The 72,089-nt window shown below is 39.9% G+C and overlaps 2 protein-coding genes across 2 annotated transcripts; both read left to right on the forward strand.

Moving 5' to 3' along the window:
* The first annotated feature begins 5,879 nt into the window (after positions 1-5,879).
* SCIN (scinderin) lies at positions 5,880-53,675 on the forward strand. The gene is made up of 16 exons (XM_057372136.1): positions 5,880-6,112; positions 9,861-10,015; positions 11,516-11,677; positions 23,430-23,579; positions 38,417-38,509; positions 40,280-40,412; positions 42,103-42,191; positions 42,393-42,608; positions 43,751-43,872; positions 44,053-44,143; positions 46,482-46,652; positions 47,147-47,324; positions 47,795-47,916; positions 49,573-49,650; positions 50,952-51,012; positions 51,936-53,675. The coding sequence occupies exons 1-16, from the start codon at positions 5,893-5,895 to the stop codon at positions 52,067-52,069; spliced, it is 2,175 nt and encodes a 724-aa protein (XP_057228119.1). The 5' UTR covers positions 5,880-5,892; the 3' UTR covers positions 52,070-53,675.
* Positions 53,676-68,908: 15,233 nt separating this feature from the next.
* On the forward strand, positions 68,909-71,776 carry ARL4A (ADP ribosylation factor like GTPase 4A). The gene is made up of 2 exons (XM_057372138.1): positions 68,909-68,991; positions 69,254-71,776. Exon 2 carries the CDS (start codon positions 69,320-69,322, stop codon positions 69,920-69,922), a length of 603 nt encoding a protein of 200 aa, XP_057228121.1. The 5' UTR covers positions 68,909-68,991; positions 69,254-69,319; the 3' UTR covers positions 69,923-71,776.
* The last annotated feature ends 313 nt before the right edge of the window (positions 71,777-72,089 follow it).

Here is a 72,089-nt window from a genome sequence, read left to right on the forward strand (position 1 = left end):
TTGATTTCTTGTTTCTGGGTAAAACTCTCTTCCTCTTCTCTCTTCCTCAGTTTTACTCAGATGCTTTTAGCTTTAATTACTGCACTGGTGATAAATGGAATTGTGGCTGTTTCCCTGTACCTCTTTTCCAAGTATTCAAAAATAACTTAAGCTATCATCAAAATCTGTAGCTGCAGAATAGAAGTAAGAAACTTCAATTATCCCTTGYTAGCACACAAAATATCATTAGGAAATCACAGTCAGACCAAATTTAYAGTATTTTCAAACTCAAAATGGATAATCATCACTCTTTGACACTTAGAGAATATCAGTCTAAGCAGACAAATTTTGTAACTACCTTACAGAAGCACTCTTCAGGCTATGTATTTGAACTWTACTAAGTAAATAACTACATAAATCAGGTTTTAATTCCTATCCATCCTTTGTAATGTTTGCTTTATAAAGCAGTATGCACCTGAGTCCCAGAAATTCTGTGGAAATTGATAAAACTGTGTGAAAGAGGTTTTGTACCAATAATCAAAGGTATCACCTGATATAAAATAGTTTTGTTTTAATTAAACTTTCTGAATAATACCTTCTGGTTAGTACTTCTGAATATCTCTTAATAAAGCATGGCCTTTCCATTTTTCTATTTTCAATAAACATACACTGAATTCATTGAAAATTTGAACTTTTTGAAAAGGGCTGGAGATTTTCCCCATGAAACTTGAGACCATTATATCTAAATATATAAGAAAGCAAAATCAAGGATCAGTGGGATGATCTTGGTGAAACTTACTGAGCCATGTAGAGAGAACAGAGTGGTTTATTCGTTTGGTAGACTGAATGAGCACATAATGTGGACAGGCCAATTAATCATTGATGAGAATCATGGMAACATTTCTCTATTTAGATAGCCAAGGTGGGCAAAATGATAAGCCCAAAAATATATTTTTATAAATCTTATCTACTCCCATGAACATCACAAGAAATGTCATGCCACAGGAACATAAAGGAGACCTTCTGTCTTTTGGAAGATAGGTGTTTGTTGAAGGAGTGCTTCAATTCCCTCTCTCTGACTTCTTGAAATATAATATATAATACATAATACTATAATATTGTGGCTTGAGAGGAACATAAAATCAGAATTTCTTGATTAAACATTAATGGTGCTCATTGAATATTTCAAGGGAAGAACATAAGAAAAATGTTGTAACATACTTAATAATCAACACTTCACTTCTCATTATCCCGGTGTAAAAAGTGTTTGCCTACATTCTCTGACTGAAGGCAACATTCAGTTCACTGTCTCTATATGCTCTACTTATCCCATCACTGAAGAATGAATTTAGAGAGTCACAGCTTCTCAGTTGCTCAGCATTTACTAGTGTCCATACCTGCACAGATGAGAGTGGTGGGTGCCACTGAAGAATCCCTCATGGCCTGTAAGGGGAGCACAGGGACTGCCATAGTGAGTGAGAGAACTCACACAAGCAGAGCAGGATGCAGGGAGGAGCCAGCCAGCTGCCACATGGAGAGTAGCTCTACGCCCTGGACACCCTAATTTCCTCTGGACTTGAAGGATTGAAACCAGATTKCTGGCCTAAAGGTAAAGGAGGACTYCATATTTTTATGTCAGGTTTTTCATATCTCAAATCTGGCAGCCTCATGACTCAAACCTTGCCAATAAGAAGGAAAGCTGGCTTTCAGTCTTCCTTCAGAATGTTCTCTCTGGTTGAAGCTGAGCTACCAAGCAGGATAGGATGAGAGAATGGAGTGGATTAGCAAGTGSTAACATAATTCTACAGCCTGTTTTGATAACTTGGCTTTTAAGGGTCTGTCTATGGCTAATTCTCCTTCAGTTCTTACATTATCAGTAATTTTTTTTTAGATGGATATTGGAATAAGAATTTAGCTCAGATCTCTGAAGTGCTTAYAGTATTTAGGGTAAATCTGAAATAACTATTGATTTGTAATTCAGCAACCAAACAGATGAGAACAGAGGTTGACTTCTGTGACTGTTTGGGCAAGAGTGTGTTTTGACACACATACTCTGTCTACAGCAAACTTTGTCATATGAAACTGGAGGCTCAACTAAATGTCTGTAATCCCGTGGTTGAGGTAGGGTTATAGAGTTCAGGAGGGCATTTGCCAATTGGGGTGAAGAAGAAATAGGCTTTGTAGAAGGAAACACATGTGACATTTAAAAATATTCTCTCTCCCACATTCCTTTTCATTTCTTCCATTGTTAGTTCCTAGAACTGTAATTCTACAGGCTTTGTAGAAGGACTTAAACTTTAGGCTTTGTGTATACTGAATGTTATTCCTGCTGGGAAAGATGTTGGGGCTTAACTCCTGGGACCCCTTTTGGGCTCCTTGTGTCTGTCACCTGGAAACACCACCTTGTATTTTTGTGAACCTTTCCCCTGACTGGGACAAAAACCAGAACTCAGGACATTGCATTCTGGTATTCTTGTGTGTACATGCACCGCCTGAATATATGGAGTATATGACAACAATACATTCAGAGGAAGAGATCCCTTTTTCAATATAACAAAATATTTGGGACATAAGTGAGCAAAATGGCAAAGCTTTTGTAAATCCTTAAATACTCTGAGTCATATCAAAGCTTTAAATTCAATACATTTGAATCTGCTGTTTCAAGGAATACACGAGGAGCAGAAAGCTCTCCTAACAGTCCTATGTGATCTATCAGGACTTGGGAAAAAGACAGGCATTTAAAGATGGCCATGCCTCAAGCAGTGCAGTTGAGCAGGCAGAAATTCAYATTTTTACCCCATCGCTGTGTTCCTGGGCTGTGACAGCAGCCAACTGCTATATCCAGCCTTTCCCTCAAGAAAGGGTGAGAGACAAAATTATTTTTCCTTGTTACTACAAAGCTAAAACAGCACTAATCCTCCACCAGCCTTCTGAGAAAGCCATGGTTTATTAGAAAGATATTATCTTTAGCAAATTAGAAAAAAATTCTTTGAAATCTTAAGGTAGTCTAAAATTCCATTACAGTGTATTTTCCAATGAGCGTAGTAATTACAGTTTGACCAAAGACTTCTGAGTCACAAAAACAATGTTATTTTTAGTCCTCTCCACTTCAATTCCTATGTCAAAGGACATGCAAAAACACATAAAAAGTAAATAAATAATATATAAAAATAAATATATATATAAATATAAATATAAATATAAATATATATATATATATATATATATATATATAAATATATATAAATATTCTTTCTGAATGTGCAACTCCTAAGATACTTCTCAATTTTGTTTCTTTGGAATTTCAGTTTTGATTAAGCATGTTAGAAAGTTTTTGATCATTTAGAAATTTGTGAAAATCTGTCATGTTAACAATTCTAGTTCTTAATTTTGCTACAAAAAATAGATGGATCAAGACAGAAGACAGTGCAACTTTCCTTGGAAGTGAGATTGCATAAGCAAGATTTGGAAACAGTCAAAAATTAACATTGAAGAGTCCAAACAAGTATCCTGGCACTTAGGATACAAACTTCAATCCAAGGTTTACTTTGCCAGCAGCCAGTAAGTGATTACATAATCCTAGTAAGACAAACCCAGGCATGAGAAAACTGCTGTCARTACTAACATCCTTTATGTCTGAGTAGTGCCACAGACACTGAGACAAAACAATTAAACTGCTCTTGTGTCTAACCTTTGTTCATTGGTGTGTAATACTGGGAATGACCAATGCTAAACAAACAGCATTAGCATGCAGCAAGAGGGATTCCACTTAGGGTAGTAATTAGTCAGTAGATTTAAAATTTAAAGCTAAAATAAGGAGATATGAATTTAACCAATCTATCCTGTGCAATCTGTGCATGAACAATTTTATCTTGGTATGACAAGTATAACATGCAGGAGACATGAGGCTGTATAACACTGTGCGGGTTTGAGCTCCTGTGCAGGCAAAACTCAGCACAATTCAAAAGTGAGTTCATCTTGACAACTTCAGACTAATTAACTCATACAATTATAGAGTATGTGGTAAGTTCTGCCCCACTGGCTGAAGCAAACTAATGCACTACAATGCAAAAAGGCAGGCAATTAGAAAAAACTTGTTAGTGTAATTAAGCAAGTAAAAGCAAAGAGAAGAACAACTGGCATAAATGGGAGGGCAAATTTGAGAAATCCCTTTTGAATATTTCAAAATATTTCTGATATTATAGTGAAACTGGAACTGCTGGAATTTTTTGCCTACCCTTCCTTAATCTTTTTCTTCTTCACATGATGAACATCTTGAAAAAGGTATCTCATCTGGGAATTAACCTATTTTATCAAGCAAGCTTACTGCAGCCCTGGAAGAGTGAGGGATAAAATGCTTGGCCACGAACTTGTGAAGGTGACCTAAATCATGTTCAACTGGACATTAGACAAAACAGCACATGCAGTTTCCTTTTATAAACAGTGAGGATAAAGCTGAGGTGCCTGTGCACTTCTGTCTGGCAAACTGATGACAGGGTGCYCACCACAAWGGGAGACAATAGTAGATACACACCATGTAAGACCATCTTTTTCCTCAAGACATGAAGAGAAGATGAGAAGATAGTTACACAAATTTCTTAGTCATGGTGTACTTTTTTAAACCTTTTTTTTTTTTTTTTTTTCGGGCAAATTTTTCCCCCCCTTTTTTTTTTTTTTTTATTTTTTTTTTTTTTTTTTTTTTTTTTTTTTTTTGCCAGCAAAGATGCTCCCCAGCTGCTTTGTTGCATTTAACAGTGCCTCTCCCATTTACTGAGGAAGCCCTGATTTGCCTGCAGGTGGATACTTGCACTCTTCTTGTATTAACTTGATAAAGCAACCCAGTGGGGAAATTATGAGCTTCAAAATTCATCCAGGTGCATCAGACGATGAAGCTAAACGAAACCCTTTCTGAAATGTATATTTTGATATACTGATAGCTTGCACTGCATCTATCTGTATTGTACCCAGACTGATCTACTGCCTATCAATATCAGATGGAAAACTGTGATTTGCTATAATTTTCATACTGCAATGAAAACTGCAATTGCCCTGTCGGTGTAGCAAACATTTATAAAGGAGACAGACAAGTAGGAAGTGGGTTTAAACTTTTTGGGCTGTTGCGCAGTTTTGGAAAAACACCAGCAGAACTCTTTCAATTTTCTGAGAAAGGGGAATTTATAAAAATTCTTGGCTTCATTTGGAATCTTCAAAAAGATTCCACCTCCCTCCCCCCTAGAAAAAGATTCCTGTCAAAACTGGAAATGAGATTACTGGGTGAACGAGCGCTGTGCTCTGATATTCCAGCCGGGGATGAAAAAGCGTTCCGACATAAGTGCAAACTATAGGAACTCTTTGTATTTTGGCGTGAGCAGTTCACACAAACAAGGCAATGTGGTAATTATAGAAGCAAACCACRCAGTGCCACCACATCCGAAGACACTGGATTAGTCCACTTGTGCTTCTCTTTCTTGACTTTTATGGCGTTTTCTCCTATTATTTCAGACAGTAAGGGCAAAGCAGAAGGTGCCTGGGCACCTCTGTCTGGCAAACTGATGACAGGGTGCCCACTTAAATGGGAGATAATAGTAGGTACACACAGCCACCTTTTYCCTCAAGAAAGTATAAAAAGAAGATGGGAAAAACGTTCTCTGTTTGCCGTGAGGGTGGCTGATTTTTTTATGACACCCCTGCTACGGCGCTGGGCACAGAAGCAGAAGAGACTCCGGGTGAGTTTGTTTTACGGGCGTTTTAAAAACTCGTAACTAAACAGGAGCCCAGCCTGCCCGGGAGCTGCTGTCAGGGCTGGGACAGGCACATCCCAGGGCCGGGACAGGCACATCCCGGGGCCGGCCCCGCTCCGCCCCGCCCGGGCCGCGCCCGCCGCTATAAAGGCAGCGCGGGCGCTCCGGCCCCATGAACTCCGCGCTTCCAGCCATGGCTCCCGAGCGGCCCCCGCCGGCGTTCGCCGAGGCCGGGCAGCAGAGTGGGCTGCAGGTGTGGCGCGTCGAGCGGCTGGAGCTGGTGCCGGTSCCCCCGAGCCTCCACGGAGACTTCTTCGTGGGGGACGCGTACCTGGTGCTGCGCACGGAGCGCCGCGGGGCCAATGTCGCCTACCGCCTGCACTACTGGCTCGGTAGGGGCTGAGGGGCCGCGGGGGGCGCGGGCAGGCCCAGTGCCGCCCTGCTGCTGAGGGGCTTGCGGGGCATCGGGGGCGGCTTTACCCCGCCCTGCTGCTGAGGGGCTTGCGGGGCATCGGGGACTGGCCTTTCCCCGCCCTTCTCAGAGGGGCTGGGGGTGCGAGCCTTCCCAAGGGAGGTAGTCGAGGTGGAGGTAGAAGTAGGGGTGACAGCAAGGATCGCGGTGATGTGTGGCCTCACCCCTTCCGATGCTGGGGGACTGAGTGGTGGGACGGTGGGGTGCGGAAGAAAGGTGGATACTTGCTCACTTYGTGGTGTTTGGAAAAGTGCTGAAGTGTTAAAGCCTTGGCTGCACCCAACAGAGATTCACGAGTGAAATCCTGCCTTCACTCACRTGAAGAGTTTTCTTGGCTTTGTTTCCATCTGGATGAAAATTTYCTCTTGGCCGTCTCCCTTGTTGTGGTCTTGTTGCCTTAGTTAGTGTCTGGGTGTTGCCTTTTCCAACTAGATTAATTTTGCCTTCTGATGATACAGAGATCACGTGCAAAGACACCAGTTTTTCTGTAAAACATCTTTAATTTCAATCTAACAGCCTATTGGGATTGCAAGTGGGCYGATGTCTTTTGCCTTCCACCTTGACTAGCATACTTCACATCAAAATTGAAGTCTTGCATAAAGATGCGTCTTTCAAGACTTCCTCATCTCCTGGAGGTTTCATGTGATTTCCCCATCTGGGCACAAAGTCATCTTGTCACAGTGGTTGTTGTGTAGCTGTCTGGAACCTATTACTTTTTTCTTGTTTGACCAGCAAGTTTGTGTTTGTCAGCAGTCATCTCAAAGAATTCACCTAAAGATTGTGCATTAACATCGTTGTGCTTGAGCTGCTGTAGTTCTCATTGTGCTTTTGCATGCATTGAAAAAGAATTGCAGGTACAGCTGGGATAGTTTCTGCATAAATGTTGAATTTTGTGTTTGAGTCTTGAGTTTTGCATGTGTTAGGAGTTTTCCAGCTGGCAAACAGGATAGTGTCTGTCTCTGGTTAAGAGTATAATCATAGATGGYAGTGTAAATAAATTCCAGGCAGAGGCTTTTCTGTCAGCAGTGCTGCTAGTTAGTGTCAGGGTTTGCCTGGTTAGATCTTTGTTAATGAAGCTGGAACTACTCATGTCTTAGTGGAGATCTAGTAGGCACATCACAGGGAATGATGTAAGGACTCTTTGCAACTCTTGGGAAGGGAAGGCAGARCAGTGACTCACATTTGCAGCAATTWWCACCTCATTGCTGGTGGCTGAATAGCTTTAGTTGTACACATTGATGCACATTTTGTGCTGATGTGGTGCTGTCCAGATACTCTAAATGGCTTCAGATCCGGACACTTGCTGTTGCTGTGCAGCTGGCAGGGTGGCTCACTGCTGCTAAATTCCTCCCTGCTTGGAAGATAGTTCTGCAGTAGGGTAGAAAAATCTCAAACCTTTGGCGCACTCCTAGCAGCAGGACTTCAAACAAGGTGTGTGGGGAAGGTCAGGCACACACAGGGCAAGAGCTGTAGGATCATTTTAGTATCTATAACTAATTCACACTGCTGTTATGTACACATTGTGAGTAAAGACTCTATAACCTGTGGGCCAGGAAGATCACAATGGTGTTTTTCTGAACTCCCAGAAGTGCCTCTGGACAGCTGCAGCAGCCGCTGTCCCTCAGACTTTAGGATGAAAAGAAAGAATTCTTGTGATAGGTAGAAACACTGCMGCCTTTGGTTTAGGTACTTACAAGGGCCTTGCCATTTGGTGACACAGTCCTCCTCTTAGCTGTCATCTGTGGTATGTTATTGTGGCATCCACATATTGTGGCTATGAGTGTAAATGGATTCTGAGCAGCAAAAAAGACTCCCCATATTCAGAATGAAAGCAGAACATCAAATTTTCCTATTACCTGGTGGCAAAGGTCCTCCTAATACCTTGTTGGGGCATGCCCAAGGGATTAAGAGAAGGTACACAGGAGGATGGTCTGTGACCATGATGTGCTGACCATCTTGAGTTGTGACTGGCATCCTGTGGGTAAAGTGATCCCACAGTTGTTCTGCCATGCTGAAACTTCCTATGGGGAAGCTGCTGTTTTAGCAAATATCTCACATATGCTGGCATGCTGTTGAGATTGAATAATTTCTGACTAACCCAGCTAACCTGGGTGTATCAACACTTGGCATGGCCAGGCAACCAAGGTGGATCTGTATCACTGCAGCTGTATCCATTTTTAACGTTGCTCAGACATCYTGGCTCGGTTGTCTCTATTGGCACTTGAGGGATGCCTTAGTAGCTGTACTACTAATCCCAAGGGAGCTGTCTGGGCTTGAAACTATCACTAATATAAACAGCATTTATTGTGCCAGTTTGAGACTACTTATGGGAGTAAGATTGGCTATACCCCACTTACTATCTTTTAAAAAATCATGCATGGTGTTTTTTGCCTATGTTTTGACCCTTGTCCCCAGAGATGAAGTCGTAAGATCTGTCCATGTGAACCAACACCACATTTGATAAAAACTTGTTCCTTTTCCTTTATGTTCTGGCTTATTTATAGCTGTTTGTGCCTCAGACTGTAAGGTAAATCTAGTTTTCATACAAGCTTGAAACGTTATGCTTGGACTGATGTTCATTTGATTTTTTTTTTTTGAGTTTCACTGGATATTTTATTGCATAACAGCCCTGAGACCAAGTCTGTTAATAGTTGTTATCTCTGAGTCTGTTCAAAAACCATTCTTCTTCAACTCTGAACCCTGTTATGTAATTGCAAGTAATAATTTGGAAGGATCTAGTCCTAATGGATATGAATACCTCTATTTAGAAAAGTAAACAAAACACACCCACAGCTTTACCACCAACTTTAAGGCGGTACCAGGTCTGAGGAAGCATATTGGAAAACAGTTCTTCTATCATGGAGTGATTGGGAACTAAATGGAAGACTCACTTTTCGTTATTCTTCTATAGTTACTGAGAAGTCTGTTTTTTTAAAACTTGATTTTATTTGTGCTTTCCTTGAAACAATCAAAACTGCTGAAAAYGTTCATTAAAAATGTATGGGCACACGTTAAAAGCTTTGGTTTAATATACAGMCTGTTTTCAGCATGATTAGGCCATCAGCACACTGGGTCAAGAGGCTATTTTACCACAGTCCTGGAAAGAGGYTAATCTCTGTAAGGTACAAAACAAAGTGTGATCTCATGAAGCAAATATCCGAGCCCCAAAGCTGCTTTCCTTTCTCCCAGCTGTACCAGGCAAAATATCTTGCTAGCATTATAGTGTCAGGAGGAGTGCTTTCGAATTATTTTGGCTTTATGGCTTGGTGAGTTGTTCTTAGCATAAATATATGGTTTACCATCCAGACAGTCCTCTCATATGACCTTTCTTTCTTTGCCCTTYAGCTCAAAGTCCAAAAATCATTATGTCAGACACTTGCTATGCTAAACTAAATTAAATTATTTTGTTTGAAGATTCTAAGAGAAGATGAACTTCACTATTTTTCACTCCTTTTTCCTTATGAATGCAGTTCTGCAAATAGTCAAGAAATGTTCTGGAAGATCATGTTATTTGGTGGTGAACAAGGTTATGATTCARTGCTTTGTTGCCACATAAACATGGGTTATACAACCTGCTGAAGGCAGTGCCCACTTGTTGCAAAAATCATTTCTCCAACAGAATTCAAAGTTATATTAATGCTTTATCAGCATATTTCCTCTTCTTTCAGGGAAAGAATGCACCCAGGATGAAAGCACAGCTGCAGCTATCTTTGCTGTTCAAATGGATGACTATTTAGGAGGAAAGCCTGTRCAGAGTAGAGAAATTCAAGGATATGAATCTACTGAGTTTGTGGGTTACTTCAAAGGAGGTATTAAATACAAGGTAAAGAGTCTGTCAGAATATGTTCTGAAATTGTATTGTTCCCCACATGAAAATCAAATGTTTTTCTTTGTAAATGGAGATTTTTAAATGCTTTCTTTAAATGGTTTCTTAATGCTTTGTGGGTTTACATCTGAACTACCCATCTTAAACTGTAGGAGTCCCAGTGTTTGTACAGAAARCAGCAGCTTGTTTGTCAGTGCCTCTTCTGATATGTGAAAACCTTTCACAATATTTTTTCCTCCCAAAATAAAGCTATCCTGAGATTTCATACATGTGTGTCTAAGGGTGCTCACAGTAGGGACTCTCTGTGTCTGGGAGGTGTTAAATCTCACAGAAGTAATTTCTGGCTTACAGGCTGAATAATTTTGTTCAAATGCAGAACTGAGTGTGCTCAAATGGTAAGAAMCATGAATAGAGTCGAAAAGACCAGAACATCACTTGAACCTAAAAACGATGCTTTTGGAGTCCTACTGCAGTTTGTTGGTTTGTTTTTTGTTTTTTTTCTGAAATAGAGAAAACAACCTCCCAATACTTTTTTTTAAAAATTTTGTCTTTTGGAAAGGTGTAGTGTCAGTGTCCTTGTGTCACTTCCAGAGGCTGAATAACTGAAAGGTAACTTTTTTTTTGCAACACTTGTGGTTTTTTTTTAGAGAATGAAGTCATGTATCTCCTGAGAATATCCCCACAGTAGAAGCTCTGGTAACCATGGCTTAGTTAGCCCTTTTTTTCCCATTATGAAGTTCGTAACTTCTCACTGTCTACACCACCAATTTTAAGCTTTTGCCTGCTTGCATGAGTGAGCTTGGCAGTGACATGTCCAAATTTTACATTCTTTGTAATTTCAAGAGCCAGTTTCTGTTTCAACCCAAGGTCTGTGTCTGGCAGAGGAGTGGAGAATGCTGCCTCACAGAGGTAGACATCCAAGCCAGTTTACAGGATTGCTTATTTTTACACTAACAGATTGTAAATCAACAGTTTGCTCTCACTTCCCCTACTTGGTACTCCTTGCTAGGTTGACTCCTAAGTTGCATGTATTCCTTTCATAAAATTACAGCTGCTGTGGAATTATCYATATACACATAACCAGGGACTAAAACGCCACGGACCTCTGAGATTCAAGTTTGGAAAACTTTGAAAGAAGTTGCATATTTCTTTGCTTTTCCTCAGTCCTTGACTTTTGTCCTAGCAGTGGGGTTCAGTATTACCTCATCCTCCGAAGGAGACAGGAGAGTGCTGTAAATTCTGTGTTTTTCCTTTCCCTGTTTATTTGAAAACCCTTTGAATCAGGGTGACACCTGCTCACTTGGCTTAAGGTTCACASCTGAGAGTTCAGCAGCAGTGGTGTCTGTCTGGTCTGTAGTCAGGACRCAACAGTACATTATTTTGGCTTTCTTACTGCATAAACCATTTTTGCTATGGCTAGCTCCTCATCTGTAGCAAAAAAGCCAGTAATTTTGCAGAAATAAAGCTTTCTGGCTGCTTTGTTTTGTTTTTTTTCAGGCAGGTGGTGTTGCCTCTGGATTTAATCATGTTGTTACGAATGATCTGAGTGCCCAGAGGCTGCTGCATATCAAGGGCAGGAGAGTTGTAAGAGCCACAGAAGTCCCCCTGGCATGGACCAGCTTCAACAAAGGAGATTGTTTCATTATTGACCTYGGAAGTGTAAGTATTTTCTAGAGAAAAACATTGAAAAGTAAGAGCTGCATCTCTTTCAATATTTAAGTTATCCCCTAAAATGCAAAACTGATTTTGTCTCTCATGAACCAACAGAAAAACTGATTTTCTAAAGCAGATGCTAAGTGTCACACCACGTGAGAAGTTTGAAACTGCCCTAAATGTTTCCTGAAGTATGCACAGGTTATCTGTCARRAAACAGTTTTCTTTTKCATTCAAGGCRCTGGGATTTTTCACTTCTGGTGTTTGAACAGTTTAAGCAGTTCACAGTAAGCCTACTCTGACTTTGGCACTATCTAGCTAAATGGGATCAGTTCTAGTGCTTAGAGCAGAACACAGATTCGACGATTCTCTTAAAAGCATTTCTTCATAGTCATCAAACTTTGGTAGTGACAATTGACCCYAAAGAAAGAACTTGAAAAGTGGTTATAAAAGTACTTGAATGCTTCAAGAGATCACTTGAGGAGCAAAGCCATGCTTCAAGGCTTTCTGCTAAAAACAAGACAGCAGAATGAAGAATATGGACAGCATGGAAGAATATGGACAGCATGGGAGAATATGGACAGATAAGATAATTCTGCTTGCTTCAAAAGACTTGGAAGTGTGGTACTGTCACCTCAGAATGCTAAGACTTTCTGATACTGAAAGAGTAGCAGCTGGTGTGTCGTCCACATTAATTAGATGCTACTTACCAATTTGAAATTACTCCCATGCCTCATAGGCTCACATATATAAAGTGGAAAGCATATGTGCAGTTGATTTTAACTGTAGTGTTTCACAAGGAAGTGGTCAATATATCAGTGTTTCCCTGACCCACTGAAAAATTAGCTCTTCTGAATTCACTGTGTGCATTTGGCTTTTTCTTCTGAAAAGTATCCCCTTGTGTGACAGTGGAAGATAATCAATATAGCTACTTGATACCAATGTGTCTTTGATTTTTATTACACTTCACAGCCTTCATATGGAACACCAACTAGTGCTTTTTGACTATTATCCCATTTTTCTTATGTCAATGTGGTTTAATCATCTGGAACAGCCTGATGACCAATACCCAAAGTAATTTCTCAATGTCACTTTGCATAGAAGACCCAAATCATCTATTCSGTTTCAGAGTTAACCCATGGGAAATGGAAAAGTTGGAACTAAACATTGCGAGAAAGTGCTACTTTTGCAGTAAGGCTGTAATCAGACTTGAGTTTTCTGGWGTTAACCTCCCATGGACATGCTGTGGAACTGGGTGTGCTCCATGAATTCAACTTGTCCTGACCCTTACAGTGCTGCAGTTACCCAGCTCACCTTGWGTAATTGCTCAGGTCACACTGCAGGCATGGTAATGACACTGATGAAAYGCACTATGGGTGTATGGCAGTGTTACATGTATAGCTTGGGGTGGTCCCTTTTGATGAGAGTATTGTCATTAAGTAATTTAAATATAATGTGGCTTTAGGGTCTTTGTCTGATACTGAATGTACATTGGGAGCCTTTTACTTTTTTTTTTGTAACATCAACTAACTTTCTGAGTCACTGTTTGACAAGACAGAGGTCAAGCAGTGGTGAAACCCTGTGTCTTCGTAGGAGGAAAGATTGGATGTGAATGATATCTACATCCTTTTTCTTTTGTTTTTTGCCATTCTATGGGAAATGTCATCAAATCTCATGACTAAAACAGTTCTCGGTTGTGTCTTGTCCCATCTTGTCTCAGTTGTGTAAGAGAGGTGGGTTTTCTTGAATGTATTGACAAGTTAAGGAAAAAAGTATTTTAGCATCTAGACTTTCATAATCATTTCATCATAGGTTATGATATAAACCAGACCATGTTTGAAGAGCTTGGGAGATGAAAAGGCAGTGTGTGATGTAGTTCAGGATGGAGATATGCAAATCTAATGAAGTATCTCTAGATAAATGGGTGTGATAGAAAAGACATTGTCACAGGAAAAATCTTGAGCAAATTTTATAAGAACTATATTTTAAGATGAAATAACTACTTCAGACTGAAATTTTTCATTACTAGAGGCCTATTGTAAATGGATGAGGCTTTATTTATGAATCTTTATAGGAGCTCTTAATTGAATTTAAGGTTCCTTTGAAAAAAGAAAAATATTTTGGCTAAAGTAGATGCCTTTACTTAACAATTGAAATAAAACCAATCTGAAATAGGATTGATTTTGAGTCTTGGGATTTATTGCGAGGCACTCAGACTCATTGTCTGAGAATAATGGGCAGTAATTGCATAAAATAATGAGCCTATGGTCAGTGTTTTTAATATCACATTATTGTAGTGTGTCAAATGATATGAATTTCCAAGATTTACTTTCCCCTGTCTCTTAGCTAATCAGAAGGATGGTCTCCATGGCACTGAAAAATTGTTGGTGCAGTCCATTTCCTGTTACATTTTATCAAGTCACTTAACTGACATTATTTTCGTTCTATTAGATTTTCTATTAGCTCAATTACCACAGTATTTTAAACTTATGGTTTGAACAGATAAGGGAAAATTATGTAAGGTAGTAATGATCAGGAATAAAATCATTACTAATCACTAGGGTTTCRTTTATAGGGGTAATGCTTTAAGCAAAAAGTATTTGTGTGCATTTCCAGCTAGGTTCACGTATTTGCAGTTCAAGTTCTGATGTTTATCTCATACGTAGATCATAGAATAGTTTTGTTTGGAARGGAYCTTTAAAGGTCATATAGATCAATTTGCCCTGCAATGGGCAGGGACATCTTCAACAGGCTCAGGTTGCTCTGAGCCCTGTTCAACCTGACTGTGAATGAAGGTTATTCTAGCTTGATCCAGCATTCTAAGTTATCAGAATCAAACCTTGGCTGGACATAAATTTAAAAATAGTATTGTAACTGCCTGTCTGCTTTCTTGAACTGGAGTTTTACATTGCCACATTTAGTCCCATTCACTTGAGTCCAYAGTGTGGACTTCCCAACCACAGGCAAATCAGTGAGCTGTTGTTGCAGCCCTACAGACATGGGAAAACACTTGCTTTGACACTGCTCTTAAAAATGGTCAGGATCCCATGGGGCCATTTCCTATAAGCACAACCCACCCAACCTACCTTGGCTGRTGTGTTACTAAACTACATTTACAGCACTTCAAATACCCTGCCCAGGTCTAATCTTGCCTCCTTTGAACTGTCTTGGCTGGAACAGAAAATAGCTGCAGAAGGCAGAGAAAGCACTGTCTGTGATATGAGGGGAATTACTGGGAAATGTGTGAAGACCTTTTATTCATGCAGTCTTCTGTAACACCATGAACTGAGAACTGTTACTGTGCTGATGTTCCTGTACAATAATGAGTGATCCAGGCGAGTGCCTGGAGTGCCAGACCTTGATTTAAGATTTTTAAATTTTTTTTTTCCTACATGGGATTTCCATGACACCTTTTTGATGAGCCTCAGAATCGCTCTTTAAAGGGAGCCTTTGGGACAGGGCAGTTACTGAGAAGGCTTGSAGTACAGCACACCTTACTTGGTCAGGTGCTGCTTAGTGTATCTTGTCCTGGTATAGCTCTGCTCAAGGCCTCCCAGGAGCTGTTTTCTTCTGTCCCACAATCACAGAATATGCTAAATTGGAAGGGACTCACAAGGATTGTAATGTCAGACTCTTAACCCTACACAGAACAGCCCCAAGAGTCATAGCATGTTGCTGAGAGCATTTTTTTAAGTCTGGAACTTCATCACATTGGTGTAGYGTGGCTGTGACCACTTYCCTGAGGAGCYTGTTCCAATGCCCAGCCACCCTCTGGGTGAAAAACTTTTTCCTGATATCCAGTTTAAACCTCCCCTGACCCAACTTCAGGCCATTCCCTTGAGTGTCGTCACTGGACACCAGAGAGAAGAGATCAGTGCCTGTCCCTTCCTCTTCCCCTCATGAGGAAATTGTAGACTCCCCTCAGTATTTTCTTCCTCAGGCTCAACAGGCCAAGTGACTTCAGTTGCTCTTCATATGGTGTCCCTCAAGGCCCTTCCAATCCTGTCCTGAACAATTGCTGGTATCCCACCTGAGAGGCATGAGGATGGGTTTCACCRTTGTTGCTGGCCTTAAACTGTTTGGCCTTGCTCTGTGCTCCCCTTTACCTCTAGAGGCAGCTCTCTCTATGTTACCCCATCCTCTAGTCACCTCCCCTTAGACACATCCCCTTTTTGTCCTTCATCACCAAGACAATTCTTAAAACAGCAAGGAGCAGGAGAGGGCATGGAAAAYGACCACAGAAGGCAAGGAAGACCATAAATCGCTGTGTCATTTAGTGAACAGCATAGTTTTCCAGGCCATTTTTATATTTTTCTAGATCTCTGTGTAAATACACTGTGTATGTGTATATTTCTGGTAAGATGTGCTAAAAACTTTTATATCTTTTTTCAATGTTCTTGGTKTAAAGTGGGAAGGAAATTTGTCAGCATGAATAAGTAACCCTGTGTATATTGGTGTATACTGGTGATTCACAAAATTGGAATGTTGAGATGTGTTAATGATTTGGGTAGTTATCAAAATACGGAGCAGAAGTAATGGGACTAACAATAMAATAAAGCAACATGAATTGATCAGCTGATTCTATTGAAAACTTTCCTGGGATGCCCTGCTGTTTGAAGGCTGTCTGAAGATGTATCCTAACTGACCAGAARAATATTCTCTGTGCATGTGTTTGGATAGAGCTCTGTAAAATGTAAGACCTGGTTCTCTCTGTCTGAGTAAGCTCTTGATGGAGGCAGAGCTAAGTGACTGCGGAGGGCAGGCAGAGGGTTGTGCACKGCTCAGCTTCCTCAAAGAAATTAAGAGTTGTTAAAATAAAGGGGTGAAGGGCAATGTGTGGTAACTGCCAGGGAGGTTTGAGCTTGGGCCTGATTGCAGCTGGAAAGTTTTGTCAGTACAATAAAAGTTCTGTGGATGGAACATTGTCTTTCCAAAGGAAGAGTACAGATGGCTGAGGTGATAACTATAGCTCAAGCTAAATGGAGATTGAAGGTAAGCTATACTCAGTTGTCCATTCTTCCTATTCCTATAGTGGTGCTTATAAACTGATTTATAAACAGCTAGGAGATTGCTGGTTTGAAATTTAAGAGCCTGCAATGTTCTTAAAAACATTGTGCTATCTAGCAATCAATGTCTGTATTTCTCAAGGGCTCCATGAATCCCGGTGAAAATTTCGAACTTAGAACTCCAAAGTATAAGACTTAACAGAGCTGTTGTCATCATGTATCTGTCAGGATGTTCCTACTTGAACTCTTGGCACAATAAGCATGTCAAAAGAAGAAAAATTGCTGCCTTGCAACAAAGGCACTAGAAGAAATACATCAAGCAAAAAGGCTGGCTTTTTATGACAGCTGCTTTTAATAGCAACTATTAACTTGGTATAGATTAAGTCATGTTTACAAAAAGAAAAGTAAGTTCTGCTTTTTAAAGAGCAAGAGAAYAGATAGTGCTTTATGATTATGACCACAGGGTATGATTCAGCATCACATTGCAACCTTAAGCACAGTTGCCTTGGTTGCTTCTGTAATTCCCCTGTCTTGCCTCACTGTCTCTTTYAGGTGGCTTTGCTTTTCTTCTATTAGAGAAAGCAGTTCACAACAGTCATATTAATTGGTTTAGTAGTCACTGTWAAGGTATAAGCAGGGCTGGAAGAGCAGATTCTTGCCTTTTGCAGTTCATCACTGTACGTTTCTAGTTGTTTTCCCTAGATCTAACAACTGACTCATATAATTTTTCCATGTTTTGCCATTCACATGTTTCTCCTACAGCTAACCTCTTCCCCAGTATCCCCAGCTGAGAGCTGAACTATTGCTCATGCTGCAGCAGGGAGCTGCCAAACAAATAGTAGAGCTTGAAGAACTAAAGTGCTTTGGTTCTTTATTAACTTTATAGACTTATTAACAGCATTAAAATGTTGTTGTATCTATACAATGTGTATCTTGGTAAGCAAGCATTTTAATTTTTTTATGCTTCTGTGAACCAGTTACTTCAGCTGTGTAAATGTCAGCATTCTTGAAGTTGCTCTGTGGACTGGAAAGTTTCCCCTCACCCCCAYTTGTACATAGAAAAGTAACTGAACCAGAGATCTTCATTTAAGCTTCAGGTGGACAGGACATACATGCACTAGGATTCAGTTAACTTAGTTTACTTCCTGACGTTGTAGGAARTCCAGATGTTTTGCTGCTTGAGCTGCTGTTYAGAATGAAGATCCTCCTGGTACTCRCCCCTTAAGGCAYCGTGGTGTAGCAAGAGCTATTTCCTACAGTGTTCTAGCAAAACAGGTGTGAAAGGACAAATGAATGTACTAAGTGAATGACTCTGCTATATCTGTCTTATTTTTAGACTGAAAATTTGTTCCACTTGAGTCAAAGGGGTTGGCTCCAAAGACTGGTTACAAAGATGCTATTATAATTTTACTAGGGCCAGGCTCATGGTGGCCTCAGAGGTATTCTGGCTGAATGAATTTGGAGTTTGTTTTGGATTATCCAAAATCCACAATTTTGAATGGGTCACTGTGTTACAGTTTCAACAAATGTAAAAGGGAAATTTGATGGATATGTGAAATGAGGGTTTTTTTCCCTGCCTATATCAAGAATTCAAAAGTCAAGAAAGGAAAAAAAATGAATCATTTAAGGAGAAAAATGCCTTCAGAAGTATATATTAATCTGCTTGAATCCAAACATTCTTTGTAAGATACATTGTTAATTCCTAAAAAAACCCTGGGTGTCAATGAACTTACAAAAAGCTCTGCATTCTAGTTGTTTTTATTTAGTTCAGTTATTTTCCTCACCACATGGACTTTGATTTCTTGATTTACCATTTCTCCATACCTAAAAAAAAAAAAAATTAAGCTCCACACTCTTGCTTTAGGGCTCTCTGTTTTATTTCCAAAAACTTGGTGTTTCAGATATAAATACCAATGCAATAYGCAATTGGTTGACAAATACTTAGAACTGAAGATTTTAGAAGTGTTTCTGTCATTTGCAGTTCATATATAAACTCCCAAGTTTGTTTCTATTTTATATTGACATTTTGCCTTTAAACATACTAGGTTTAATTACTGGACTAGACTTTTAACAAAGTAGAGTTTCAGCTGAAATGAACTCGTGCCTTATCAGAGCAGCTGTTTGCTAATGACCGTGAAGAGTCTCAGCTGAGTGCCTGCCAATTATCTTGATAGTAGCATGAKAAGATATATATAAAGCCTTGCCAATAATCATATAGCTTTGCTGGTTTTTTTTTTTTTCTACTTACTTGAGGAGGTGGTACTTGGAGTGCTGACTCCTTTAGGGACCCCTACATCACACCTTCTCTCCTCCTGACCCACCTCTCCTTTCAAGTCTCATCAGCCTTCCTGTCACCTGCTGTGAAACCACTACAGTGGCCTTCTGTGATGTGGCTACTTGCCCGGGTTCTGATCTGCTTCTGAGCAGCACCAGCCAGGAAAGGGAAAAGAGGAATTAAGGCTAGTGTAACTTTACAACCATTCTTTTCTTGCTTTCAGCCCTTTAGTCTGAGTTGTGGGGGTCAAGTGARTGTATTATGGAATTTCWCAGGTGTGAGTAGATTTAGCTGAAGAGTTTCCTCTTGTGTTGAGTTCCTCTGTGCTRTAGCTGTACRTCTGCTATTCTGAATGTGGTTTAGAGGAACGGAAGACAACATCCTGACTGACAGACATTGAGTCATGATMAGTTGCATCRTGCCAGCATGAAAAGGTTYGCACTATAGATTTTAGCTTTCTCTTTTAAGAGTAGTAAATATTCTTTTTTTTTTTTTAAATTGAGGGGCAATTACATTTTGAAACCATGTTCTGGTGTAGATGTGGGCGAAGGTGGGCAGGTTTAAGCGTATCAGGGCTTTCCAAGAAATAATAAAGGCATACCAACTTKTGATACTGGGCTTGAATTCTTTCCTTAGTGAAAGTGTAAAATTTATTTCAGTATTTTAAGGCTAATRAGGCTTGAATGTTTCACTATTATTTTCTGAAGTTTCACCACAAACTTGTTTCAAATTAGAGGTTTGAAACCAATTTAATGTGTTTTGCTTTTTAATATCTCTTCATGGAAGAGAATGTGAATCAGAAGTTACAGCAGAGGCCTGGAAATTAGTAGGTATTTCTACAGACGTATAGGTTTAAAACACTTGCATGTTTAGAGCATGCTTAGCTAGAGAAAAACTTCATGGATTGAAGCTTCTTGGCTTTTGCTCTCATTGTCCTGGCTGAGATCCACAGAAATGACCACAAAAGATGCAGAAAAAAGAATATATTTTCATTTGCCTCCAAACTAAGCAGGCTGCCAGTTGAATACAGAGGTGGCTATGTGTTAGAAGGGGAAAATTTGGTTTTTATGTCACTTCTGAAATAAGTGATTCTTTTTGTTTGTTTTTCCTTCTCTCGCCCTGCATGCCATTTGGGGCTGGAGCAGGAAGCAGGAGGTGTACTTTCACAGTCCCCCTCCATACAGGAAAAAGTGCCAAGGTGCTCTTGCTCAGGGTTATGCATGAGCCATGCATAATCGTCCTGATGCACACTTCTGTTTAGATGCTAAATGTTGGGTCATTTTTTATGTGCTGTAGAATTCCCATGTGACTTGCACAAGGTCACTCTGCAGGCCAGGARCTATTAGGAGTAAGAGCAGTGTATTCTGATACTTTGAGAGTAGAAGATCAGACTGTGTCCCCAGAATGTGCAGTCGAGGGGGACTTCATTCCGACCACAGCATACATGGCACGGACTGAGCYTGCCTTCGCAGCCTCTCTCAGGAGCTTTAGGGTGGTCATTGTGATTATTCAATATAACATTTTCTCACTCTCAGCTGTTAATTGTCCCACCAGGATCTGATAACTCTATTGATATCAACAGACATTAATATAGGGCATCTCTCATAATTCTGTTTAAGAGAGTTAAAAAAAATAAACAGTGCTAGGGCAAACTTCTGAAAATAAACTGGGCTTGGCACAGGAATTACTGATGAATGAAGCTCCTTTTATTTTGAGGGGAGTGAACACTTKCAGTCTGTTTTCATTTTAATGGAAACATTTTTTGTCAGCCTGCCAATTCAAAATAAAGTTAGCAAAACAAACCTAAAAATAGTTAAGGTGTAGTACAGCTAGGAAATTGTGAAAGTAGTGAGTGAGCTAAAGCTAAATACCATATTTTGCCCATAGCTGAGCACTTTATATGTCTAAAAAATAGATATATAAATAGTGAAATATGACCCAAAAGCTCAATGATTTGTTGGACATAGATAAGTAATTGACTGAATTTCAGGTAAATCCAGATCCAAGTATTAGCCTTCTTAAGAAATAGCTTTAACTTCTRAAAATCTTTTTCTGGTTATAAATTGTTGAAAACTGAATCTGCCTAGGAGTTGAAATGGAMAAGTTACATCAGGAAGGCAAACTTGTAAATATTCAGCTTCTCTACCATGAGACGTCAAAATTAGACACATGGAAAATGAGATGATTTTACTTCAGAAGAGAAAATTAAATAAMTCAAGCTCACTCCTGAAAACACCTAGCACTGAATGCTTAAGATATTTTAGTGCTCATAGTAAATGCATTAAAATATTATATACTTTGGGACACTTTCATGACTTGTGGCTGGTCACTTCCTTCTATTTGATTATACAGTACATGAGGTTTAATTTTCAGGGTTTTAATAAAGAATAGTGTCTTTATTCTCTGCTGCTAAAAAAAAAATCAGATTTTTATTTCTCTAGCTTTTAAAATCAGTATTTTTAAATAACCATGTAAGACAGAGCTTGTGAATCTCCAGATCAAGAATGTTTTCAGACTCTGCTTCTTAATWCTACTGGTGGCTTATGCAGCAGAAGAAAACCTGGACCAGGGACTCTATTAGCAAAATAATGAAATCTGCAAATTTCAAAATCTGATGTCTCTTACTGTAGATTTTTAAAGCTCCTTATCCTTCCTCAGGCTGATTTTAAGCCCAGAGCTTGTGGACTGTAGGTGAGTTCAGTTTAATCACTTGCTAACTGAAGGCAGACAGGGAGAATAAGGAGTAACTTGGGTGCTGTGGGGCCTTTAGGAGATGCTGAGAAAAGAAAATGTGACTTCATTGTCCAAGAAGTAAAGGTCTTGGTTATTTGCAGTGGCAGTTTAAGTCTCACAATATCCTTTGTGATCCGTACAGCAAATACTGTTTATTTGGTAGAATTACTTGTTTGAGGTTCCATCACCAGTTAACAAAACACCAAGAGAACACCAAGCTGAACTTTTAACCTTTCTGAACAAGCAGTCTCCACCAATGGCAGCATCAACACTGAGATAAGGCAATAGCTGCCTTACCTCTTCCTTTAGTTCTCTATTATATTACTTCTTTCTCTTCCTTATTGCTTCTATAGATTATGGGAAATAAAGAATTAGTGTTTATTGCTCCAATATCTCTAGTGATTCCTGTTTCTCACATAATTGCAAATAAGCTCAATTAGTAGGAGGTAGGCCAAGATGAGAATGATGCTAAGGAGTCTGTGTTGTGGGAAGTCTCCCCTAATTTGGAAGAAAATGGCTGAAGCAGTGCATGGCAATAACAAGTGTATTAAAAAATCTGCTTAGATTGGAATGTTTTCTTTTCTACACGTTCAGTTCTTCAGAAAATTATTTCCRTAAGTATGAACAGACATTTTGTTTTCCTGGGCAAATATAGAAAGTCAGATACAGGGTAAGGTTCAGACCTGATGCCAACAATGTCTCCAGATTCTGGATACTTAGTAAACTGACAGTATTTAACCCATAACCTAGAAGGAATTTTTTTTCTTAAGCCTACAGTCAAGTTGTTAAAGGTAAACTGAAAACCTCACCACTCTCATTGCATGACATCTGCAAGTTGAAAGGGATACCGTTCTGGGAATCTGTGGTACAATCCTGTCAAAGCTTAAAACTTTGTTTTTGAAGAACCATTTGAAGGGAAAGGAGGAGGTTGGAAGGCAGCAGTGAGATCACTGAGATTGTGGGGRGTTTTTGTGTCCAAACTGGTGAAAAGATACTATTGGAAGTTACTAGCACTGTTTTGCGTGCAGATGGCATCAGTGTTAGCTGTCTTCTAAATATTTGCATCTGCTAGTGCTGAGAAGCTGTGCTTCATCCCTCTCTTGTCTTAAACTGCCATTTCAAATGCTGTTAAAAGACCAAGAGTGGTCAGCAGAAATAACTTGATTATTTTTTAATGAAACAGATTTTTATTTCAAATCTAAGTTTTATACAGTTGTATATRCACCATAAAATTAAGGCCAAGTAATTTATTCAGTGAGGACTGTGATTAAAATTTGCATTGCAGATTAACACAAACCAGTTCAACCTTTTTTTAAAGCTGAAAATGACTGTGCACCTTTATTGCTGTACTATTTGGGCTGTTTGATAGGATCATGTGAAGAATCAAATTACTTTCTTCCAGGTGAAGGTGGGGGAAGCAACCAGCAAGGAGAATAATTTCCTTTAACTAGCTCCTTCCAGCCCAGCCTCTAGCAGCCCTGCAGCTTGTATTCTGCCTTTTGTTAGCCATTTTCATTGAGACTGAAATCTRCATTCTTTATTATGAGATGTTTCAAGTTCTGTATGAATAAAGGAAATTGCCAAAACTGGGGGTCCTTGGTCTGTGGTGTGGCTGGATCAGGTGACCGGTCTTAGGCTGGTTCTGGTGGCTCCCCTTCCTCAGAGTAAGATAATTATTAATTAAATAATTTTCATACTTTGTTGAATCCTATTGCTAATGTGTATGTTCTTTTCATTATTTTAGGAAATCTATCAGTGGTGTGGCTCATCATGCAATAAATACGAGCGGCTGAAGGCTACTCAGGTTGCTGTTGGCATTCGGGACAATGAACGAAATGGAAGGTCTAAATTAATTACTGTGGAAGAAGGGAGTGAACCAGACCGGCTCATAGAGGTATTGTAACGTGCAAACCAATTGCTGCCATAGCTGTGAATAAAAAGTTTTTACACCTGGGGARCAAAATCGGATTGGGCTGATGCCCAGAAGACAGACTTAGACTATGGTAGGGTTTATACCTTTTCCTTCCTTACTTATCCAAGCAGTGTTAAGTTAATTGGGTATTAGAGTCTGAGATAATTAATCATCTGAGAATGCTTTTACAAGAACTAAATGTTTGCTCTATTGAGTTGGCTGCACAGTGATTGAATTAACAGCATGACCCATACCTGAAGCACACTATGCTCTGTGCAAGGAACGAGCATTGAGCTGGAACAGCACCCAGCAAGGAAGGACATAGAATTACTGTCTAGAAAGTAAAAAAATGTAGTAAATTGCATGTTAATGCAGGGAGCCAAGCACACTGCTTTGCATACTGCTGCTTCTATTTCAAGATTGTATGCACCTGTCCTCTAGAAATCCCAGTGAGTCCCTTCCTTGTATGTTTAGAAGGTTTAACTATTTACTTAAAATCCTCTGATTTCAGATTTCATAACTGAGCTAATCAAAGTAGAGTGGGGGGAAAAAAMCCCAATTTATGGATTTTTCAGATCTTAAAAAATTAACAAACACTTATGAGTRGTTGCAGGCCACATACTAATTAAAGCATTGTCACTTTTCATTTGGGTTCTAAATTAAGCTTTTCCATTCCTTCTGTAAAAAGAAGGAGGAGGGAAGCAGGGTCACAAAGCAGTCCTTCAATAAAGTGGAATATGTACAGCTAGGAGATTGTCTTGTACTCCAGATTAACTTCAGGAAGGAAAGCTAATGGTGCATTCAGGTGTGCCTTTGTTTTTTGTAGTGTTTGCATTCAGTGTGGTCATATGTGRCATAACTAGTTACTGCCTGAGCAGCAAAGCAGGTGCTGAGCCACCAGCCCATGGCCCTGCTGGCTCTGGTGACCCCTTTGGATGGTCTCTCCATTTGCTTGCAAAGGCCTTCTTTTTGTGGGTGTGAGTACAGACTTGGCTGTGCTCAGAAGTTGGGGAGGTGGCACCCAGTGTACTGTAAATTTTTGAAGAGGGGGAAAAAAAGCAATTAAACAATTTTCTATGTCTTTTTACTTCCTTGTACAGACTTTCCACACTGACTCTGATATGTCACATGTTTTACACCCATAACTCTTTTGAAAAGAGCACAGGTTGACAATTAGAGCACACTCTCCTGCTCCTGATTTGAATCACAGCATTGAGTTGTATCCTGCTGGCAGCTGTGGCTGGATGGCACCAACACCTTGCTGGCACAGTCCCCGGACCACAGCTGCTACTGCCAAGCCCATTCTGGGGCTACCACTGGAGGCTGTGYCTGGGGCTTCTGATAAACTCATGTGTGAGTTGGGAGTATTGATCAGAGCAGCTGCCTTTGCTCCTCTTGTCTGGCTATGGTGCAGATGCAGATGAGTTGGACTTCCATGCTTCCCCAGTGAGCTGCGGGGCTGGCTAGTGGGAGCCTGGCTGCCTCCCCACCCCCTCTTGTGCCCTCCATAGGCTCTGAGGGGCAGGAATATGCTGCCCTGGCCCCTGCATCTGTTGGCCAGACTTCCATTTGTGTGCAACTGTTGTTTTGTAGCAACCTTGACACATGATTAAGAGCAGGAAAACACCAAGGTTGCATTTTGATCCTGTAGTGCATTGTTATTGTATAAGGGAATAAATCTTYTCTTCACTTGCACAGCAGTGTATGAAGAAGTTTCTGCTTTTCCTTTCAGATTGTAAATATAGAGGAAACAAAAAWGGRTAGTTCAGTGCAATTAAATTCATTMCTTTTATCACCTYCCCTCACCAATTTGAGTGACTGTGTCTGTAGTCAGGGTTTACCTTCCAGCCTGCATTGTGCTAGGCTGCTGTTGGAAGTGCTGCTTCCATAACAGGGTCTGCAGCTCAGCTGTGTCTGTCCCCATCCAAGATCTGAAATGTGTTGCTAATAAGCCAGGAGGGTATTTAAACTCACAAACATATAAAACCTATTAATCCTTATTCCTGCCTGTATCCAGTTCCCGGTGCTCTTTGTTTGGACTTCTCACACAAAATTGTCTCTTAACTTGCTGTCATACTCCCCTGGGCTAACTGCTAACATTGTGTTTGTTTCTTCCCTCCACATCAGGAAGGGTGGATTTTTGGCATCTCCAGCTTTTTTAGAAAAAGGTTGATTTATTTGCTAGGGAAAAGGATTACATACTTTAGATATTCATTTTGTCATCCAGTATGCCACTGAAATCAGAATGAGATTTTCTAAAATTATCTCCTCTGAAAAATATCAAGAATGATTKTCTTTCCTGTGAGCTGGAAATCTGCTTCCCTATCAGTGGCCAAAGTTGCTCATGCACTGCCTGTAGAAGCTTCAGGCAGCCGCTGGCATACCCACCATGAGTACCAGCAGAAGGAACCAACAGTAATCTTACTCCTGCTCCATAAGCAGAGTCGTGACTCTCAACCAGAAAAGCAAGACTTCAGTGCCTGCCACTTCCCACCATGGAGCTAACCCTGCCACACTTCTGTCCTTGTATAGGATTAGCAGAGGCAGCAGTGCTGTGATGAGGTGGAGTTTCCTGGCCAACCCACTTTCCTGCTGGGTGCTGTGGTGCTGTGAGTTAGGTGAACTTGTCTGACAAGGGCAGTTACCTGTTCCTAACTACCATTTTTAGCATGAACTGGGAGCAGGCTTCACTGCTTGAATTTGCCCATGGGAAATAACTGTCTGGAGCTGCTGTAGGACTGGATCAATTGATGTGGCAGACTGGCAAGATACAGCTTGCTCGTCCTGGGAAAGGAGAATTACTAGAAGTTGAGTATGTGAGTAGTTTTGACAGCAGCAAGCTCTTTTTCGTCTGTTGTAGCGACCACAGGCAACTTGGGAACACAGAGAGACCATCCTGTGCWTGCACTCAGGAAACAGTGTGTCTGGAAAGCTCAGACCTGCAGTAGATGCACATAAATTCTCATTAAATGCTTCAGGAATTTGACTGTGAAGTTGAGACAGAAGCTTTTTGTGCAAACACATCAAAGATATTTATGTATCTGGCTTCACTTCCATGTTTGCATTTTAGGTGAGGTACTGACTGGCAAGTTTAAATAAGCAGTCACATATAGGGTTGATCCCTTGGAAAATTAAAAAATAAACAGACTACCTTGGACAAATTGCTGGTGTAGCRGAACATAATAAAATTCACGTGATGCCAACTCTTCTCTGATTACCCATTCTGCTGAATTTTAGCCCTGAATGCTCAAACTGTGTTGCAAGAATTTTTTTTACCTTTGTGGGACCAATCCAAAAACAGGTCTTAGCAAGGCTTGGGTCTGKTTGGTAGCTGTAGAGCGACCTTGTTAGGATTAGAGCTACCTACACTTCTTTTTGTTCAAGAAGGAAGACTAAATACATGATTTCAAACATAGCCTAGGACCAGAAACTTCTAATGTCAGTTGCTAGCCCTGTCTGCTCCCTAGGGCCCAGAAATGCAGGAAGCATAGAAATTCAGTTCTGAGTCACCCAAGGTAAAGATCTAAAGCATCCACTCCTCCATTCAAAGTGTACCAGTCACTTGATTTGGTATTAACTCTAGCGATGAAGTAGAGGGGAGGAGAAAGTCTATTTGTTTTCCTCTATTTGTGTAATTTTAAATATTAGACACTCTAAAATATTTTTATGTTGATAGTAGTTTTTTGTCATCATCTCACTGTGATACATTTTAAATATGTTGGGCAGCAGTGTCAGTCTGTAGGGTATAAGAGCCAATGAAAAAGTAGGATAGACTGAGTTTCACCTAAACTAAGTGTTGAGCCTGTGTCTGCCCCTTCTGCTTAATAATATCATGTTCAACTAACACTTTTCAAGCAGGTTGTTTCCTCTGAGCCTGTCTGATTTACAGAACTGCTTTATTATTCCCCTACARATTGCTCCCTTAAGATTGCAGCTCTTGGTACCATATGATTGCTGTTGGTTTTACTACTGAGRCTTTTGTTGTATTTTTGTGAATATTTTTGATGCTCATGATTGAAAACAATGAAACTTGAGAAATGTGACAGCTGAGGTCTAAAACCACAAGTAAATGAATCATCATTTTAGTATGTATCTGTGAAATCACTCCTCTTCCTTTAAACAGAAAGCTCCACAACTTCTATTTAKTCAGCATTTGCAGTTGTGCACATGGTTTTGTTAGCAATTCTAGTGCCCTTACAACAGGTGAGTCCAAAACTCATAAAATACTTGTGTAAAGATTCAGCCAGTGTAAATACTAAGCAACAAGGGGAACCTCTTCCTTCTTTCTGATAAAGCAGCCTTTCTCCTCCCTGCTTTTTCTTTAAAGCCCCTAAGCCATGCCTAATCAGGAGAATTCCTGCATGCCATTGTATTGAGTGCCGATTGTTTTTGCCTATGGTGTGAATAAATACTACGGGTGAATGGTCCAGTCATATTACAGCCATTACCTTTCTACCTTTGTAACTGGAAAAGGACTGGCAGCACTGTGCAGTGCTAACTCAGCCCTGTGGATAAAACCCTAAGTGCACTGATAATAAAGAGATTCCATTGCAAATGTGAGTTACAGAGGGTATTTCTCTAGACCCAAATAATGCAAACACGTTGAGAACATAAAGTTCCAGGAATCCTTAAATTAATTGTAGATTAATTAATTAGATCCTTAAATTAATTAATAGATCCGTAGCCCATWTGAATAGAAGAACAGAATCAGTCCTTATTAGATATAAGCCCTTAATTTTTTTTTTTTCTAAAGATAATACAAAGGACAGCGTGGAGCACAGTGAGATAGCAGTGAGATAGTGTGATTCGTAAGTGGGTGTGAGAGTGCAAGGACCTGTTTCTCTGAAGGAGTTGGGCAGGTTCCTGCAGTCTCTGGCCCTGTCACATGGATCATTACATAAGGCTGGAAGAGCAGCACGTRCCCCACTGAAGGTACCAGTTTGGTATCTGCTCCTTTCCCAGAGCCAGCAAGAGCAGGATCTGTCATCACAACTCCACAAAAGCTGCTCTTGCTGCTCTCAACATTTATATTTCTTCTTGTCCCCTTGCTTTTGGTTGTATTATGAGCTCAAGTCTTGCTAAGGGGAGGTTGTTTGTTTTGTATACAGACGAGTGGAGGAACAGTGAGACTGAGGGTGATGCAAGAGGAGGAAGAGGGGTAACTTCTTAGAATAATATTCTATTCTAACTTTTTTTTTGCGGGAAACAAGCTGCAGGCATTTGTTAGGGCTTAAACAGTTGCTTAATCATATACACACTTTAATGATATGTGTTCATAAGCTATGAATTGCATGTAACAGGGTCAAACCTGACCTGTTCACTACCAAAAAAATGCCCAATATGAAAACTAATTAAGTASTCCTATCTCTGGCTTTGGAAGTATGTAAACCAAAGTGAGCCTTTTATTATCTAAATTCAGTCAGCTGGAAAAATTAGACATGATTCCAGGGAATTTTGTGAAATAACTAGAAATTAATTTCAGTCCCACGTTAGAGGCACTATTGAAAGGAAAATAAAGGCATTGAGAGAGGGGTGGRGACAATGGAAGTTGTACCAGACCCCAGTGCAAAAACTCAGTAACACAGGCACACAGAGAAGTTAACTACATTTTCCTGAGAATGCAAAGACTTAAGAACGCTAATGCACAGAAAATAGCAGAGCTACTAGCTCTAGTTTCTATTAGTAGTTGCTTTGGCTACTTAAATGAACATATAGCTTTCTCAGGCTGCTTTAAAACAATGGGTCAAATTTATCCCTCAGGAACACGAATACACTTCTTCACTGGAATGATTTTGGATATATGCAGGTGCCAGCAAGGATTTGGRTCATGTAATTTTGAGCACTAAGTTTGTTGGATACAATTTAAAATAGTCCTGGAGAATAAACCTACAGGGGGAAAATCCTACACATGACTGTTCACCTTTCACAGCAACACCTGTTCAGTCTGAGGAGTGGCAGTTTACCAACAATTTTTTTTAATTAAACTTTATGATGGGTGTGAATGTGGATACAAAGTACAAAGCCCTTGCCCTGCAGGGTTCCAGTTTCAAGCTGTCAAAAGCAAGACTCCTGTTTTCTTTGTAGTGACTGAGCCTATCTCCTTCATTAAGGAAAGGCCCTTTGTTGATGCAAATTTGCATTTAAATTACTGAATTGCACAACCTGAACTCAGTCAAAACACGAATGGCCTGGATTCCAGTACAGCTTATCTGCTTTGCACCAGCTGAGCATTTGGCCCAGCGTTTTCCCCAGACCCAGGTAGAAAACGAAGAGGGGTTTTKCCAGAGAATGGCAGAGGCTGGTGAGGAGTAATATCTCTTAACATTGGGAGTTACCCATAATATTATTCAAGCTGCAGTTTTCAGTCTTGGCTGCCTGAAGCCAGGTGCTTAAATGAGAGAGAACTGAACTGGAGCTGCAGGTGGCAAACATCTGAAAGCCAGGCACCTAATTAAATCTCTAAATACAAATTTCAGTGCCGGCATTCAAAATTTTAATTTCAGAAAATAAAACTTCAGTTTTACCATACTGCATGGCATGAGCTAAATTCTTTATGAACACCTCTGCTAGTAGATGTTTGAAAACCTACTTTCTTATGCTAGGAAAGTTGTTTCCATACTGYATATTCTAGTGAATTTCTAAGATCCTAATGATTTTCTGGAAGTGCTTGTGGTCAAATTATAATGCGAATGAGAAAACCACTCATCTTTGTTATGTTTCTTTCTTTAGCAGCTGTAGTACTTGTAGGCTACAATGTAAGTCAATTATAATCTTATAATTACATGTTAGAATATTAATAGAGTTTGTAATGGCTTTTTTCCTTTCTGTGCTAGACTTTCAAGACATCTGTTGATGAAAAAGTACTATCATTTTCAGTTATTAAATGAGCATAATTAAGAGAAGGCCAARGACAAGAGTTGTTAGCACTTATCTCTACGTGGGGTTGTTAGCTCTTATTTCAAGGTACTTTTCTCGCAACAGGGAAATTTCATGGAGAAGACTACAAAGGGTAGATTTTCTTTGCTGTATAGAAAGCTCGGCAGAGAGTCTCTTCCTGGAATCCTGCATCTCCCTAACAGAAATACACCTTAAAGGGATATGTATATATTTTATTTCCTTTTTTTTTTTTTTTTCTTCAGGTCTGTCTCTTCCCAGCCTCTTGCAGAGCAACTGGCATCTGTGTGCAGGGTTGCCTTTGAGTTTTCTTAAGTGGGAGTTGTGCAGTGGAGGAAGGGCTCAGGGAGAAAAACTTCGTAGGTTATTTTCTTGGGTTTTTTTTTAAAGAACTCTGCCTGTGCACAGATTGCTGTTCCCTGTCCAGGTCATGTAAAACTGGAATAAGAGTCCTCTCACATTTGGGCAAGAGTGAAGCACAGTTGCATGGAAGAAAGCATCCCATGTGTTGTGAGATCAATTTGGTGTTTTCACCATCATTGAGTGTGATGCTGAAGAAATCTGTAAATGTAACTACTGCATTTACTGCAGAGCAGGTTGCAAGGGCCAGATCATCTTCTTATATACCTGCCTATGCCTTTTATACTACSTGGCTTCACCTGTAAAAAAGGTAGATTAAGATGGATTTAAATGCTGCAGTAATGAGTGCTGCAGCTTCTAACTCTTCAGAACTATAAATCATTAGCTGAACAATTTGGCYCCTTTACACAAAATTTGAGGAGATGTGTAGGGACTTAAAGGGCACCTAAACTAGCAGCAGGAAATTATTTTCAAAGAGCTGAGCAGTATATATCTCCTAGACAACCAGTGAAATGAACATACTTGCTCTCTGTCCTAATAAATATTTAATATATTTGAAGCATCAGCGGAAGCATTAGAGAAAAATCTATCACAGTGCTCTCTGAATTGCTTTCTTAACATTAGGATCTAAATCTGTGCTCTGTCTTAGACTGAAGAGTTTGGTGTCATACCAGAGAAGATGCCCTGGTTGTATGGGACTGGAAATGCTGAGCTTGTGAATACAGTCAGTGTTGCACTGCAGAAATACTCCAATGCTTTCAGTAGCTTTTYCCACCTTCCCATCTCATGGAATAAGGGCTGAAACATCTTGCTGCAGCACCTTCTCATCCTGATGCTGCTGTGTATCACGGCTGCCTGCTGCTCTTCCAGCTGCTGTGCATCCCATGGGAACACAGATTTTCTGACAGGGTCTCTGGTTGCCAGTCATGGGCTCCTGACTCCAGCTCAAGCTTCATGGAGTGTTTGCCATATTCCTCTTTTTATTTCCATGTTGGTATGGTCCAGCCTGCCACTGCCTTGGGACCATCCTGCGTGGTGGCACTACAAATGCCCAGCTACAAAACTGGAGGCACTTAAGGAATGAAAAGCTGAGRGTTCAGTGGATTTTATCAGATAAATATTCTTTATGTCTGAGGTTCCCTGTTGGCATTAGTTACTGATTTATTTCAATGTTATCCAACACATAAGTATGCGCTGTCATGCAGCACATAAGATATTTTATCCACAAGGCCTTCAAACAGAGATCTGCAAAGCTGCAAAGACTTCAGTGTGTGCTCAAATTTATGTTCTAATACGGCAGAAAAAATGGGCATCTCAAGTACATGTGCAGTTTTCTGCAGGATTTGGGTCTCATATTTAATACTACTGTTGATATCAGAGGACGATGTTAACAAAGGAGTGAGATTAAAAATTCAGGTAGCAAGGGTTAGTATAAATGCAAAAAAGATTTGGAAATGATTGCTTCATTTTTAATTATGCTACAGGTAGACAGATGCTGAGCATCTCAAATCTCTGAAGTTCATTCAGTGGCAGTAATGGTTACAAAAAGACTGCTGCATTTGAAGCTACTGCAATTCACCCTCCTGGTTTCTTTATTATGGGATCACTGTTCATCTTGGAGACATCCTAAAAGGCAAATATATGAAGAMAATGGAGGCTGGGGATTTCCTTACTTTGTGCACACCCAATCTCAGAATAAGTAACTAGCTTAAATACTGCCAGCGGTGCAGTCCCMGCAGGACAGAAGGCAGCCTGTTTTACCTCAGAGCCAAACTATCAAAAAAATCAAATTTGTACTCTCAAGACTGTTCTAGATACCTTTTTGTGAACATGTTACCTATGGCAAATTTAACAGAAGAGACAATTATTATTAGAGTATTGTTGTCRTGTGAGTAAAGGCTTTATATTCAGATTATACCAGACAGATATGCAAAGTTGCAAATATTTTATTAAATGCTGCCAAAGCCTAATGCCCTATTTTTAGGCAGTTAAGCATAGAGCTTTGAATAAAATTGTGATTTGCATTTAAAATTCCTGAGACAACARAAACTGGCTAAAAATGTAGGCCATAATTGATGCATCAAAAGTGCTATGAGCAGCTGATATATTTTGCTGTTTTATAGCAATCTGAATTCATACAGATTGGATTTAGACCTTAATGCCAGAAAGTCCTTTTGATAAATTGCATGGTAAACACCCAGAAATTAACAGCATGCCAGAACTATTTGTTAACAGAAACCATCCTTTTATCCACTTCTCAGTGCATTATGGCTGTTTCCATCTTCTTCCTCTGTTTAGGAGGGTGGGAGGTTATCTGCTCAAGGTAAGCATGTAATGAGATCTGTTGTTGCTGGAATTGCTAGGGAGAGGCAATTTCAGGCAGAAACCCTGGGAGCAGTTCAGTGAAAGAATAAGTTTTTCCTATTAGGAATGTAATTTTTTGTAAGACARTGAATATTTGTTCAAATTGATGGGAAGAGTTCCATGTTACAATAACCAGTAGAATAAGCCTGTTTGGTTATTCATAATCTGACCAGTGTCACAAGCCATTTTTTTGTCTGGCTCAGAATACCCTCAGCACTGGTATTGCTCTGGCAGAAGAATCGGTAACCCAGAACAATTAGAAATGAAGCTGTGGCCAGTTATTTCAGCAGGGAAGCCCTAAGGCCACCTTTGCCTCATGATCCTCTGTGCTGGTACCCAGGGTCAGCTGGGTGGTTACTAACCTCCATCATGTTTATCTCTTCCTCTCTCTGATGGATTTTGTTCCTTTTACTGGCTGCTCAARTACATATTTGAGAGAATATTTACTTCAGAGAGATGTTCCTTGTAATATTCTTTTCTGCTTTGAAGATTAATAAAAATCTAGGCCTTTATCTACCAAAGAGTTCATGCTGTGTCTGTTGTTCAGACCTGTTGTCCTGCACAGTGGTTTTATTCTGTCACAGCCTACATGTGTACCTTGATTTTGTGCAGCAGGATATGTTTGCTTATGTCAAAGGGTGCAATAAAGTAAATGATGAGCTACTACCCTGACTGTTTTCTAAAAGTATTAAGTCAGACAAATAAAATGTCAGGTMATTTAGACAGCTTTAAGCTATGTAAATTTCTTGCTTTTCTTTCAATTTCTTTCAGTGTATAAAGGTGGGAGTTTGAGTGGTCTTGAGATCTGACATTAGGGATCACGGCCACAACAAACAGTTCAGTTTCAGACCCAGAAACCTAACCCAAAGTGTGTGTACGAATAAGATAATCAAACACAGTGCTAGTGTACACAAGTTAAACTGTATAAAACYGGTTTTCTCTCCTAATTAACCTTCACCTGACATGTTCTTCAGGTTTTGTTTTCCTAGTTGGATTTTCAGCTTCACTGAACTCCTTAAACTTCTTGTTCCTATTAAATCAATATCAACTACTTTATGATGCAGAGCTGGCTTCACCAGTTATGAAGACAATATTTGCCAGATTTTTTTGATGACTTTATTTTAAATCATTTACCTTATCACATTCTTTTAGATTAAAAACTTTTTGTCTCTGATTTCTTCTATTTTTTTTAAGGGTGGAGTTTCACTTGTGAGTAAAAGTGTTGGCTCAATGTTTTGCACTTCTCTGAGGGGGTGTAGATATTYACAGAGAAGAGCTTGTGCACATGCAAATATGAAACAGGTTTTGCAGGCAGGATAAGTTACGTTACATTTACCAGAAGAGTGAACTTGGGCAATTGTAGAGGAACTGTTACTCTGCTGGTTTGCATACTTGTATTCTTGTACTAGCCCAAGAGTGTCAACACAAAAGTCTAAACTCACAAAATTTTAAGATTARTGCAGACTAGCTTCCTGTTATATACCCTCAGACAAGATCTGAAGGTATGAAGTTAATGAATTCWTTTGCTAAAACAATATTAAGCCCAAAGAATGAAGAAGATGGGGCACAGGATGTGCTTTCAGGACCCCTGATTGCTCTTTTGATTATTTTTACTGTACTAGTGAATAATGATAATACGATAAACATAATAATAATGATGATGATTTAAAAAGCAGTTTCAAGACCTGTGTGTGCWCCTGTGTATTTATGAGATGTAAGGTTTGAAGTCTGCAATTGGACCATATATCTCTACATCTGGGGAAAAGTGTGGCTAGGTTATCTCACGTCCTCAAGACAACTTTGCAGTTTTCAGGTGTGTAGGGTGGATTTATGGGTCCGAGTTCTCAGCATGTTTTTAGTCAGTGTCTCAAGCCTCAGAGCACACAGGAGAGCCAGCCTGGGGCCATCAGTACCCTGGGCCATAAGGTGTCAAGACCTAGGGAAGCAGCCTGACTGTACAGAGAGAATTATATGAGTAAAGTCCTGTGTATTTAGCTACCATAGGATTTGCGTGAAACTAAGAGTGTATGTGGACAAGTATCAGAAGACACAATATCATTCAAATAGTCTGTTGGTATAAGTAATTTTATTGGGGTAACTTGCTGCAGAGCTTTGGGAGCTTTTGACTGCAGTCTCAGCTGGCATGGTTTGTTTTCTTTTTGATCTATCACATGAGAGTTATCTGTACAAAGGGAGGTGCCCCAGAGAGCCGTAGCTCAGCCAACATGCGCTTATGTAATGATACAATCCAATTCCAGAAGAGCAGTTAGCTGTTGTTTAAATACTGTTTTAATCTTACTGATAAACCTATTAATTGTCATAACATGCAAACATATGCGTGTGGACTCAGCCATAGCATGGGAGTCTGCCTTAGAAGGAGRAAAGACAACTTCACTGGAAGGCATTTCTTTGGAAAAGAATATTATTTTAGCTTTTTTTTCAGGTTTTGTGTTTAAGCATGGAGTTTTTCCTTCCATGATCTCTCATCCTTCAATCTATAAGACAAACTGGCAACAAATGCTGGTTGAAAACTACATRTATTGTTCCTAGCATTACAGATATGTACTGACTGTATATTTCATACAATAGCACTTCATATATTGAATATGTGTGCATACATACATATACATATATATGCTGCATATCTTCTCTAATGGTGCCTCAGGTCATTTAACCTTGTATGGTCTTTTGGTTTTGATACCAACATGTGCAGGAACCACGAGTGATTCAACTCAAGGCATTTTCTGACAGCTGTGTTGGCACAGCCCTCCTCACAACTCCTGGGTTTTCTTACCTGGTGGGAGGAGAAGCACATCATGTCCTTCTTAACAAGGGTCACCACAATGCCAGGATCTACAAGAAACTATGACTTAAAATGCATGAGAAGGGGACACTCTCAAGGCCCTCCTCCATTTGTTTTTGAGCTCCTTTGAGAAAACTAGTTACAGCATTTAGTAATTTGTATTTTCTGCTTGCCTGTGCTGAAGGCACAGAGAGAAGAGAAGCTAGCCAGAGACGCTCTCTTCAGCCAGAGAAGCTACTGTTCGAGCTGCTGTTCAATGATTTGTATGTGGGATTTCCTGGAACCAGAATGTCTCTATCCTTTCCAGGCCAGTTGATCTCATACCTGTAACTGCACGGGCACAAAGCTGGTTCTGACCCCTCTCCCTGTGTTAGTACCAATGAACTAAGGTTTCCTAAGACCAGACTTTGGGAGTCTGACCTCTGTCTAGTTCAGAAAAAACATTTCTGCATTTGGTTTTAAGACAGCAACAGGTCAGTCCAGCAGCCTAACCTGTGCTGGGCTCAAATTTAAAGCCCAATTTTTGAATTATAGGGGCTGCTTACTTTAATAGCTGCCAGCATGCAGCACCTGGATTTTGCTGTGAATAGAGGGGCTGCTTCTGTCAAGATGCTTTCACAAACACCAACAGGCACTATTTGTTTAGAAATATTCAGAATGGCACTTGCATAGTTAAAAAAAAATTATATCACTTTACATGACTTACAAAGATGCTGCAAAGTAATTGTGGTGTCACTGTTCCATATGCACAACAAGGGAAAACGTTGACTTTAACAGGGTCAAGAATCAAATTTTTTGTGCTTTTTTTTTTTTGTTTTAGTTTGGTCTTCATTGTTTTTTCTTTTCCTGTAAATGCCTAATTAAGCAAACTAGCAAGTACAGACTTCTGAGAGTTTTATTAAGAGTTCTCTTAGTTTCTTACTGGTTACTGAAAGTCAAATGTTACAAAACCCTCAAACTTGTTCAGTGAGTGTTCAGGTAGATTGTTACTTGCCAGTTTTGTGACCCAGGCATTATAAAGGCAGGTAGGAAGGGAAGTACTTCTAGAAACCTGGTRCCAGTAAACCACCACTGTTACAGCCATTCACCTGCACAGTGGCACTCTGCAGTGGACATGGAGCCCTACTTGGCTTATACAACATCAAACCTGCAGCCATGTAGTGTAAATTCAAGAAATGCTGTCTCATAGCTGCTGAAGACCTACAAGTAACATCTTTCTTAAGCACTTAGGACATTGCTTCCTTGTCACAGATAAARTATTTTTGCTTAAACTGCAACAATCACACTTGATAAGGCTATTTGAATTTTATTTTACTATTTTACTGACTTGACCAGGTCAGAAAACTCCACAGATGGCAGATTTCTATGAAATATTTATTCTRTATTGTTCTTCTTTCTGAATTCCTTGCAGCTGTATGCTTTGTTGGGCTTCCCTGTTAYCAAGCATTTACAATGCTTTCACACGTGACTCCGTGTCACATGCAAATGCACAGCGTGTTATACAGATAATGCTCAAGTTGATAGGAAGGCACTGCCCTTGTACTTTATGTTAATATTTAGTCTCTCGGACATGTCAATTACTGCCTTCACTCTAGGATGTAATTTCATAGAAACCCAGGATATTCTGTGTGTAATCTTTGGATCTGGTCATATATGAATCATTAAGGAAAGAGCATTAAGAAAGGGTAATTAGGACTTAATAATGACTGCCTGGCCTAACATATTCTTGATTAACCTCTGTACATTTCTTGTAGTGATATTTGTTATAATATTGCCTGTGGTATAAAACTACCACCACTGTGTTAAAATGGATATTCTAGTGGTACAGTAAGAAAATGTTTTCCTCATATGAATTTTGAAGACCCTAGCTAAATTTTCCCCCTCAAAATGGGATTTAAAATCTGTATCTTTTAAGATTATTGAACTCATAAGCTCATGTTTTATATTGTTAATTAAAATACTTTATGATTTCAACTAATACATTTCATTCTGTCAGTATTAAATTTAGTATTGTTAAACATTTTAAGAGTGATATTATTCCAAAAGTTATGTGTTTGATGATGGTTTAGAAGTTACTGTGAAGAACAAGGGAAAACAGGCATTTAACACATACATAGAATAGGATTGCATAAACCTTTCTCTATGTTTTCTGTAGTGTATAGATGACCAACAAGTTRACCTGTGGAAAAAATACCATGTAGATATAAAGTTGCTGACACAGTTTTTAAAAATCATCCATATGCTTGTGGGCAAGTCAGATATGAGTTTGGTTTTAGGTTGGATTATATATAAAAATGATCCCAATTATTTGATTACCATGACAATATATTAGTGTTCAGGTATTTATGCTACAGCAACTCCTCTCTCTCTGCATTGAATTTGTTATTTTCTTGTACAGGTTTTAGGGAGCAGGCCAGAGCTTCCCGAGTGTGGTGATGATGATGATGAGCTGGCCGATATCACGAACAGGAGAAGTGCTAAACTATATATGGTAAATGCTTACTTATATTTAGGTATATGCAATAGTAGTCATGCACTCATTAATTTATTCCTCATATATGGATTTTCTTGTTCATATACAGAACTGCTGTTGTTTTAGTTGATTTGCAGCTAATGGGCAAGTTTCTTAAAGGAAGTCAATCAAGACAGTCCAGGTAATTTGAGGGAAAAAAAACAGATTTACATTCTTTACTCAGGGAACAACTATGAACCACTCAGCGCAGGTCAAAGAAGAAATAAGTGGTCTTAAATCATCCTGTCTTCTTAATTTTAACAGGGCGAKTTTTAGTAGACATATGGCTTAGTTATTCCTAACAGTTTAAAAGATGGACAGATATGTTGTATTTTATATATAAAAAACTTTATTCCTTTCCCCGTAATAACTTAAAAAAGAGGATTTGGCCAACAAGTGGCAACATTCTGACAGCATTTAGTGAGTGTGACCTYTTAGGTGCTCTGTACAGCAACTTTGAAACTGCTGTGAAGTGTGAGAGAGGATGAGTCCCTCCCTCTGCAGGTCCTGCACCACACAGACCACAGGACAGAGCCACCTCTCTTCCTGCCTCTTACATGATTTTTCCACTTCCCATAGGTGTACCAGGGGTTTACAAGAAGCTTGTAAAAGRTGATCACTATCACAAGGCCATTTTTAGTCGTTGTCTATGTGTTGTTTAGTTCGCTTTAATCATTCCTTTCATGCCAAAAATCTGGTGCATATTTCTCTTCATAGCAGGTGTTTAGGGGAACACAAATTGAATACAAAAGAAGGCGGCCTGCGTATATGATTAGGATCATTGTAGTAAGATGTAACTGCAGAAGGAAAAGTGAATTTTTGAATCCTAAAACGTCTCTGAGAGTTCTGTGGATATCCTGTCCATTAATCTAAGTACACAGGTCCTGCTAACAGAGCTCTATTAGTTAGATTTAAATGTGTTGTAATGTAACAGGGAGCACCAAAGGCAGGAGACAGGTCTATGGTGAGCCCTCAGAGTAGGTATAATAGTTGATTTTTATTTGTTGTGTGCAGTGGTAATTTCCTTCCTGTGCTTCCATAATATACAATGTAAGATATAGTGATGTATTGAAAATTAATATTTAATAATGAAAGGAAATAAAAACTGCTAGAAAAACTGCAATAGTAATAATTTATTTCCATTAGTAATAACTGGTCTTTTCAGCTACACAGGAGTGAATTTTAAAAGGTTTTAAAGGTCTCTGTGAACTTTGAGTGGTCATAGAGGTTACAAAGCAGATTCTGCAACAGGTGTTACATTAGAATTTCCAATTAAAGAACAATAGGTTATAAATGTAGGCATTTCACTTGTTAGTGTCAGTGTAGGACTATTTTATAGTTTCAAATGCTGTTGTTCAGCATGTACATGTACCTTTGKTTTCAGTGTGAGTTGCTTGATAGCAGGGGTAATGCCAGTTCAGCTGAGCAAATAGGATGGACAGAAGAAAACACAGATATTGATTTAGGGCAGTTGAATTGTAGTGGAAGAGAAATGGATTTAAGAAGCTGTGAAACAAGGATCCAATAAACTCCCTAAAATTAACACTACATCTCCCTCTACTGGATTTCAAATGAAATGAAGCAAAAAATAATAATCCTTAGCCTACTTTAYTTTACAGCAGTACACAAATTTCCATATAGCCAGTTGTGTAGGAATGGCAACTGATTTTTGTGGTACTTYTGGGAGCAGAAATTAATTTGGCTATAAAAGCCAGAGTTCATCTAAATTTGAAACTGTTGTTTTCTTAGGTGTCAGATGCAAGTGGATCCATGAAGGTGTCTGTGGTAGCAGAGGAAAACCCCTTCTCTATGGCTATGCTTTTGTCTGAGGAGTGCTTCATTTTGGACAATGGTGCTGCCAGGAAGATCTTTGTGTGGAAGGGTAAGAGGTCACTTGTATTGCAAATGCAGAAGKTGCACAGAAATACCTAAGGAGTTGACACAACACCCTTGGGAYACTAGAAAGTATTTAATACTGGCTGGACACTGTACCCTGCATGCAGCTCTTCCCTCGTGTGGTTTGTGAACAAGGATTACTCACTTGTGTAAGGACCTCAAGCCTGGGTCTTGTCTAAGGATCCTGTTTTCGAGGTATCTGTAAGCTTGAGTGATTAATTATTCATGTAAGTGGCAAGTACAAAGCAAACATAAGTAATTCTATGAGTTCTGTATATGGTCATCAAATCTCTTCTGYGACAAAGCATTCATTTGGACACTGAGCATTCCATTTGTGTAGATACCTCCACAGAGGTGTGAAATTAAAARGTGCATGTCGAGGGCATAAACTAAAAGCATAAGCTTGCAAATACYTTGATGTCTCTTTTTTTCTTGTAAATATTTCTCTCGGGTGTCATCTCAGTGCATGTGGCAGTGTCTGCAGTTGCTTTGAATGTTTCCCTGGAGGATAATACTGCTRTGGAATTAGGTCTTGACACCTTCTAGCTGGATTGTTGTAATTCTGCCATTAAATCCAGTGCTGGATCCAGTGCTCCTTTTTTATTTTCTTTTTTTTTTTTTGTCTGAGGCAGTTTATGAATCATTCTGTGGCATTTGTATTTTCTTTTACCATGTGTAAGAGCAAATAATTAATTGATAGACTTGTTAAGCCTCTCAAGTCAGTCTGGGAAGAATTGTAAGCATTTTGCTTGAAAACWTCATTTGCAGTTAGGGAAACATCCTTTAAAAGCAAGCACTTTGAGAGCATTGTGCTCAGATGGCCTATGGCCTATCTCACCCCCTGATTGCCAATTTTCACTCTATATGACAGCTTCTAGAAGACCATGCCAGGGTCAGATATAAAATAAATAAAATATGATTTACACTCTTTTACTATGGCTTTGTGTGCTCCTACGAGTATCGTCACTTTGCTACTGCTGATAGAATGTGAGGAAAACCCCCATTAGACTGTGAGTCTTACCCTGGCACAGGAGACTGCAGTTATCATCTCCGCTGGAATCTTCCACTAAGCTGAGAAGTGTGAATTACTTCGGCAATAGTCTCATTGCAAATGGGATACAATAAACACCTTATCAGAGCACCTGATTAGACTAAGAGGTCTTTGGAATATAGTSACTGTCAGCCAGCTGGGGCACAGAACCAATACACAATGTCATCCCATAGAACAGTGGATAGGGAAATGCATAAGCTGCAAAGCCAAAACAGACAAAATAGGAGTTTCTTTTACTCTTTTGCACTGCTTGAAGAAGTGGAGGCAGTTCAGCTCTATTGCCTATTTGTTGCCCAGCAAAGGAAGAGTCATGGAAATGATCCAGGGTACCTTGAGCCAAGCAGTTTTTATTTTTATAGAAACACTAAGAAAAAGAAAATTACCCTTTTTTCTCACTCCTTTTTTTTCCTTTAGATTAATTGTTTTCAAAGCTACTGAAGTACTGTTTTGGCCTTTCAGCTTCATACGAATTATTCTTGCTCATTCTATGTCCAGCATTTGTGTTTGTTCAAGACTCAGGAAAGAGCAATGTCAAAGAGAATCTGGCTCCAGGACCTCTTGTTTTTGAAGGTTCTGTGAGCTTATTGCCCTTTCCCTTGTACTGTTATCCTTCTGTTTTAATCAGGCAAAGATGCCAACCCTCAGGAGAGAAAAGCTGCCATGAAGAATGCTGAACAATTCATACAGCAGATGAATTATCCTGCCAACACACAGGTGCGATCTATTTATGAGGTGATAGCAAGAGAGCATGAGCTCTGTTAAAGGTGTTGTTTTTAAGTCAGCAAAAAAATATTTTTAAGGGCTTATAAGACATAAGGGCAATATTTCACTAACATGTAATCTAGAAAAGTTTGTGTTTGAGTTTCTGTGTCAGTGTTGYTTTCCTTCTGTTCCATATGTCTTCCTTCATTTCAGATTCAAGTCCTTCCTGAAGGAGGTGAAACACCAATTTTCAAACAGTTTTTCAAAGACTGGAAGGATAAAGATCAAAGTGATGGCTTTGGCAAAGTATATGTCACAGAGAGAGTGGCTAAAATTGAGCAGATTGAATTTGATGCTACCAAGTTACATGAGTCTCCACAAATGGCTGCCCAGCATAACATGATAGATGACGGTTCAGGCAAAGTAGAGGTAATTTTTGGTGTCTTAATAAATTGTATATTATCTAACTTATTTATTCTGTTACTTGTAGTGGGCTGAGCTGTTGCTCTGTGTTTCAATTTTATATTTATATTCAGTTGTTTAGATTAACACTGCATTAGTGGAACTGTTACTTCTAGCATTGGAAAGCATACGTTGTAGTAGGAGGTGAATCCCTTTATCAGCTGTAGGCTGCATTGTGTTCTTTTGGTGCTTGTGAAAAATGTACCTGTTATCAAGAGAAATCAAACAGCAGAAATATTCCCCCTTCTGCACAATACCTTGTAAATATATATGTCAAATATGATCCTTAGYCTAAAGGAAAAACTTCAAGCTCATATCAGCTTGAAATCTGGAATGGGAAGACTTGCCCTTGGAGCCAGAGATCCATTCTGTGTCTTTATGCATGTATCCAGTCTGGTCTCTGGAGAAAACTTCTTTGTCCCCAGTGTGTCTCTCAGATAGCCTTTACTTGGAGAGAAAAAGGTGACTGTACAGTGTTTCTAGATATGTTCACATCCCACTTCAGAACTATCTTTGGACTACACAGGGGCTGGCAYGGCATTGGATCAGCGTGGCCTGTAGAATGCAAATTGCATGTTGGGATTCCAGAAAAAAAAAGAAGGGATGAATACCTACGATCTTATTGGTGTATTTTCTGTGCTTCTGACCTCACGTGTGGGATGGCCCAGAGGCTTGAGCAGCCAACAGTTACCTGAACTGAGCTGTAGTGAATGAAATAGGAAGAAATCTGCCTAAAAGTATGTTATCTGACTTCAGTGTGCCTCTCCAAAATGATACATTAGTTTTATGATGAATCATAATGTTGTGCCATGTCATATCGTCACCTTAAGATGTTAAGAAAGTAAGTTGAGCATAGCATTATGAGTTGATCATGTGACAATAAAGCATCAAAACAAAGAAAAGTGTATTGCAGTCCCTTGTTGATGGTCATCATTCATTCATTCAGTGGGCACAGGGTGTATCTACYGACTTCATGAAGAATCCTCCCCGTTTCTATTCAGTAACACTTGGGAACAGAAAGGACACTAAAGGGATAAGATAGTAAAATGCTTTGTGAAGAGTCTCAGGATGAAGGTCAGCAATCTCCAGCAGTTTTCTTCTTTCCCCAGATCTGGCGTGTGGAAAGCAGTGGCCGAGTTCCTGTGGGACCTGAGACATATGGACAGTTCTATGGGGGCGACTGTTACATTATCCTCTACACTTACCCTAGAGGGCAGATCATCTATACATGGTATGTCTGGTTGCCTTTGCACAGATCTGCAGTGTGTGGATGTTATTTTATGTTGACTAGATGTCYTTTTGAGTAGAGCACAAAAATGTAAGATTGTTCACTGTGAATTTGTCATACAGCATAAGCTCTGGGTTATTTTCAAGCTGAACTTAACCATTTCTTTCTCCTTGTCTTCCTCAGGCAAGGAGCCCATGCTACTAGAGATGAACTGACTGCATCTGCATTTCTGACTGTTCAGCTGGATCGGGCATTAAATGATCAGGCTGTACAGGTTAGTGTCTTCTGGATAAAATCCAACAGACCTTGTGATATATACAAATTTCAATGAGAATTGAAAGGAGGAGCTATCATTTAAAGACTGAAAATGTCAGTTGCTCAGATCTATACCAAGCCAAGCACCATGGGATCCTGAAAGTTGCCAGAGATTGCCCGTTTGAATCATCGTTCCTTATGCAGTTGCCAAAAGAGCACAGATATGTCAGAACCTAAAACTGCCTTTTCTTTCCTTTGACTTCAACTGTTTTAAAATTAGTTTTTAGTCCTGCAAAGACTTACAGACCCTTTGCATGGCCAGTGGAGACTGAATGGTAAGACTGTCCCAGGGCAACTCAGTCCAAAGTARGAGTCTGATAAATCAATAGCCCTGTGGGAGCTCCCCTGTCTCTTTCTGATTATGAAGAAAGTTGTGATACGTAGCCCAGACAAGATAGGTGACTTTTAGAAGGCCAAAACTGGGAGATACGAAAACCACAAGACAGAAGAGGAAAGCCTGCAGAATTGTGCAACAGGGTCTGACTTTTCCTTGCCTTATTGAAGAACATAACTTGGGTTTTCCCATCCCATAATGCTTGCAGCTCCATGAAAGTGAGATACACGCTCATATGCCAAAATGGGGTGTGCAAGGCAAGGCACAGGACATAGGCATGTAAAAGATATTAGTATATAATCAAATCCTTACCTTGGCTGGGTGTGCTCTCCTTACATCACTACTGAGAAGTGGTGGGTATATAAAGACGTGACAAGTCTCTTTTCACAGAAATCTCAAGCTTTAAAATGACAAGGGGCAAGCAGAGATTTTCCAGGTAGCAGGAGATAATTCTGTGATTCCCATTTCTTACAAAAGCAAAAGGATTCCCCCACCCACGAAGGTACAGTTAATTCAGATGGCATCCCATACTTTTAACCACTAATCAGTTATGATTTCTGATTGAAATTACATTAATGAAGGATTAGAGCACTTGTAGGTAATTACTGCTTGAAACATTCCTAACATGTGTTCTATATTTGGACAATGTGATCCTGCCTCATACCTACGGCTAATGTTAATCTTAAAGTAATAACAATATTACTGCTAATAACTGCAATAGTAAGGTGCTTAAAAAGTCTTTTTATTAAAACTGAAGGAGATCCATTTCACTGCAGTAGACGTGATTCTATAAAGTAATTTGAGCCTGCAGTGAGTTTAGGAATATATGTGTGTGTACATATYCATATGTGTATATATGCACATATGTATGTACGTATGTGTGAATATTTTTATGCAAACTAATAGAGGACATTACCTATGCTCAGCATCTCTAGTAGCATTATTTGAACTCTTTAAKTGCGGTATTTTGTATGGTCACTAGATGGCATGACAGTACAAATGACGATTAAAAAGTTGAGCTTGCAGGAATGTGTTTCACTCTGCAATTTTTGGGGGATTGGGAATTTTTGAGTTTATTTGGGTCGTCGTTTTTTTGGGTTTTTTTTTTTGTGGTTTGCTGTTTTTCTCCCATTTGTAAAATCCTGCTGCATTTTGTCCCTTACAAGTATATGCATCCTAGGTTATCCTTGTCAGACAATTACCAACCTATCTACCTGTGAAATAAGTAAAAACGCCTGCTCTTGCCCAGTTGCAGCCACCCTCCTTCCTTTATTTCCCTTTCTTTCAGGCAGTGAAAGGTAGGGAGTTGCAGCCCTCCACCTCAGCTGGTGGTACTGTTATAAAGGAAGATTAMATGGCACATACAAATAACTTTCATCGTAGATTAACCTAAAAATAGTAGTTCTTGATAGTGCAATGTGTTTTTTTAGAGGGCASTAGCATCTTTTGCATCTGTAATGGAAATTCATTTTCATCATCCATGTTATCCTCTGGAGGAGAAATTTATGCTTGTGTTTTTCATCCTCTTGCAGATAAAATACATATGGAAATAATGTATAACATGAACAACCACTCGGTTCTGCTTAATTACAGGGCACCTAAACTTCCAAGATAGTTTTTCAGGGGAATTAAGTCATTCTATAAAAYACTATGAAATGACAGTTCTTTTGAAAATGAGTGATTTCCTTATTACAGTAGATAGCAGCCATTTTWATCAGCTAAATATTGTGTTAGAAGTTAGAATCTTGTCTTTGTGTCAGCATGATTGACAAAAAAATCTGACAAATGCTCTAACTCTATATGTCTGGAACTGTATTTTTAGATCTTTTCAGCTTGCCATTTCTCATTTTTGCTAACATACTTAGCATTATTGGCTGACATCCCCACAGCTATTCAGCAAAGACCAAAAATAACCACTTACATCCTTTTGTTTCTTTTATTGCATTTTTTTACATATGTACAGATCCGAGTCACTCAAGGCAAAGAGCCTCCACATTTACTGAGCTTGTTCAAAAACAAACCACTTATTGTCTACAAGGATGGGACATCCAAGAAGGAGGGTCAGAAACCTGCTCCACCAACACGACTCTTCCAAATCCGCAGGAACCTAGCAGCCATTACTAGGATTGCAGAGGTAGGGTCACCTGCTACATAAGCCAGCTATTTCTTCTGGGAAATGATAGACCTGCCATGAGCTTCTCTGACTAATCTTGTTGGGYAATGACATCTGTAGGAATACAGAACTCCAAATCCAATGCACCGCTCTATTTGACGAACCCATCTAATAAACCAAAGAGAATAAGCTGTAACTGGCTGGAACCAGTCTACATTGTTCAGAGGAACTGTGTGAATACACACAGTGAACAGTTACTTGGCAAAGAATAGTCAAGAAGTSAGCAACACCTATGAGATGGTCCTTCCTACTGCTAACAATCCTGCAAGTTTTGCCCTGCGAGTCAGTTCCCTGTCTTGAGTTCTTGTCTAATTTGTATAGGTATAAAACTAGGGAAGAACTGAAGACCAAAACCATAGCAGATTAACACATCTACACATTTTATATAAACATGCAAAATAGTAATTACATTATTTGAAAATTTGAAGAATAAAACAGTTTCTTTTTTAATCTAGGTTGATGTTGACGCAATGTCACTAAACTCTAATGATGTCTTTGTTCTGAAACTGCCAAACAACTCTGGCTACACCTGGGTAGGAAAAGGAGCAAGCAAAGAAGAGGAACAAGSAGCTCAATACATTGCCAGCATTCTCAAATGCCAGACTGCTAAGATYAATGAGGGCCAGGAACCAGGTTTGTATGAGGCCATGTGGCTGCAAATAGACAGCTGARAATACACAGCACTGCATGGAAACMGTGGGYTTGGATTAGATATTAGGAAAAAATCCTTTGCTGTAAGGGTGGTGAGGCACTGAGATTGGCCAAAGTRGTAGATGCCTCATCCCTGGAAGTGTTTAAGGCCAGGCGGGATGGAGCTCTGAGCAACCTGTGTACTGAAAGTTGTCTCTGCCCATGGCCATTCTATAATGGCATTGGAGCCAGATGATCTTTAAGGTCCCTTCCAACCCAGGCTATTCTATAATTTTATGGTTCTTTCTAGGTATGCAACTGATACTGGTATTTTGACAAGTTGCAGGAAGTAGTGTAAGAAAATGTATTCAACAGCAAAGAGATTGTTTGAGGATTTTTGAAATACTATCTAAAAAGCTAAAACATCAAATGTTAAATCAGCTGGTGAATAAATGATGCATTATGTATTTTAGAGGAATTCTGGAAAGCACTTGGAGGTAAAAAAAAATACCAGACTTCATCACAACTCTTGACAAAGGCTGAAGATCATCCCCCTCGCCTGTATGGTTGTTCGAATAAGACAGGCAGATTTATTGTGAGTATATGATGGATACTTTCCTCTCAGTTTAATTATATAGTTTCTGGTATATTTTGCCTTGGAAGTCACTGGTCATTAAATGAATTTGGGGATCTGGCTCAGTTAGGCAGGCTTGGCAAGAGCTAGAGATTGGACATTTGGTGCTTTAAACAATCCAAATGCAATGGGTGAACAGAATAATTAATACTGCAGAAGTTTGCATGCAGAGCCTGCACCAGCCTGGAACTAGCAGATGCAAAAAGATAAGGCATGTGCTCAGTCAAAAGCAATTTAATTCTTGCAGAGCATCGCCAGATTGCAATCAATTTGCTGAGAAAGTACAGGTCAGTGCCTTGCCCCTTACGTGTTTGACAGTGGTGGCGAGGAAAAGAAATGCTGCTTGCCAGAAATCCCTAGCAGTCTGAAATTTTCCACAGAGATTTAAGATGTGTAATTATGCCTTTAAGGCATTGGCCTGTTCTCAAGGAGGTAGGAAGACCTACTTCCATGGCAGAAATACCCAGAGCTATGTACTAGGTATTAAGTATATGATTCAGGCTTAAATTACTTACYGTATTCTGGGAGGGCGATGCTGTGTCACCATTTGGCAAGGATGCACTCATTTTTATGTGAGGGACATAGCYGGCAGTCTCCTTAAGGCACAGCCCAGTCATTTGGAGAGGAATAAAACAAATAGGATCCTTTAATAAGGACTTTAAAATCTTAYGAGAGTAGCAAAGTGTGTTCTTCTAACAAGTTTCTAAAATGCTCCTGGGAAATACAGTAATAGGAACCAACCTCTCTGTAGTAGTCTGCTGGGAGCTATGGACTTTCTTTTTATTTTAAATACCCTCCAAATTCTGTGAAATCCCCTCTTTTCTGTAGTATTTCTCCTGTAATTGAATGAGGTCCCAGAAGAGACAAGTCAGACCACTCTGACCTTCTGGCCACCGTAACACAGGGTGGGGAAAAGGAATGTCTTTTGCACCATCTGCTTGTCATCCCTTTAGCACTCCTGCATGACCACACAGAGCCAAACCCTTAACAATCCTTTAAAAATAGGAACTAYTGGCTACATAACTAAATCYTTTTCTCATACAGAATGATATTAAMCTGCCTTTCTGTCTGCCTGTACATCCTTGGAAGAAGCAAGCAGTCTGCCTTTTCTWTGGGGCCTAATCCTCAGTGGCTTAGTCAACTGTAATGTCCCATTGTCAAGTGACTGGGAAGCTTGGTTGGGTGTGTGTATTTCATCACTGAGCTCACCCATCGTAAAMCAAAGCAGTTTCTTTTCCTAATTAATGAATGTAAGCTGCATGAATGTATTAGCTGGTAACACCTTGCTTGGTTCAAGGTGCTCTATAGAAATTTCCCAGTCTCCTTCTGGTAGATCTCAGTCCCAGCTTAACAGTCAACAATTACAGTGTAAATCTTTGCCTCTCCTGAGGAYTTTATAGGACATGCCATTATGTGATTTGTTTCCTTTCAGAGAAATACGCTTAACACATTCCTCAAATTGGTTCAGGGCTTGATCCTTTAGGAGCAAAAAAAAWCRCTCATCAGTSTCTGTACTTAACATTATAAGAATAGCTTAGCTCTTTGCAAAATTGTATGTCTTGATAAATCATTAAAAATAACCAAAAATAAACCCTCAAAACATATTATCCTTTCTAGATTGAAGAGGTCCCAGGAGAATTCACTCAGGACGATTTGGCTGAAGATGATGTCATGTTGCTGGATGCTTGGGAGCAGGTGAGCTGTGTACTTGACCACTGWTTTTTTTGTGTAAGGATAATATATTCTTAATCACTTAGTTCATAAGATGGGAAGAACAATCATCTTGAGAGAATGGAAGCAGTTTTGTTTTAAAGCTTTAAATTACACAAAAGGAGTTATATTTTTTGAGCTATATGATGTGCTAGTGTGCACACGTGTGATTGAATTTCCAAGCATAGTGCTAGAGCATGGCTGGCACTTCTTATTTAAACCAATGGAGTCTGCAAGAATGTAAGGCCCAGTAGTGTTCTGAAAAGGTTCTCAATAGCATTCTTGACTTAATCACAAAAGTTTTGTTAAAAGTAACAGCATTAAAGGTGTTTAGAAGCCACTAAATCCACATAGTTGCAGCACCTACAAAAAGTCCTAGTAGAGAAAGGGACGAACAGTAGGCCTTTACAAAAATTTCATCATACCAGAAACTGAATAGAGGGTGACAGAAATAATCTCCATAGTTTCTTAGGTYACTGAAAACTGAAAATGTAAGAGCTTTTTGAATGACAGGCAAGCTCACTGCAGATGTAGAGCATCTTGTTTCTCACCGTACATTATCTCTACACTTCCTCACCTCTTGGAGGGAAGGGGAAGCAGGCCTATGCCCTATTTGTCTTCAGCCTAACCCTTAAGGAACATAAGGCTGAGGTTTTTGGAAATAGGAAGGAACATCCATGGCCCATGCAGAAAGGAGTGATGGGGGATTATGGGGGAAGAGCTGGATGGAAAGGAGTTGGAACATACTGACTCAGGTAAGAAGAAAAGAAGTCTTGAAACATGTAGCTGGTTTCCAAGAAAATCCTGCCGGAAAAAAAAAAAAAAAGAGGTGTACAGGATTGCAGATCAAGGCTCTTGGGTTGTGTTGTTGGGTTTTTCAGTGTGTTATCTAGCAGTCACCCAGGGTAGCACAGATCACAGGGCACAAATGTTGATGTGCACAGAGTTCAAACCAGAGATAATATTACTACCTGCACCCAAAGAGCAATTTCCTTGGCAAAGTGTAAAAARTACCCATGGAAAAGGTAATTAGAGTGCCTTTCATCAGAATGAATAAAGATGTGGCCTTCCGGTGTCATAGAGAGCAGTGACATCTCAGAGGGCAAAACTACACTTTCTCACAAGGGAGAAAAAACATCAGTTGTGGTTTGGGAGCGCTCTGTATCTCTGCAGTCTTTTCACAGAGTATATTCTTTCTCCTRAAGGAGACAACTATTTTGTACTTTACCGCCTGTACATAACATCCTTACAGCACCAGGGGAGTTATACCTTTCCTCTCTTTGCAGGTTTTCATCTGGATTGGGAAGGAYGCTAATGAAACTGAGCGACAGGAATCCGTTAAATCTGGTAAATCAAATCAGTCTGGCAGATTTCTGAGTGAAGTAGCATCAATATTATCTAACGAAGAGGAAAATACGATGTAGAAGAAATGTAGTTACATTTACAGTGTCTAAAAGTGTTACTGAGCTTATTAGGATTTAATACAGGAGATTATTATTTTCACCTTTAAATGTGCTTTAAAACTTGGTAAGGTTATGAAGGATAAAATTAACCAAGATAGCATTATTGGGCTGCAAAGCTTTTTTAACAATGTGGAGGAGAGCCTTATGAAAAGTAACTGCACTGAAAAGAGAAAGAATTTAAAAGGAGGTCGCTACTGACCTGCACCCTTACTAATGTATATAGAGAAARGATTGCCAGCAAGTCCTTATGGTCCCACACTTCACTAAGTTGAATTTGCAGGAGGAAATTCCAATTACAGAACAAATAGAACAAATTAAGCCAACTTATGTGGCATGTACCTACTTGAAAAATCATGTGTCACCCCTGGTGTGACTTCACATAGCTGAGTTATTCTGACAAAGCTGCATGTATTTCCCTGGAGCAGCTAGGGTCACCTGGCTRTGTTTTCCTATGTATAGATGTCATGTGATGTCAAGGGAAACTACGCTGGCTTTTTCATAAATAACATGGGAATGAAGCTTGTGCATCCTCACAGCACCAGCATTCTCCTGTTTAATAGCCAAAACCCAGCTGTATGGCAACAAAGTGAACAGARGAGCAATCCTCTGTTTTAATTTCATGGAAAATTCCTTCACTGCCAGCTGGAGAAAATCAGCAATTACCTGATTATCTCATTGCCTTTGAAATGATTAATTGAATACTGTATTATAGCAGCCYTGTGTTCTTTCACTATGGCTTTTAATGTATTTTTGATACCAAAGGAATGAACTAATACATTCCATGTTTTATTTCCTCTCTGTTTTTAGCCAAACGCTATATTGAAACAGATCCTTCTGGCAGAGATAAGGGAACCCCCATTGTAATTGTGAAGCAAGGGCATGAACCCCCCACATTCACAGGCTGGTTCCTGGCTTGGGATTCCAACAAATGGAAGAACTGATCTCTCCAAGGAGACTCCAGCTTCAAGCCAAAGAATGATCAGAGCCTAGCTACTTTCTAGTTTTTTTAAGCATAAGCTTATGCAACAAGACGATGCATCTGTTGTTACACTTTCYTGAGCTTTGATGTATTTCTGTGAACACCTAGGAGTTCTCAGAACTGGAAAGGATAAATGATAATTGTAAACTGTCCAAATGGGGTGAGTGGGGCTTTTCTAGTAGTAAATACAGAGAGTGCTACCAATCTTTAATCTTAAAAGAAAAAAACACGCTTTCTTTAATCTACTGATTCTTCACACAGAAGCTGTGGATTAGTTTATTTTAATGGGTTAAAATGGATCAAATTGTGCTTTCACTTAAAAATCCAAACTAATGCCACAGAAATTCCTTTAGATTAAGGTAAACATAATACTGTGCAGAATTTGACCTGCTAGYGGACTAACTACTGTAAGGATGGGCCTGGACCTGATTTAATTACTAGGCCCACATATTGCTACACTCACTGAAAATTTCAGATGATGTCTGGCCCACAGTGGGARCTGTGGCTCACAGGGGGCTGGTAAGGGATAGGTATTTTGAGAAAACTATACTTAACATAGTTTGTTTACCCTGTTAATACATATACGTGTGGAGCTTTAGACTGAATGCRATTAGAATATGAAATCCACAAAGGTTTTTTTGAGGACTGTSTAGCATAATGTAATGAATTCATTTWGATTTATCTCTGAACCAGTTCCAGCTCCACCAGGTCTTTTTAACTAAAGCTCTTGAACATGTTGTAGTGCGCTAGTGCTTTGAAGTGGAAGCAGAAGTAACAGCTTCAAAAACACATACTATGCCTTAACCAGATTGCTCTTAAGCCATACTTTGCCTCAGTTGCCTTACTCAGCAGTACTCAGTTCTTCTTCAGCATGTTCACCTAACTGTTCACCTTGTTAGGTGCAGGATGTCTTTCTAAATTTATATGCAGGTCTTAGACAAATATCAAGCACATCAAAATCAAGGAAACCCCTGGTTTCAGTAGCATTTCTGCGAATCCGGAGTGTAAATATGTGCCACAGAATATGGTCTTCTCTTTTCTCAGTCACACTTACTTGGGCTTTTTATTTTTTTTTTTTATTCTGGTGAATTGAAGAGTACATTTTCAAAGTGGTTTTTATTTGTAACTTAGCCAGAAAAGTCTACTTAAGGGGAGTGGGGAAACTTCAAATCTTTGGCACTGCTTTGATCACTTATCCTGTAATGCATGTTTTAAACAACAGTTTGTACAGCTGTAAATCATATCAATGTGGCTTTTTAATGACAGCATTTCAGCAGTTTTATTATTCTTATAAGTTAGGTTGGAAAGTGAAATTTTAGACTTTTTAAAATTTTTTTAACGTGCTTGGGATTTTGAATCTCTAATGCAAAAGGGTGAATTTAGTCTGAGCTCATAATATGACAAAAGAATTGTGAAAGTAAGATTAATTATAGGAGTTTGTTAGCTTTAAACATTTGTTTAAATGTTGCCTAATATAGCTGGGCTGTATCTGAATGTAATTTCACTTAAAATAAAGTTACAAAACCCCATATTCTATATGCCAAGCTGATCTTCCTCTCTCTGACATATTGTAGGGCAATGCTTCCACTGGTGTCTAGCAAGACTTCCTGAAAACCCAAGTAGCTGCCTTCACTTTTAGATGGACAATGCTGTGAGAAGTTGCTTGTTTTTACTTTGGTGCCATTTTATCCAATGGAAGCTTAACTCGTGTCAACAGTTTGACAGTTACAAATCTAAGTGAAAATCAAAGAACTGCATGTTTATTAGGTTRTTTTCATCTTTAAGAAAAAACACCATTGTTGTTAATCAAACTCTTTGATTTTATAGCTTTATGCTTGCAGAATAATTGACTACAGAAGTAACTATTTTATCAAATAGGAGGAAATAGGTTTATGTTTTTAAAGGATACGTCTTGTTTTTTATTTGTGAGAGTAGATAAGATGTCCTTCTCCTGCTGGAAGGAGAACAAAGACATTTTCAGTGCCTCGGCCACTGAGCCTATAATTATCTGACTGTTGTCTTCAACACATACATATGATTCTTCTCATTTTTAAAAAATAACAGTTATAGTAGCTTCTGAACCAAGGACTAGACAAGATTTGCCCTTCTTGTACATAAATATCTTCCGGAACACTGAGGGCTCTGAACTGGCACAGTCTGCCAGCATATTCTCCAGCACTGTGAAAGCTTCCTTTCAGTTCCCTCACACAAGACAGAGGAGCTTTTGTAGTCTCCTGGCCTGGGCTTTTGAGTTTGTAATACATTGTTCTGGCATGTTGATTACTGATGTTGAGAAGAGCATTGAGAGCTCATAAGGGAACAGTGTTCTCCACTGGGCTTTAAGCACAACAGCTGCTAGCAACATTGTTCTTGRGTTTACTTGCCAGTGAGGAAGTTTATTTTTCATACATACATGCACAATGCACAAAGATGTATTTCTTTCTCTCAAGAAGAAGAGGAGGGAGGACAGACAGGATGGACTATGAGTGCTAGGAAATGTTAAAGATTAAACTTTTCAGAAAGTATTTATGCACACAACTTCATAAATACACATAACAATCCTATCTGCCTTGTTTTCACAACAGAAAAAAAWTGTGCAGGTCTATATATAGTCAAGTTCAATCGAGAATAAGTTACGTCTTGCAGTATTATCACACAGTAATGGCAAAATTACACCCTGATTTAGGGGTTTCATTGTGCCACCAAAAAAAAAAAAAAGCATTCATGTTCTATTGGTTGTTAATGCAGCATAATTTTCAATTTTTATTTTATTTCATTGCAGCAAAAAGGTGTTAGGAATCGTTAGAACTAAGAGGATATCATAGTAGTATGTAGTGTTTATATTACATAAAATACCATAATCTTAGAGTATAACTGCAGATTRTGCACAGGACAGGAGCCAGCTTCTGGAATCACTGCTCTAAATACCCATTCTAAATAGAATCAGATCTGCTGTAAATGATTATGTTAAATGCAGCTAAATTCAATTGAATGGTTTGATTTCTTGCCAGCGCAGACTCACACAGGCTTCAACTGCAGCAAGAAAATACTGGAGATGGGAGATGGTGGACAGTGGGATTAAGGTACTATCTCTCACAGGAGAACTGAGGAATCATACAGAAAATATTTTGTTCACTAGACTRTAGCAGGAGATGCTCTCACATCTTTAGACATCTTTATAGGCTACAGGAACACTTCTTGTTATGAACTTTGTAACCTTCTTCTAGTCTTCCTTTTTACTGAACGTAAGAGGATTAAAAAGGAAAAAAACAGCCCAAACAAGCCCATTCTTTTCCRTGGACTGAAATTGCACTTCAGAGTTGATTTCTCTATAATAAAGCTTTGGAAAAAAACGTTCAAACTAGGATACAACTGCTTCCTTAGCATCTCCTAGAAGTCTTTATGGCTAAATGGAGCCAAATGCAAGTATATAAGCAAAAAAAAAAAAATTATCTAATAAATCCAGAGCTAGATAATACGTCATTGTGCTGATTTGCAAATCCTTTCCTTTTCTTTTCTAAAGACAGTAATTTTGTCTTTAGATAAAGAAATAGTACATTTTTCCCGTCATAGGGCTGGGAGTTCTAATGCCAAAATCAAAGGAACTTCTGATTTAATTGAAAACACAATCATATCTTTAATCTCCTACATGTCCTTAATGTCTAATTACATCCTCCTTGACTAGCCTAAAGTTACTTTAACCTTCTCTGCCTATTAGCCCTTTACCTTATGCTAAAAATGAATACTACACTCAGTTCAATTAAAGCTTCCAAGGTGCAAGGAGAAGGACAGACCAATGGGAACTGGAAGGCCTACCATGGCCTAAAATTAGGGGATGATTGTTTTGGACTTTCTCCTTCTGCATGCCTTTTTCTTCTTGACATTAAAGCATATTTGCATTGCAGGRGGAAAAATTACCCCTACAGTACAGAATATGTAAACTGATTTTTATGTTTATTTTTCTTAATAATAGCAGAGTTATTCCAGGGAAGAAAGGAAAAGGTGAAACAGACTGTATCAGGCTTCTTCCTAAACACACCYACACTTCCACCCTGTGAGTATTCTCTCCTCAAAGGGATGAGTGTGTTGAGAACCACAAAACTCCKTATTATACCACCACATTTAATCAATCAGCAGTGAAATTTGGGCTTCTGTGCACTAGAAATGAAAGCATCAAGGGATAGCATTTGTTTTTATTGTTAGACTGCAGATCATTGCCTCAAAAATTAGCTGCATGGGGGCAAGCAGGGAAGGCTGGAGCAATCTGAACGGGATACCACTGAAAGGCCTGGGGGCAGACATGTTTGCTTTTGCAGCAACAGTGTGTTGATTGTTTTAGAAAAGCCTCTTGACTGGTGCTAGAAGAGCACAGCTCTCCCTGCTGCTCTTCAACAGCTATCACAGAGGTGACTCAGGGTGATTTACCAGCATTTGGCAATATTAACATCAAGGCTGGATGCARTCAGGTGATTTTAGTATCATTTGCCCAATAGTTCACCATACTTTGTGTTGTCTGATGCCCTTGCTACAGAAGAAGCAGCTACAGAAACAATTGTGATTAAAATAGACCACTGTTTGGAAGATTACAAAGACATTTCCCTCGGTGCTTAGATTTTCACAGAGGGGCCTCAGAAAGGTCACAGGTTTCCTGTAATGGGCCTGGCAGCACATCAGAGTCCCCATTTAACCAGCTGAGTGGGCTGCAGATACCTAAGAGCRCCAAAGATTGCTGCTGTCCTTCCCAACACTAACCAGCTGCTCTGCTACTGAACTTGGATAAGAAGTGGCAGTGAATGTCCTTCTAGCAAGAACAGGCAAGAAGCCCACTCTAACAATCCCCTGCTCTCTTTCTAGATAGGCCTAGTAAACAGTAGCCTTCTGCTACCAGAAGTAGTGTGCCTTCTGCTGCCAGATTCTATCCCATCCTAGCATTTGCAGATGTGCTTTAGCGTCCAAATAATCCCAGGTGTGAACTCCCGAAGCTCAAAGTTATTTTTTTTAAGATTGTGTGAGGAAAGGTGATGAAAACTTGTCTGATATTCAAGAAAGCAAACAAAAATTCTGGTACCTGTATTTCCTGTTGTCTGTATGAAGTAAATCACCAAATTGCAGTGCTTCTATTCTCTACCTATTATATGAGGATTTCCTCAATTCTTTCCCTGTTTATTTAAGCTGCTCTGTCTCTTACAGTGTGTTTATACAATGCTTGACCTAGTGAAGTCACTTGTCAACACTGTCATCTTGTAGGTACTGCTCATAATCCAGACAGCTGCYCGGGTTACTGGTGCCAGGCTGCACAGACTTGCTCAGAGCAGGATTAGACGAGACCTGAACAATGGGTGCAGTTCTACCAGTGGTGACATTAGGGTGACAGAGGAAGGGCAGAGGCTAGCTCATCTCAGAAGTAAAGCTTTTATGTTATGACACAGTATAAGCTAAAAAAGATCCCTCGCCCCCACAGCCATACTTGACACTCTGTGGAAGCTTTAATTATGGGTATAACTGCATCAGGTCCATATAGRTTCCTCTTGAGATTGGGAGTAAATGCTCTGGGGATATAAGGCAAGACAAGGCTCTGCTGTGTTTACAAAGAACTAGCAAAATCSTCAAGTGCCTTTTACTTCAACCTGGAGAATGAGAATATTTGATTTTAAAAGGGATGGCATCTTGTCTGATCTCCCATGCTCTGAAATTTTTTTGCTGCTATTGTTAAAGACTCGAGGCCTCTCTGCAGTACAGCTCATTTTGTTTCTGGCAAGTGCTGTTTGTGGTTTTAGGACTGTGGTTGTTGATAATTTACTGTATCTTTCTTCTGTTATTACTGAATTATACTGRGTGACAGACATCCACTGACATGGCTTCAGTCCAGAGACTGAGCATGAGGGGTCCTGCCCACAGTCAAGGGTATGAACTGAGAGAAACAAAAAAGGGCCCACTGACTACAGATGGAGGGATGAAGGTTACCAATTTTCTTGTTCGTTTTCAGGCTTTGGTTTTGCATTCTTGAACAAATGTCTRCTAGCTGCTGCTATTGGTTTCACTCAGTTTCATCCCTCTGTCCCAGCGAAAGCTTGGAGTTAGGGCATCTGTAGTGTCTGCTAATGGCTACAGTTTTATCTCAACTCTGACTTATCACAGGTCACAGTTTATGTGCCTGGYTTTATGTGCTAGACTGCTATGCCTTCAATCAATCCTCAGCAAGGACTCCAAGATGAATGATTTGCAGGGAGTGCTGTGATGCTAACTTAAAAATCCCTATATCTGCAGTTGTGCTGAGATGAAAGACKGTGCAGATGTCAGTGTTCCTAAACAGAAGGGCGGGGCTCTTTAAGAGACCCTCAGCAGGCAGTGTCTCTCACGTTTAGTAACAGGCTGTCACAGAATGACCTAGGGCTTCAGAGGCCTCCTGCCACTAAAGCCAGGAGGAAGGGATATAACCCTTTGTTGTCTTTAGAGTTCTCTCATACTTTCTTTGAAGCTTCAGTTTGAGGTTGTATCTACTCATGTGCTGAATGTATCATATATTTATTGTATGGCTTGCGATCTGAAATACAAAATCTTCAAAGCAAGAAGAATTCCTTAAATAGGTTCTTTCTGTTTATGGTATGYTCATGCTTATTTTTTCCTTACATTAGGAGGTATTATTTGTTTTATTTTTCTTTTCCAGCAGTAGAAAGGCCTTGAATGGAATAATTCGATTAGAAAAAAAATTGATGTTTGTACTATCCCACTGGTGCTTCTGCTCCCTGGACTCCTTCCTGGACTCTTCCTTAATCTTCTATGATCAGTCCTGGTAGAGGGAAAGAGGAAGGCCTTCAAAGAGGAGATGAAAATTGCAGCTCTCTAGCCACTGGCTCTTGCAGTATTGCCTCTATTCACTGGAGTTAAGCAACATGATTAAAATCTCAGCTAAACAATCAGTTCCTCCACAAGTTTGTTTATCTGCCTTCCTTACTTTGTTGAAAGCCTGCTAAGTAGTGTGGTGTGGCCATGAGAGCCAGAGAAGTGGAAACCTATATTCTGATAAAATGCTGTGATGTCAACGGAAGGCTTAAAAATGTATGCATTTAAAAAATAATGTTTTGGCAGGTTTTTATAATTCTTGTGGCAGAAGCTGTTTGGTGCTGAATTCTCTGAAAGGCTTCTCTTTTTCAGTGTTAYGAAACTGGAATGTATGATGTGGTTTGTTTGAATCATATTCCCTGTGAGAGGAAAGCAAAAACGATTTTGCAGGGACAGGTTTTATAAGGCYTTCAAAGTGAATTTGCTGTTGTTTCCCTCCAAGAATTGAAACCTAGGAGTGTGAAAGAAAGTATTCTGTCTAGCACTCCATGATCAGCTTTCAAATCAATTTTCAAGTGACTTRGCTTTGAACACTTAGCAAACAGTAGGCCTAACCTTGCATCCACTGAAGTAATTTTGAGGTTTACTGTTAACTTAAAAAGAAGGCATGGTGAGCTGATAAGATTTTAAAAATCTAGACTACAGCTGAGTAAGGAGATGAAATTAGTCCTCCTCACCCACACAGTGTTTGTCTTCCCTAAAACCTTGTTCTTTCATCTTTGATTTTTTTTCTTCTTCCCTTTTTCATCTAATCATAAATACAAACCTGGGAGGTCCCTAGGAAAAAGGATGGTTTTCCTTTTGCACAATGTAATAGGCTCAGATTTCACACCAAAACTCCTAAGTATTGTAACTGAGAAGAATAATTACTTTTTTTTTTTTGCTTAAGTTTGAGAAACTGCAGCAAGTATTCAGTACTTAACGATAAGGTGCCCATCATTTCTCAGTGGATGAGAATGAAACCTTGGCATGCAACAATTGAGGCTAGCTGGTAAAACTGTCCATGGCACTAGGGGGAAATTCCTCCTTTGAAGTCACTAAAACTCTGTAGTTCCTCTCACCTGCAGCCAAATAACTCTGTTTGGGCTTGAGAAAAATCCAATCTAGAATGCTTASCTCTCATTCATATTCTGCTGAAGTACAGTTTTCATAGCAGAAATCAAAGCAAAGGAATATTTGATCTTTCCATTCCCTCCTGTAAAGCAGATTTTTAACACCCTCTTGCTTCAAAACAGAATTTAATGTATTGGTCAAAATCCAAACATGCTCAGGGGATGGATGGATGCAGTTGCCACACAGCTGTAGGGACACAAAGCTGTAGGACACAAAGCTGTAGGACACAAAGCTGTAGGACCTGCTATGTCAGGGTTTGGGTGTACTACACTTGGGAGGGCTGATGTGTTGGAAGAGGGGCAAATGCAGGTAAGTCTTAGCTCAAAACTCCTACGGCCTGGTAAGTCTGCAAATGAAAAAACAATCAGAATGATGATCTTTACTAGCAAAGAATTGGGTCATATATAACACTGAGTGAAATTTTATGTTTTACTTTGCTGGGCTGGGTAAGTTTTCCACCAAGCACTGCAGATACCTGTTGAGTACAGACAAGTTAAAGATCCACCCAGTGACAGTTTTTAAAAACACACAAATGCCTCACAATTATAGACCTAAAATGAAGTGCCTGGGAAAGACTTCTGGTAGGAAGTGAAGCAAGCACTACAGAGAATGAGACCAGTGGACTGCATAGATGCTCAGTGGGCTTTACCAGTCTTCTGTGTTTAAAAAGACCAAGTTCATTTATCTGTTAAAGCATATATTTGTTGCTTTTCTTCAGAACATTGTTAATTTATTAGTTACCTCATTAAAGATATTACAACTACATTTGAGCTCAGTTAACTGACTAAAATTAAAAATGAATTGTTTGTTTCTTAAAAAAATAAAAATAAACCTCTCCCCTCTATCTAGGGTGACAGCAGGTCTTTCTTTAAGCTCACCTGAGAAAAAAATGCTTTCAGAAAGCCAGAGAGTCATTATATTCCTTACTATTTGTTCTGTATGTGACCAGGAGTTTTAAGGATTACTTGCAAGCTCTTGTTATTAGGAGCACTGATAAATTACCAAACAGTGGTTGGAGAGCATCCAACAAATTGTTTGTGGTCTATTCCGTTGTCTCAGTGGCAACTTCTCTTACCTGTTGCCTCTGAGTGCCAGGCTCAAGGAGCTGTGACATTATCACTGTACTACCTCCATTATTATACTGAAGCAGAGAATTTAGATTTTTCACAGCCCTCCTGGGAGCTTAGGCATATCTCCCATAAAATTTTATTTCCATACAGTGCAATCTCTGTGAAATCTGTTTCTGTTGCTGCTGTAGATTTTTTAGGAGAGATGAGCAACTGAATTTCCTCAAGGTGTGCACTTAACTCAATTTACACGAAGTTATTACAGATCAACAGCCTGCTCGTTCTCACAGTGAACCCTGTATATAGGATGGGCATCACCTCTCAGCCGTTGCCAAAACGGTGGGAACACATCCAAGAGCCAGTTGTGCCCATACAAAACAGGCACAGGCTCCCTGCTCCAGCCAGCCACACGAACAGGCCCGTCCCTGCAAGTAAGTGGAGCTGCAGTGCTTTGTCTTTTGTGACTGAATTTGAAATTCTCTCACAGCRGGTTTCAGGGCACTACACTTGTCATGTAAGCATTTCATTAATCATATGCTAACTCCTACTTTGTGAACTGAGTGCTGTGTGCTTCTTCCTGTCCTGGCACTTCCGTTTGGATATRCACAGCACCTGAAGACCAAAGCACAGCTTTTAAATATGTAACTGTTGTAAGCAGATGGATTGTTAGGAAATAACTGGCTTAAATGAATGTTTCATCCCATAAACTCTTAGCCAGGAGCCTCAGTCAGAACTTGTATCTTTTTTTTTCCACTMCAGTAAATCAACTGAGATACAAATTAATCAAAGAAAAGCCCTCTTCATTCTGATGTTCAAGGTCTGTTTGTTTCACCCCTATCTTTTACAATTACAGCAAATCTCAGCAACCTTATACATGTTGAATAGTTATAAAATATTTATAAGGTTCTTTAGAAAAGAAAAATATTTAATTGCAGGTTTTTTTCTTTTCTTCATTGTTAGTCTGTGCTAGCAATATCTCAAACAGCAGTATCTGTTATACTTCACATATTAAATCCAGTTATGCRGGGGCAAAATAAAACATGTTGCTCTTAAATTTGTAACTGTAGTACTTTTAATCTGCTTGCAGACTGGTCCCATCATATTAAAGTAATATATTTWAAAACTCTGCAACCCTTCTTAAAGGAAGCAGAAAAGGGAAGCACTGTGAGAAGACAGTTGGAAGACTGTGAGGAAGTTGATACTGAAATCTCAGCTTGATAAAATTTTGAACTCTTTAGAATTACTCTGGCATACAAAAAAAATACCCCCACCTCTGAAGTGCCCTGAGCTTTTCTGGGGTGAAAAATACTGGGGGAAAATAAAGATCTTGGAAGCTGTTCTGTAACTGGCATGATTTTCAAACAGTAGCATTGGGTAACCTGCATTCTCAGCAAAAGAGTGTGACTGACTCAAGTCAGTGTTCCAGAAGGGAAAAAAACAATTAAAACAAAAGCGCTGTCACAAACCTGGGCCAGGATGGGGAGCCTGTTGCCGAGGTGAATATAAGCCTTTGGTCAGTATACAACCATTGAAGAAAACATGCAGGCCAAGGTTTGCCCGTGTGTAGTATCACACATTGAACACTTTGGAATTGCTCAKGGTGGAGAAGTCTAACGTCACATACTGAAGGATTAAGGAGGTAGGTATTTAACCCATTTAGTAAATAAACATATTTGCTGGGGTTTTTATAGCACCAGCTGCTCAGTGAAGTGGGAGTGGAAACCAGGTGTTCCTACAACACTAATTCTTTTTTCTGCTCTTTAAAAAAAACTGCCCCACAACGAGTCCTAAATCCAGGTTTGGATTTTGTGACTATAAACTTTGTATCATATGAAGAGGGGATCTATGCTTAATYGTTATTAATTACACTCTGCTATTAAGTGAACAATCAGTGTGGCTGAGAGTTGACTTGCAATACAAGTCCTTAACACAAAGAGGCTGTTGGGGACAACCTTCTGCTGTCCCACCTGATCACAGGAAGAAGGTGTGCTACTTGCACAACCTCGTGTACACGAAGTGGTCAGACTGTTCCCTGTGTTCCACAAACATGGAATCACCACCATTACAACCATCCCATCAGAGGATGAAACAACCAAAATTCACTGAGGTTGCAAGGCAGAGGTTACAGTTTCAGTCACTCTGAGCCAACACYTGCTCAGTGTGACTAAGAATATTTATGAGTTAGCACAGATTTTTTCACCTAACACACCTAAACAGAATTGAAGATGCAACAAAGTCTGTCTGTCAGTATCAAAGAAGAGGCTTTTTTTTTGTTAGCCTGCTTTGTGGCATTATGTTTATTTATGAAAATGGAAGTACCAAAACATAAATGTTAAACATCATGTGAAGGTACGTATGAAATGACAGTAAGTTTAATTAACTGGTCTAATCAAAGTGGTAACTTAAATTGTAATACACAGCGACTTCATCTCCTACTGCTCTAAGCTTTGTTATTTATTGTGAGGAAATAAATTAGATTTTCTACCACCAGCTACTTTTTAATAATCAAAGCAAAATAATTCATGCAGCATGTAAGTTACCACAAAAGAATTCAGCAGACGTAGCAAAGATGATAAAAGGCTTCTTTGTGGAAAACATTTTGTACATCAATTTAAGAGATAGCTGACAAATTGCAGCACATGAGGTTTTGCTCTGAAGACTATTTCATTCTCACTGCTCATTTTCAAGGGGGTTCTCAAAATTCATGGTGAAACTGCTGTGATATTTTATGTACCATATAATAACCCAAACCAATACTTTCAGAACCATATAACAACACAAAGCAGTACTTTTTTAGCTCTAATCTGAGATCCAGGGTATAGTTGAAGAGAAGTAATTTCAATTTCTGARTGTACAACTGAACTACAGTGGGTTACTGTAAAAATAAACATTCTTGCTATTACACAAAAATTAATACATATTACCCCTGCCTACATCTGCCATGTCATTGTACTAAAATGCAACTGATTTTCTCTTTCATACCCATTGAGAAATCTGCTTGATTTCCACATGGAGCAGCAATAATTGGTGTTGTGAGGTTGCTAACACATCTCTCTCATGAAGATGGGGAATTGGGATCCCATCACTATATGCCAGCTACCTGTAGCTAGCAGTGCACAGCCCTTGCAATAATTCCATTCTTCTTATGACTTCATTCCTTYGTGCTTGACAACTAATTCAGCTCTGTGATGCACCTGGTTCCTTCCTATCCCTCCTCCAGCATTTGCTCATATTTGCTTCTGTCTTTTACTGTTTTACAGTTGTGGCCATATCCCTCTGCATATGCAGTTATAAGGCCTCTGGATCATTTCTCTGATGTTTCATTTTTCATTTSATTTGCAGCAAATTTGCTACACACAACACATGGTGCTATTAAAAATAACTCTAAGGTGATTAGCTAGTGAACTGGGTAATAAAAGTCATTAGCCTGCTCTTCAGAAAGACAATATTTAATGAAAACAAAAGGAATATTGTGCTTATCTGGCCATGGAAATTAAAGCCCACTGTCTTTGCTTTGAAGAAATTTCTAATCTGCTGCATCACTAGATGTGGTTGTTTAACAACAGTCATATCTACTTGAGAGGAATTTACTTTTAAAATGACCAGCACTAATGAAAGCTCTGATTTAATGTCCTGCTACAGTGAACCTCTTATGAACTTTTAATGAGCTATTAATTTCCATGAATTACTATTGCCATATGAAAGACAATTTCTTGTGTAGAATGCATGCAGCTTTGCAAGTAGATGTTTTTTGATCCTTTACATTTTTGTYATCTGGCACTGTGAGACAGTTCCTGCACTGCAGGTGATATGTATTTAAAGGTAACCTAAGTCTCTGCTGGGTAATAATATTAAAATTACAAGAATCTTATCTTCCCACTGTATGCCAATTCTTTCTTGGCAACACTTCAAACAATTYCATGGTCTATATCCCTAATAAGGACTATCTAAGTTTCACAGAGGCAGTTAATAACTGCAGCACTGGAAGCCTGGCCCTCTTAAACTTGCTCTGAACCAAAATTATCCCTGGACCATTAAGGAATTAAAAAAAAAAAACCAAAAAAACAAAACAAAACAAAAAAAAAAAACAAAACAAACAAACAAAAAGAACAAACAAAACAAAACAAAACAAAAAAACCCCAAGCAAACAAAAACCCAAAACCCAAACTACTTTACCATGATGAAGGGGCTGTGTGTTATGCAGATGCTTCCTTCTTTTCATTGAAACACAAAGATTTGTCCCAGGCCCTCCTCTGTGTGGCAAATATATATAACATATATGTATGAAACCTATGTAGAAAATAATATATTGCTATTTACACTGGTAAACTGATATCCAGAAAATGAGAGAAGGTTTTTAGTCCAGAGAAGCTGAAGTTGCAGTTGTTTTCATGAGCTACGGAATGCTGAGCCAGAAGGAACTCAAATCTGTAGACATCAGATAGGAAATGAGAAAAGTATCAGTATGTGACATTACCTCAACACAGAAATTAGGTACTTCCTTTTTTTTGTATTAAAACTTCTGCACATGGCTCAAGCCTTTTCCCATTGTTCCTTCTTACATGTGTCTTGCAGTTATTGTCATCTRAGAACAGCCCACTCCCCCCATTTAGCTGCACACTTGGAAAGAAAGTAYCTTTTTTTCTGAACACCTCCTTCATTCAAGACTTCTACAGGATAATCAGAGCCTTGCYTTACCCTTACCTTCAATTATCAGAGGTTGAATGTGTCAAGTCTTCYACACTCCCACTAATTTAGATACTATTACTCCATAACACCTGCCCAGTCTGCACGTTTGACTTTTAAAGTAGCATGAAGTGTATGGGAGGAGTTGATCCACTTGGATTGTTATTTAATAGCTATTTTGCAGAAGTGCCTACAGGCATTAATTAAGATCAAGGTGCAAAGAACACTGACAGTGAAAAATAGTCCCAGGCCCAGAGAGTTCATAATTCACTTCATAGCACGTTTCAACAGGTAAATGTGTTARATTAACTGTAGGGAGTGTCCAAGTATTTTCTGGAGAGCGTGGAGTATTTTCATGTATATGTTTACAAATACAGGTATGCTCATGTTGTTGAAGTTGTTAATTTCTTAAAATGACCTCCCTGATGTCATAAAACTCTTTTTCCAAAGAMTCACATAATCTATGAGATTCCTTCTCCACCTATTGTATTGACTAAGCTATACCTTAGAAAAACATCAGTTCTGTATCCTTTCCTTTTCAATACAATATTATGTATTGACTGTTTTTCAGCAGATCAAGAGATCAAAACAAGCCTTATGCATTTTATATCTAAARTCAAAATACCTTCAGTAAGGGTAGGAGCTAGCCAATATCCATCCTCACAGAATTAGCTGTAAAATGTATTATTAGGAAGCAGTGTTAAAGTTTGAATGGATCTTGGTAACAATCAGACATGAAGGTTTAGAAGACCGCAATATCCAGTAGGCTTATTTTTCCATTTAAAATAGGGGATAGTTAATTTTGTAGGTGGAAATAAAGGTCAATTTGATTTATTTCAGCTTGTCAAGCTCTATGGATAAATCTATTATCTCCAGTGATATTCCTTARCAAGGTATTTCTAGCTGATTTCCTCCAATTTTAAATTACTGAAAACCATCCATGAAATAATTAAGGCCCACTTTTACCATCACTATAAATGCTTTTCTATTACATTGTACGCTGTGCAGCTCTTTATGTTATGCAAAAGTAGTGTAAAATACTGCCAAAACAGAAACCTTACCAGTTGGCCTTTGGGGTAGCAACTTATCCCTCCTTTCCATAGATGTAAAATCAGTTTCCTATACAAACAGGCCACTTCCTCCAAAGAGAATCAGCTGCAAAATCAGGATGTAAATAACTAACAAAGATAAAAGCTGTGAAATATTAATTTCAGATGTAAGCAAATTAGAGTTTTGCTATTTTTAGTAGGAGTAGAATGGGTATGGTAACACTTTAATAATATGAAACATTGCCTACAGCACATGGTGAAATATTTTTTTCTATTATATGTCCCTTTACTATTMAATTACTTCTCATTAATATAAAACTCTCTGTGATTTAAAACATGAATACAGTGCTTTCAAAGCGGGGGGGGAAGAAATATGATTGTCTTAATAATGTTATAATTTAACCCTTTTCAGCAGCCACATCCAGAAATTTTAACGTTCTCTAGGAAAAAAGGCAGGAATAATATTGTAAGTGCCACTTCTCTTTTACTGAAGCCYRKATGGTCAAAGATTTGGRTGGCTGCCCAGAGAARCTGTGGTTGCCCCATTCCTGGAATTTATCAAGGCCAGGTTGGATGGAGCTCTGAGCCACCAGGASTAATGAAATTAGACCTGTGTCCCTGCCCACAGCAGTGGGGCTGGAACRRGATGATCTTYAAGCCMCTTCCAACMCAAACCATTCTGTGATTCTGTGATTGAGGTACTGAGTAGAAAACACACTTGGACTGCTAGACTAGAGTAGCATGATAGCTTTAGTTGACAATTAAACAGAAGCTTTTATCAAAAAGATTGATTGATTAAATTTTTATCTAAGGGTTCCAGATGAAGACTTTTGTAGTGTGCTCTGCTCTGATCCTTCTGTGTGGTATTTCACACCGAGCCAGGGTACATCCAACACAGGCAGAAGCAATGATCTGCACTGCCCAGCTGTGCAAACAGCAATGGCAAACGCGGTCAGTGAAAAGAGAACTGGGAACAACCACAAACACGGTGAGACAGCCAGAAGAGCTGAGACAAAATGGCCAGGCCTCCTCTAAAACCTGCACGCTCTGGAAACAGCAAATATAGCAAACGAGTTTTGAGACAGTGGTAATTAGTTCTGGGAAACACTTCACTGCTCAAATCAGCCTAAGATATGAAAATGCCGGATTACTAAACATATCCCTGCGCTGTGGGAAACCTATCTTGTAACTAAGCCAGGTACCATGCGTGTTCMCTCAGACCCCGCACTGCTGCCATCCCTGTGCGCCAGGCGTCCATCAGGACAGTGTCAGCCACTACGTTATTCCCGCCCCTCCCGGTCTGTGTCTTCGGGTTCACGGGAGCAGGCCAAAGGCAGATACAACACGATGAGAGCACAGAGACGGGCCCGGGGCACTTTTCTTTAGGAATCACCTGCCAGACCGCCCTGGCTGCGATCTCTCCCAGCCCCTCACCGCCACAGGCGGCACCGCCCCGCCCCGGCCGGGCCCGCAGGTGCGCGAGAGGCACCGCCCAGCAGGGGGCGCCAGAGTGACAGCAGCCGCGCCCAATGAGCGCGCGTTCTGCGGGGGAGGGCGGGGCGCTAGGCCGGCCGGGGGCGCTGCTGTGGGCGGCGGGGCGCGGCCGCACCGGCTTCCCCCGAGGGGCTCGCGTGAGGCAGCGGCTGCGCCTCACCAGGGAGGCGGAGGAGGAGCGGGGGCCGCTCAAGRCAGGGCGGGGGCAGAGMGCGGCCCCTTCCCCCGGCCGCGCCCGGCCCGGAGCGTTCGGCTGCGGACGGTATGACTCGGGCTCTCCGGGAGTGGCCGGCGCCGCCGGCCAATGGGCGAGGAGSAGCGCGCCTCTGTCCCCGCCCACCGGGCGCGGCGGGGCCAATGGGAGGGCGCGGGGAGGGGCGCTGGGCTAGGCGCGCGCTGGGAGGCGCCCCCACCAGCAGATGCAGCGSAGAGTCGCTCGGGCGGCGGCGCCAGCGGCGGAGCGGGAGCGGCAGTGGCTGCAGAAGCAGTAGCCGCAGCAGCAGTCGCAGCAGGAGCCACAGCCACGCAGCAGCAGCGGGAACAGCAGCAGCAGCGGGAGCAGCAGCAGCAGCGGCGGCGTGTGGGCATGGGGTCGCCGGCAGCGCGCGCCTCCCGGCGCTGAGGGAGCAGCGGTAGGCGCGGGGCGCGGCGAGGGGCGGCGGGGGCGCAGGTGCCGGGCGAGCCGCAGTGCCGGGAGCGGCCGCAGCCACCGGGCCGGGCCGGGCCGAGCCGGGGCCGGGGCCGGGGCCGGGGCCGGGCCGGGCGGGGCGGGGGACGTGTGGCGTTGAGCGTCGCGCTGGCCGCGGCCGCCCCCGCAGTCGGGGCGGCGGCACGGTGGCCGGCGCGTTGCGGCCCCGGCGGAGCGGGCTCTAACACCGCTCGTGTCGTTGGCAGGATCCGAGCGCAGCCGCGGGAGCCGCCTCTGCTCGTGGCAGCCTGCTGTCACCTTCCCKTCCGGCAATGGGGAATGGACTCTCGGACCAGACGCCGATCCTCTCCAGCCTGCCTTCCTTCCAGAGCTTTCACATCGTCATCCTGGGGCTGGACTGCGCCGGGAAGACGACGGTGCTTTACAGACTGCAGTTCAATGAGTTCGTCAACACTGTCCCCACTAAAGGATTTAATACGGAGAAAATCAAAGTGACGCTGGGCAACTCCAAGACGGTCACTTTCCACTTCTGGGATGTGGGCGGTCAGGAGAAGCTGAGGCCGCTGTGGAAGTCGTACACAAGGTGTACGGATGGCATCGTGTTTGTGGTGGACTCGGTCGACGTTGAGAGGATGGAGGAGGCCAAAACAGAACTTCATAAGATTACTAGGATATCTGAGAATCAAGGAGTGCCTGTCCTTATCATTGCTAACAAGCAGGACCTGAGGAACTCTCTCTCCCTTTCTGAAATCGAGAAAATGTTAGCAATGAGTGAGCTGAGTTCTTCGACACCCTGGCATTTGCAGCCTACCTGTGCAATCATTGGAGACGGACTTAAAGAGGGACTGGAGAAACTACATGATATGATAATTAAGCGAAGGAAAATGTTGAGGCAGCAGAAAAAGAAGAGATGAGTTCTTTTTTTGACCTTTCTCTTTTAGAGCAGTTACATGGTCAAAATTTGACGTCAGTCAGCTTCCAAACCCAGGCCTGCCTGTTTGGATGCCGTTAAGCTTAGTTACGTTAAACAATCAGTTGCACAACCTTGCTGTGTGAAGGAAGGCTGTGCAGTTGTGGAACTTTTTTTCTTTTTTTTTTTTTTTTTTTTAGCTAGTCTCTTCTGAGTTTTTTGGCTCTGTATTTTTTCAGAAGCCCTAATAGATGATGTAATGCTATCAGGAAATGGATGGGTGGGTATATGTGACATGGATGTCTAAATAGCCAAATAAAACGAGGGTTTTCTGCTTAGTGTTGTACTCATATGTTTTGAGGGTGCCCTCTGCAAGCAATTTGCGTTGAAGGTGTTCTGTGTTTTTAAACTTGTAATGCTCGTAAGTGGAGTGCTTAGGTGAACATTATACAGCTTTAAAAACATGTATGAAGCTAGTAACCCATAATTTTGTTGAGGCTGTTTTTTTACCTTGTTTGAGGATTTCTATGAAAGCTTGTAGGTTTTTTTAATTTGGCACTTTTTGAAATAGAATCATGTTCAGTTCAAATACTTGAAATTTTAAGTGCTGTGGATTCTTTAACTGATAAGAGAAAGACTTTGACAAGTAAAAATGTAAACAACACGATGGAGCATGAAAAAGTGGTTTCCCAACATATAGCATGTTTTTTGATATGTAAGGTTTTTATTTTTTAGAAGTAGCCATTCATCATTATACAGTGCTAATCAGGTTTAAACTGTTACCCAAAAATAGTRATTTATTTCTGAATGGTGAGTGTTATGTCCTCCCAGTATCAAAAGTCAATGAATTGCAGTAAATGAGCTATAAAGAACAACCATGGCTGCTGTGGTTCTAACCAGTGCAGCATTCTTTGCCCTATTGGTGACTTTCCTGGCAATAYAACATACTTATAATGAAGTAAAGATGGAGTTAAAATTAGCAGAGCACATCTTGTATCTCCCCAAAATACCCCATTTTATTAAAGTGGTATTGCTATGTCACTTTCAACATATGCTTTTTTTGTTGTGACTCTTACAGTATTTTKTGGTTAGGAATGTAATAATGCTTTATACACTCAAACATTAGACACTACCGGGGGCGGGGGTGGGGGGGAGGGAAAGGGGGAAGAAGATTTTCAAGATGGGCCTGTGTTCTGCTTTAATTATGCTTTAAGCTGTTCTTGTTTACAGAGTGTGCAAACAGTGTTAACTGGGCAGGATAGTGCTTGACAGAAAAGGGAGGGTAGTTTTTCTTACTGGTACAGAGCTTCAAGTGACTCTCTAGATACTTGGTTAGCAACTAAAAGGGCTAAAGCAGAGCCTGGATTTTTGAGACTAACTTTAGTGGTGCTGTAGAAATTCATCAGAATGTTAGATTATCTTTAAACTTTCGTTGGAAATACCAGATTAAAAAAAAAGAAGTAAAAAATAGCAAAATCAGTTTCCTCCTCTCAACCAGCGAAGTAATACATTTTTCTTACCTGCWGCCATGTATCAGGAGGATGATGGCTACAAACCTGAATGTCAATCAATGTAATTTATGTTTAAAAAAATCAAACTTTTTAACCAACAGCTGTTTGACCAGGAGGTAACCAAAAATGCACTTTAGTGTCTTCGATAACTGAAAGTGACAGCTGTTTGTTTTTTTTATGACATCTTGGTCCTTTTTAAATAAACTGAAGTAGCTTCCAGTGGAGCTTTTGTATGTTGGTTATATATGTACCTGCACTGGTGACATTGTAAGTCACTTACTCAAGTAATGTCTATATTTATAGAAATGTGGATGACTTCTTAAACCTCAATAAACAATTCAAAACAAGCCTGCAGAGAGAAGGTGTCTGACTTGTACTGCAGTGGTATGTTCTCATCAACCTCTATGCACATAGTTCTGCTGTTATTAGAATCAGTATGTCTGTTGAATAACCAAAGTCTTATAAATGAGGTGAGGCTTATAAATGTCACAGTGTGAGAAATTTGAGGTATCTCATTGAAAACTTTAAATCAGTGCAATGTCTGTATATTCATAGAAGAATTACCAGCTGCAGTGACTTTTCCAAAATGATGGCTCTTGCATAATTTGAAACATCYTGTTTATAGCTGAACCTATTCTGTGTTATGTTCAGTGCTTAATA

The sequence above is a fragment of the Malurus melanocephalus genome, unplaced genomic scaffold (genome assembly GCF_030028575.1).
Source record: "Malurus melanocephalus ecotype Western Australia unplaced genomic scaffold, MMel_1.1 scaffold_164, whole genome shotgun sequence".
Taxonomy (NCBI): Eukaryota; Metazoa; Chordata; class Aves; order Passeriformes; family Maluridae; genus Malurus; species Malurus melanocephalus.

What these genes read in the sequence shown, in the direction of transcription:
- ARL4A (XM_057372138.1), top strand. Translation starts at nt 69,320, where the DNA reads ATGGGGAATGGACTCTCGGACCAGACGCCGATCCTCTCCAGCCTGCCT.